This window comes from Mesoplodon bidens, assembly GCF_964165515.1.
Source record: "Mesoplodon bidens genome assembly, chromosome: 2".
In the NCBI taxonomy this organism is placed as follows: domain Eukaryota; kingdom Metazoa; phylum Chordata; class Mammalia; order Artiodactyla; family Ziphiidae; genus Mesoplodon; species Mesoplodon bidens.
In genome coordinates this window covers 88,345,926-88,414,391 of record NC_138177.1, presented here as the reverse complement: position 1 = coordinate 88,414,391, position 68,466 = coordinate 88,345,926, and the positions used below count along the sequence as shown (strand labels likewise).

General features: G+C 35.8%; 1 protein-coding gene across 2 annotated transcripts; it reads right to left on the bottom strand.

The window, feature by feature from the left end:
• Positions 1-30,677: 30,677 nt before the first annotated feature.
• Positions 30,678-48,969, bottom strand: LRIF1 (ligand dependent nuclear receptor interacting factor 1). 2 transcript variants are annotated; one of them, XM_081223649.1, is made up of 4 exons: positions 48,295-48,969; positions 35,791-37,300; positions 34,295-34,567; positions 30,678-33,485 (listed from the first exon to the last, which is right to left on the bottom strand). In XM_081223649.1, exons 1-4 carry the CDS (start codon positions 48,360-48,362, stop codon positions 33,048-33,050), a joined length of 2,289 nt encoding a protein of 762 aa, XP_081079775.1. In that variant the 5' UTR covers positions 48,363-48,969; the 3' UTR covers positions 30,678-33,047. The 2 variants fall into 2 exon arrangements, with proteins under 2 accessions (XP_081079775.1, XP_081079776.1); XM_081223650.1 differs by lacking the exon at positions 35,791-37,300 and having other exon boundaries at positions 48,295-48,960.
• Between the last annotated feature and the right edge of the window lie 19,497 nt (positions 48,970-68,466).

The window sequence follows — 68,466 nt, the reverse complement described above, 5'->3', positions numbered from 1 at the left end:
GGGCCACTCCTCACTGAAGTCACTCAGACATCCTGGCTAATGGAGTTGAAATTTATTTATACCCACAAAAAATCCTGTGCACAGGTTTATAGCAATTTTATTCATAATTGCAAAAACTTGGAAGCAAGCAAGATGTCCTTCAGTAGGTGAATGGATAAACACACTGTGGTACATCCAGGCAATAGAATATTATTCAGTGCTAAAAAGAAATTAGCTATCAAGTCATGAAAAGATATGGAGGAATCTTAAATGCATATTACAGAGTGAAAGAAGTCAATCTGAAAGTTACATATTGTATGATTCCAACTATATGACATTCTGGAGAAGGAAAAATTATGGAGACAGTAAAAAAGATTAGTGATCACCAGGGGTTGGGGGGAAGGAGGATGAATAGGCAGAGCAAAGAGTATTTTTAGGGCAGTGAAACCATTATGTACAATACTATAATGGTTGATACATGTCATTATACATTTGCCAAAACCCATAGAATGTTCACCAAAGTGAACACTATGTAAACTATGGGCTTTGGATGATCATGATTTGTCAATGTAGGTGCATCAAGTTTAACAAATGTACAACTGTGGAGAAGTATGTGGAGAAGGGTGCCAACAGTGGGGAGAGGATGTGCATGTATGGGGACATGAGGTATATGGAAACTCTGTACTTTCTGCTATATTTTTCTGTGAATCTAAAACTGCTCTAAAATAAACTTTGCAATCTAAAAAATGAAAGTGAAATAAAGACAATTTGAGGCAAAAATAATACAGGAATTTATCACCAGAAAAACCTCATTAAAAGAAATTCTAGATTGGGACTCAACAAGATGGTGACATAGGAGGATCCTGAGTTTCCCTCCTCCCATGGATGCAATGAATGTACAGTTACACACATAGAAATTCCCTCTGAAAGAGATCCAGAAACTAGCTGAGTGATTTCTACACAACAGACTAATGAGAAAACACTGACACTGAAATGGGTAGGAAAGACTGAGAAACTCTCTTACACCATAAATCCCACCTTTAGCACAGTGCCATACAGTTGGGAGGGAACACCCAACTCCCAGATTCTTCTCAAAGAGTGAAGAGTTTGGACCCCACAAAAGTTGGGACCCCAACTTTTGAGACTCCCATCAGAGGGACAGGTTCCCAAAGCATCTAGCTCTGAAACCCAGTGGGGCTTGTGTCTAAGAGACCCACAATACAATGGCAAACAAAAAAAAGCAATTCCTAATGGGTGCATGAGAACTCACCATGCCTCTCCCTCCAGGGCTCAGCACAGACGAAGCAGGTAAAATCACGCATCTCCTAGTATTTCCTTGAAAGAAACTTATCGGAATACTTTGAAATCTACTATCTGAGGGCCAGCCTTCCAGTTTTGCAGGTACTAGGGACTGGCTGCAATTCTCCCCAAAGACCAGGGAAAATGGCAGACACCCATTTCACCATCTCCCTTCAGCCCATTCCAAATTATTAGTATCTGACTGGAAGGAGATTGTACACATGTGTGCAACAAAGTTTTTAGAGCTTCCACAAAGGGGAATGTCCCCAGATTGCGTGGCTCTGATAACCAAAGAGACTTCCTTCAAAAGTCCCACAGGACTCATACAGCATATAAAGAAACAATTCTTAACAGGCTATCCTTCAAGGCTTAGTGCAAAGGGAGCAGGCAAAATCATACATCTCTAAAACTTTCCCTGAAAGAGGTTTATTTGCATACTTTAAAAACTATTGTCTGAATGCCAGACTTCTAACTTAGCATTCACTAGGGACTGGCTGCCATCTTCCCCAGAGACCAAGAAAGCTTATGTACACCCTGATCCAATAACAAGATGAAGTTGGCTGTGTCTTCCTGAAAGGAGCTTGTACACACATATAGTGCCCCAGGATTTGCAGGTCCCATATGAGGGATAGGTCACTGGATCACTTGGCTCTATAGCTAGTGCTGCTTGCATTCATGAGTCCCACAGGACTGTAACAAATATAGAAAAACTTTCTTAACAGGTGTAGGAGCATCCCCTTCTCCGTGGCTGTACATCAGGATCAGTACAGAAGGGACAGGCAAAATGGCCATCTCCCAGTTTCTCCCTTGGAGGAGCTTAAATGCATACTTTCCCAGCTGCTACCTGAGGATCCAGGTTCTAATCAACCTGCATCTAGATGCTGATTGAAATCCTCCCTTTTGGGACACTGAGATGTCTTGGCATACCCTAAACTACTGGGAGCCACTGAAAATGAAGACAGAGGCTTGGACAGTCACAGAAGATTGAAAGACAGCTAGGAGCTCAGGCCAAGCCATCAATGAGGTTCAGTCTCCTATAAAAGACCACTCTATCAAGATGGGGAGAGGTGGCTGTTTTATCTAATGCACAGAAACAAACACAGTCAAAGAAGATGAAGAAACAGAGGAGTAAGTACCAAACAAAAAAGCAAGATAAATCTCCAGAAACAGATCTTAATGAATTGGAGATAAGTGACTTACCTGATAGAGAGTTCAAAATCATAGTCATAAAGATGCTCACTGATATCAGAAGAGTAATGCAAGGACAAAGGGAGAATTTTAATGAAGAGATAGAAAATATTAAAAAGTAACAAAAAGAAATCATAGAGATGAAAAATATAACTAAACTGAAAATTTCACTAGAAGGGTTCAATAGCAGACTAGACCAAGTAGAGGAAAGAATTCCAAGGCAGTGGAATTCATCCAATCAGATGAGTAAATTAAAAAGAATGAAAAAAAGTGAATATAGCCTGATGATGATAGAAGACATCATCAAGCCAACCAATATATGCATTATAGAGGTCCCACAAGGAGAAAAGAGAGAGAAAGGGAGCAGAAAGCTTATTTTTAAAAATGGCTGAAACGAAATTGAGCTATTTGTAATGAGGTTGATAGACCTAGAGTCTGTCATACAGAGTGAAGTAAGTCAGAAAGAGAAAGACAAATACCGTATGCTAACACATATATATGGAATTTAAGAAAAAATGTCATGAAGAACCTAGGGGTAAGACAGGAATAAAGACACAGACCTACTTGAGAATGGACTTGAGGATATGGGGAGGGGGAAGTGTAAGCTGTGATAAAGCGAGAGAGAGGCATGGAAATATATACACTACCAAACGTAAAGTAGATAGCTAGTGGGAAGCAGCCGCATAACACAGGGAGATCAGCTCGGTGCTTTGTGACCACCTAGAGGGGTGGGATAGGGAGGGTGGGAGGAGGGAGACAGAAGAGGGAAGAGATATGGGAACATATGTATATGTATAACTGATTCACTTTGTTATAAAGCAGAAACTAACACACAATTGTAAAGCAATTATACTCCAATAAAGATGTAAAAAATTAATAATAATAATGGCTGAAAACTGCCCTAACCTGGAGGAAGATAAAGATATCCAGGTTCAGGAATCCTAGAGAGGGACCCAAATAAATAAACCCAAAGAACCATACCAAGACACATTATAATTAACTTGTCAAAAGTTAAAAACAAGGAGACAATCTTAAACAGCAAGAGAAAAGCAACTTATAATTTACAAGGCAACCCCCATAAACTTTCAGCAGATATTTAAGCAGAAACTTGGCAGGCAGGAAGATGTATTCAAAGTGTTGAACAAAAGTCTGCCAACCAAGAATACACTACCTGGCCAGGTGTGCCTTTAGAACTGAAGGAAAGATAAAGAGTTTTCCAGACAAGCAAAAGCTTATGAAATTAATTACCATTAGACTGACCTAACAAGAAATGTTAAAGAACATCTCCAAGTTGAAACAAAAGGGCTCTAATTAATAACAGAAAAATATATGAAAGTATAAAACAACAGTATTAAAAAAACAGCTATAATTACATCAATTTGTTAATGGATACACATTGTAAAAAGGTATAAATTAGTGATATCAAAACCAAATGTGGAGAGAGGGAGTGTAAAAATGTAGAGCATTTGTATGCATTCAAAGACAAGTGATCAGCTTAAAAGAGACTGTTATAAATATAATATATTTTATATGTCTCAAAATAACCACAAAGTTAAAACTTATAGTAGATACACAGAAGATAAAGAGAAAGGAATCAAACAATACCAATACAAAAAAATGTCAATAGTAAGTCCACATCTATCAATAATTACTTTAAATGTAAATGGACTAAATTTTCCAATCAAAACACACAGAGTGACTACATGGATTCAAAAAACCAAAAAACCAAAAACCAAGACCCAACTATATGTTGTGTACCAGAGATGTACCTCAGCTTTAAGGACACACATAACTGAAAGTGAAGGAATGGAACAAAGATATTCGATGCAAATAGAAATCAAAAGAAATCAGGGGTAGCTATACTTATATCAGACAAAATACGCTTTAAGCTAATGACTGTTACAAGAGACACAGAAGGTTTTTCTCTAATGAGAAAGGGATCAATTCACCAAAGGGTATATAAAAGTAGTAAATATTTCTGAACCAAATATAGAAGCACATAAATATATAAAGAAAATATTAACAGATCTGAAGAGAGAAATTGACAGCCATATAATAATAATAGAGAACTTAAATACCACAATTCAATAATGGATAGATCATCCTGACAGAAAATCCATATAGAAATATTCAATTTTAACTACACATTAGATCAGATGGTCATATCAGACACTTAAAGAAAATTCCATCCAACAGTAGTACAATACACATTTTTCTCAAGCTCGCATGAAACATTCTCCAAGACAGATCATAATTTAGGCCACAAAAGCCTTAACAAATTTAAGAATATTGATATTATATCCAGCATCTGTTCCTACCACAATGGTATGAAATTAGAAATCAAATACAAAAAGAAAACTAGAAAATTCACAAATATGTGGAGAATAAACAACATGCTCCTGAACAACAAAGGGTCAAAGAAGAAATCAAAAAAAAAAACAAAAAAAAACTTGAGACAAATAAAAATGGAAACACAACATACCAAAACTTATGGAATGGAGCAAAACCAGTACTAAGGGGAAAGTTTAGAGTGATAAATGCCTACATTAAGAAAAAAGGATGATCTGACATAAACTAACTGTAAACCTCAAGACACTAGAATAATAAGAAGAAACTAAACCCCAAGTTAGTAGAAGGAAGGAAATAATAAAGATCAGAGTGGAAATAGAGACTAAAAAGAAAATAGAAAAAAAATCAATGAAACCAAGAGCTGTTTTTTTAAAAGAAAAAGAAAATATACAAACCTTTAGTTATATTTACCAAGAAAAAAAGAGAAAGGATTCAAATAAATAAAATTGGAAATGGAAGAGGAGACATTACAACTGATACCACAGAAATACAAAAACTCATAAAAACAAGTATATGCTTGTTTATTGAACAATGTAGAATAAAGTGATAAATTCCTAGAAACATAAAACCTTCCAAGATTGAATCATGAAGAATTTGAGCAGTCCAATTACTAGTAAAGAGCTTGAGTCAGTAATCAAAAACCTCCCAAGAAAGAAAAGTTTATAATCAGAAGCCTTCATTGATAAACTCTACCAAACATTTGAAGAAGTAATATATATCCTTCTCAAACTTTTCCAAAAAATAAAAGAGGGAGGGGCACTTCCAAACTCTTTTTATGAAGTCGTCATTACCCTGATACCTAAGTTAGGCAAGGACACTACAAGAAAAGAGAATTATAGTCCAAAATCCCTGACAAACATCGATGCAAATATCCTCAACAAAATATTAGCAAATCAAATTCAACACTACATTAAAAAGATCATACACCATAACCAAGTGGGATTTATTCCAGGGAAACAAGGATGATTTAACATCTGCAAATAAATCAATGTGATATACCACATTAACAAACTGAAAAAATAAAAATTATATGATCATCTTAACAGATGCAGAAAAAGCATTTGACAAAATTCAACAACATTTCCTGATAAAATTCTTAACGAATTGACTATAGGGGAATGTATCACAAAGTAATAAAGTCCATAAATTACAAGCCCATAGCTAACATCATACTCAACAGTGAAAAGTTGAATTAGTTTCCTCTAAGATCAGGAACAAGACGAGGATGCCCACTCTTGCTACTTTTACTCAACATAGTAGTGAAATTCCTAGCCAGAGCAATCAGGCAAGAAAAAGAAATAAAAAAACATCTGAATAAGAAAGGAACACATAAAATTATTTCTATCTGCAGATGACATATATTATGTATAGAAAACTCTGAAAACCCCACCAGAAACACTGCTAGAACTAATAAACGAGTTCAGTGAAGTTGCGGGATAAAAATTAATATAAAACTGTAAATTGTTTCTATACACCAACATTGAACTATCAGAAAGAGAAACCGAGAACAATCCTATTTACCATAGCATCAGAAAGAATAAAATACTTAGAAATACATTTAACCAAGGAGTTCTAAGTTCTATATACTGAAAACTAAAAGAAACTGAAGAAAATCCAAAGTAATGGAAAGATGTTCTTGTTCATGGATTGGAAGAAAATCGTTAAATGCCCATACTGGGGACTTCCCTGGTGGTGCAGTGGTTAAGAATCCACCTGCCAATGCAGGAGACAGGGGTTCATGCCCCGATCTGGAAGATCTCACATGCTGTGGAACAACTAAGCCCATGCACCACAACTACTGAGCCTGCACTCTAGAGCCTGTGTACCACAACTACTGAGCCCATCTGCCACAACTACTGAAGCCTGCACACCTTAGAGTCTGTGCTAAAAAACAAGAGAACCCACCACAATGAGAAACCCACACACCACAACGAAGAGTAGCCCCCACTCACCGCAACTAGAGAAAGCCTGCACACAGCAACAAAGACCCAACGTAGCCAAAAAAGAAAAAAAGTCCATATTGCCCAAAGCAATCTACAGATTGAACATAGTCCCTATAAATTCCAATGACATTTTTCTCATAAATAAGAAAAAAACCCTAAAATTTATATGGAACCACAAAATACCCCAAATAGCCAAAGCAATTTTGTGAAAGAAGAACAAAGCTGGAGGCATCACATTTCCTGATTTCAAACTATTTTACAGGGACTTCCCTGGTGTTTCAGTGGGTAAGACTCCACACTCCCAATGCAGCAGGCCCAGGTTCAATCCCCGGTTGGGGAACTAGATCCCACATGCAGATAAGAGTTTGCATGCTGCAACTAAGTGGTCCACATGCTGCAACAAATATCCCACACGTTGCAACTAAGACCAAGTGCAGCCAAAATAAAAATAAATATTTTTTAAAAACCTATTTTACAAAGCATGGTCATCAAAACAGAATGATTTTGGCATAAAAAATACATATAGACCAATGGACTAGAATAGAGAGCCCAGAAATAAACCTATGGATATGTGGTCAATTAACTTACAACAATGAAGCCAAAAATATACAAAGGAGAAACAACAGTCTCTTCAATAAATTGTGTTGAGAAAACTGGTCAGCTACATGCAAAAGAGAAGAACTTGACCCCTGGCTTACACCATAGAAAAATTGAACTAAAAATGGATTAAAGAGTTGAACATAAGATCTGAAACTGTAAAACTCTTAGAAGAAAACAGACTGTAAGCTCCTTGACATTGGCTTTGATAATTTTTTTTTTTTGGATTTGACACAAAAAGAACAAACAGAAGCAAAAATAAACAAGTAGTACTACATCAAACTAAAAAGCTTCTCAGCAAGGGAAACCATCAAAAAAGAGAAATGCAACCTATGGAATGGGAGAAAATATTTGTAAATCACATATTAGAAGATAAGCTCATCTCCAAAATATCCAAGGAACTCATACAACTCAGAAAAAAATATTAAAGAGGGAGCAAAGGACCTGAACAGATATTTTTTCCCAAGAAGAAATACAAATACAACAGGTACATGAAAAAAGTGCTTAACATCAGTAATCATCAGGGAAATTCTAATCAAAACCACAATGAGCGAGAGAGACCTTCAAGATGGCAGAGGAATGAGATGTAGAGATAGCCTTCCTCCCCACAATACATCAGAAATACATCTACATGTGGAACAACCTCTACAGAACATCTACTGAACACTGTCAGAAGACCTCAGACTTCCCAAAAGGCAAGAAACTCCCCCATGTACCTGGGTAGGGCAAAAGAAAAAAGGAAAAACAGAGAGAAAAGAATAAGGACAGGACCTGTACCACAGGGAGGGAGCTGTGAAGGAGGAAAAGTTTCCATACGTGAGGAAGCCCCTCCACTGGTGGAGACTGGGGTGGGGTTGAAGGGCGGGGAGGGGTGGTGGTGGTGAGGGGGAAGCTTCAGAGCCACGGAGGAGAGAGCAGCAACAGTGGTTCAGAGGGCAAAGTGGAGAGATTTCTGCACAGAGGATCAGTGCCGACCAGCACTCACTAGCCTGAGAGGCTTGTCTGCTCACACACTGGGGCAGGTGGGGGCTAAGAGCTGAGGCTCAGGCTTCTGAGGTCAGGTCCCAGGGAGAGGATTGGGGTTGGCTGCCTGAACACAGCCTGAAGGGGGCAAGTGTACCACAGCTAGCTGGAAGGGAGTCCAGGAAAAAGTCTGGACCTTCCTACGAGGCAGGAGATCATTGTTTTGGGGTGCGAGAGGAGAGGGGATTCAGAGCACTGCCTAAATGAGCTCGAGAGGGAAGCACGAGCCGTGGCTATCAGTGTGGACACTAGAGATGGGTATGAAACACTAAGGCAGCTGCTGCAGTCACCAAGAAGCCTGTGTGCAAGCACAGGTCACTATCCACACCTACCCTCCCAGCAGCCTGTGCAGCCCGCCACTGACAGGGTCCCATGATGTAGGGTCAACTTCCCCGGGAGAAAACACGGCACCTCAGGCTGTTGCAACATCACACCAGCCTCTGCCTCTGCAGGCTTGCCCCACATTCCGTATCCCTTCCCCTCCCCTGCCTGAGTGAGTCAGAGCCCCCTAGTCAGCTTTCACTTTAATCCTGTCCTGTCTGAGCGAAGAAGAGACACCCTCAGGTGACCAACACGCAGAGGCAGGGCCAAATCCAAAGCTGAACCCCAGGAGCTGTGCAAATAAAGAAGAGAAAGGGAGATCTCTCCCAAGAGCCTCAGGAGCAGCAGATTAAGTCCCACCATCAACTTGATGTACCCTGCATCACTGGAATACCTGAATAAACAATGAATCATCCAAAAATTGAGGCGGTGGACTTTGGGAGCAACAATATATATATATTTTTTCCTTTTTCTCATTTTGTCAGTATGTATGTTTATACTTCTTTGTGTGATTTTGTCTGTATAGCTTTGCTTTTACCATTTGTCCTAGGGTTCTGTCTGTCTGTTGTTTTTTTTTTAATATTGTTTTTAGCTCTTGTTGTCATTGGTGGATTTGTTTTTTGGTTTGGTTGCTCTCTTCTTTCTTTATTTTTTTTTTCTTTTTCTATCATTTTTTAATTTTTTTATTCTTTTTTTTTTTTTTTTTTTTTTTTTTTTTTGCGGTACGCGGGCCTCTCACTGTTGTGGCCTCTCCCGTTGCGGAGCACAGGCTCCGGATGCGCAGGCTCAGCGGCCATGGCTCACGGGCCCAGCCGCTCCGCGGCATATGGGATCCTCCCGGACCGGGGCACGAACCCGTATCCCCTGCATCGGCAGGCGGACTCTCAACCACTGCGCCACCAGGGAGGCCCAATTTTTTTATTCTTAATAATTATTTTTAAATTTTATTTTAATAACTTGATTTTATTTTATTTAGTTCTTGCTTTCTTTTTTTCTCCCTTTTCTTCTGAGCCATGTGGCTGACAGGGACTTGGTACTGCAGCCAGCTGTCAGACCTGTGCCTTTGAGGTTGGAGAGCTGAGTGCAGGACATTGTCCACCAGAGACCTCACGGCTCCATGTAATATCAAACAGCAAAAGCTATCCCAGAGATTTCCATCTCAACACGAAGGCCCAGCTCCACTCAACAACCAGCAAGCTACAGTGCTGGACACCCCATGCCAAACAACTAGCAAGAGAGGAACACAACCCCACTCATTAGCAGAGAGGCTGCCTAAAATCATCATAAGTACACAGACATCCCCAAACACACTACCAGACATGGTCCTGCCCACCAGAAAGACAAGATCCAGCCTCATCCTCCAGAACACAGGCACTAGTCTCCTCCACCAGGAAGCCTACAAAAGCCACTGAACCAACCTTAGCCACTAGGGGCACACACAAAAAACAACAGGAATTACGAACCTGCAGACTGCAAAAAAAAAGACCCTAAACACAGTAAGTGAAGCAAAATGAGAAGACAGAGAAATACATAGAAGATGAAGGAACAAGGTAAAAACCCACCAGATGAAACAAATGAAGAGGCAATAGGCAATCTACCTGAAAAAGAATTCAGAGTAATGATAGTAAAGATAATCCAAAATATTGGAAATAGAATGGAGAAAATACAAGAAACATTTAGCAAGGACTTAGAAGAACTAAAGAGCAAACAAACAATGATGAACAACACAATAAATGAAATTAATTAAAACTTCTCTAGAAGGAATCAATAGCAGAATAACTGAGGCAGAAGAACGGATAAGTGACCTGGAAGATAAAATAGTGGAAATAACTACTTCAGAGCAAATAAAGAAAAAAGAATTAAAAGACTTGAGGACAGTCTCAGAGACTTCTGGGACAAGATTAAATGCACCAAGATTTGAATTATATGGGTCCCAGAAGAAGAAGAGAAAAAGAAAGGGACTGAGAATATATTTGAAGAGATTATAGTTGAAAACTTCCCTAATTTGGGAAAGGAAATAGAAAATCAAGTCCAGGAAGCACAGAGAGTCCCATACAGGATAAATCCAAGGAGAAAACCTGAAGACACATATTAATCAAACTATCAAAAATTAAATACAAAGAAAAAATATTAAAAGTAGCAAGGGAAAAACAACAAATAACATACAAGGGAATTCCCATAAGGCTAACAGCTGATCCTTCAGCAGAAGCTCTGCAAGCCAGGAGAGAGTGGCAGGACATATTTAAAGTGATGGAAGGGAAAATCATACAACCAAGATTACTCTACCCAGCAAGGACCTCATTCAGATTTGATGGAGAAATTAAAATCTTTATAGAGAAGCAAAAGCTAAGAGAATTCAGCATCACCAAATCAGCTTTACAACAAATGCTAAAGGAACTTCTCTGGCAGGAAACACAAAAGAAGGAAAAGACCTACAATAACAAACCCAAAACAATTAAAGAAATGGTAATAGAAACATACATATCAATAACTACCTTAAATGTAAATGGATTAAATGCTCCAACCAAAAGACATAGACTGGCTGAATGGATACAAAAGTAAGACCCATATATATGCTGTCTACAAGAGACCCACTTCAGACCCAGGGAAATATACATAACTGAAAGTGAGCTGATGGAAAAAGATATTCCATGCAAACGGAAATCAAAAGAAAGATGGAGTAACAATTCTCGTATCAGACAAAATAGACTTAAAAAAAGACTATTAAAAGAGACAAAGAAAGATACTACATAATGATCAAGGGATCAATCCAAGAAGAAGGTATAACAATTGTAAATATTTATGCACCCAACATAGGAGCACCTCAATACATAAGGCAAATGCTAACAGCCATAAAAGGGGAAATTGAACGTAACATAATCATATTAGGGGACTTTAACACCCCAATTTCACTCATGGACAGATCATCCAAAATGAAAATAAATAAGGAAACACTAGCTTTAAATGATACATTAAACAAAATGGACTTAATTGATATTTATAGGGCTTTCCATCCCAAAACAAGAGAATACAGTTTCTTCTCAAGTGCTCATGGAACACTCTCCAGAATATATCATATCTTCAGTCACAAATCAGGCCTTGGTAAATTTAAGAAAACTCAAATAGTATCAAGTACCACTTCTCATCATAATACTATGAGACTAGATATCAATTACAGGGAAAAATCTGTAAAAAATACAAATACATGGAGGCTAAACAATACACTACTTAATAACCAAGAGATCACTGAAGAAACCAAAGAGGACATCCTAGAAAAATACCTAGAAACAAATGACAGTGAAAACACGATGACCCAAAACTTATGGGAGGCAGCAAAAGCAGTTCTAAAGGGAAGTTTATAGCAATACAATCCTACCTCAAGAAACAAGAAACATCTCAAATAAACAACCTAACCTTACACTTAAGGAAAATAGAAAAAGAAGAAGAACAACAACAAAGAAACCACAAAGTTAGCAGAAGGAAAGAAATCATAAAGATCAGATCAGAAATAAATGAAAGAGAAATGAAGGAAACAATAGCAAAAATCAATAAAACTAAAAGCTGGTTCTTTTAGAAGATAAACAAAATTGATAAACCATTAACCAGACTCATCAAAAAAGTGGAGAAGACTCAAATCAATAGAATTAGAAATGAAAAGGGAGAAGTAACAACTGAAACTGCAGAAATACAAAGGATCATGAGACATTACTACAAGCAACTATATGCCAATAAAATGGACAACTGGAAGAAGTGGACAAGTTCTTAGTAAAGCACAACCTTCCAAGACTGAACCAGGAAGAAATAGAAAATATAAACAGACCAATCACAAGCACTGAAATTGAAATTGTGATGAAAAATCTTCCAGCAAACAAAAGTCCAGGACCAGATGGCTTCACAGCCAAATTCTCTCAAAAATTTAGAGGAGAGTTAACACCTATTCTTCTCAAGCTCTTCCAAAATATATCAGAGGGAAGAACACTCCCAAACTCATTCTACAAGGCCATCATCACCCTGATACCATAACCAGTCAAAGATGTCACAAAGAAAGAAAACTACAGGCCAATAACACTGATAAACATAGATGCAAAAATCCTCAACAAAATACTAGCAAACAGAATCCAACAGTACATTAAAAGGATCATACTCCATGATCAAGTGCATTTTATCTCAGGAATGCAAGGATTCTTCAATATATGCAAATCAATCAATGTGATACACCATATTAACAAACTGAAGGATAAAAACCATATGATAATCTCAATAGATGCAGAAAAAGCTCTTGACAAAACTTAACACCGATTTATGATGAAAATCCTCCAGAAAGTAGACATAGAGGGAACTTACCTCAACATAATAAAGGCCATATATGGCAAACCCACAGCCAACATCATTCTCAATGGTGAAAAACTGAAACCATTTCCACTAAGATCAGGATGAAGACAAGGTTGTCCACTCTCACCACTATTATTCAACATTGTTTTGGAAGTTTTAGCCACAGAAATCAGAGAAGAAAAAGAAATAAAATGAATCAAAATCAGAAAAGATGAAGTAAAGCTGTCACTATTTAAAGATGACATGATACTATACATAGAGAATTCTAAAGATGCTACCAGAAAACTATTAGAGCTAATCAATGAATTTGGTAAAGTAGCAGAATACAAGATTAATGCACAGAAATCTCTTGCAATCCTATACACTAATGATGAAAAATCTGAAAGAGAAATTAAGGAAACCTTCCCATTTACCATTGCAACAAAAAGAATAAAATACCTAGGAATAAACGTGCCTAAGGAGACAAAAGATCTCTATGCAGAAATCTATAAGACACTGATGAAAGAAATTAAAGATGATACAAAGAGATGGAGATATATACCATGTTACTGGATTGGAAGAATCAACATTTTGAAATTGACTATACTACCCAAAGCAGTCTACAGATTCAGTGCAATCCCTATCAAACGACCAACAGCATTTTTCACAGAAGTAGAACAAAAAAATTCAAAATTTGTATGGAAACACAAAAGACCCTGAACAGCCAAAGGAATCTTGGGAAAGGAAAACGAAGCTGGAGGAATCAGGCTCCCTGACTTCAGACTATACTACAAAGCTACTGTAATCACGACAGTATGGTACTGGCACAAAAACAGAAAGATAGATCAATGGAACAGGATAGAAAGTCCAGAGATAAACCCATGCACATATGCTCACCGTATTTTTGATAAAGGAGACTAGAATATACAATGGAGAAAAGACAGCCTCTTCAATAAGTGGTGCTAGGAAAACTGGGCAGCTACATGAATAAAATAGAACAGTCCCTAACACCATACACAAAAATAAACTCAAAATGGATTAAAGACGTAAATGTAGGGCCAGACACCATAAAAGTCTTAGATGAAAGCATAGGCAGAACACTCTATGACATAAATTACAGCAAGATCCTTTTTGACCCACTTCCTAGAGTAATGGAAATGAAAACAAAAATAAACAAATGGGACCTAATGAAACTTAAAAGCTTTTGCACAGCAAAGGAAACCATGAACAAGATGAAAAGACAATCCTCAAAATGGGAGAAAATATTTGCAAATGAAGCAACTGAGAAAGGATTAATCTCTGAAATTTACAAGCAGCTCATGCAGGTCAATATCAAAAAAACCCAAACAACCCAATCCAAAAATGGGCAGAAAACCTAAACAGACATTTCTCCACAGATGATACATAGATAGCCAATAAACACATGAAAGAATGCTCAACACCACTAATCATTAGAGAAATGCAAATCAAAACTACAATGAGCTATCACCTCAGACCAGTCAGAATGGTCATCATCAAAAAATCTACAATCAATGGTGGAGAGGGTGTGGAGCAAAGGGAACCCTTCTGCACTGTAGGTGGGAATGTAAATTGATACAATCTCTATGGAGAACAGTATGGAGTTTCCTTAAAAACTAAAAATAGAACTACCATAGGACCCAGCAATCCCACTACTCGGTGTGTGCCCTGAGAAAACCTAATTCAAAAAGAGTCATGTACCACAATGTTCATTGCAGCTCTATTTAAAATAGCCAGTACATGGAAGCAACCTAAGTGTCCATAGACAGACGAATGGATAAAGAAGATGTGGCCCATATATACAATGGAATATTATTCAGCCATAAAGAGAAATGAAATTGAGTTATTTGTAGTGAGGTGGATGGACCTAGAGACTGTCATACAGAGTGAAGTAAGTCAGAAAGAGAAAAATAAATATTATATGTTAACACATATATATGGAATAAAAAAATGGTACTGATGAACCTAGTTGCAGGGTAGGAATAAAGATGTAGACATAGAGAATGGGCTTGAGGACATGGGGTGGGAGTTGGGAGCTGGGGCGCAGTGAGAGTAGAATCGACACATATACACTACTCAATGTAAAATAGTTAGCTAGTGGGAAGCAGCAGCATATCACAGGGAGATCAACTTGATGCTTTGCCATGACCTAGAGGGGTGAGACAGGGAGGATGGTATGGAGGCTCAAGAGGGAGCAGATATGGTGACATATGTATGCATATGGCTGATTCACTGGGATGAAGTGAGAGAGTGGCAAGAACATACATACACTAGCAAATGTAAAGTAGATAGCTAGTGGGAGGCAGCCACTTAGCACAGGGAGATCAACTCGGTGCTTTGAGACCACCTAGAGGGGTGGGATATGGAAGATGGTAGGGAGATGCAGAGGGAGGAGATATGGGGATATATGTATATGTAAAGCTGTTTTACTTTGTTATAAAGCAGAAACTAACACAGCATTGTAAAGCAATTATGCTCCAATGAAGCTGTTTAAAAAACAAAACAAAACAAAAAAACTACAAAACAAAACAGAAAAAATCCCACAATGATCTATCACCTCAAGTCTGTTAGGATGTCTATTTTCAAGAGAAAAGAGACAAAAATATTGATGAAGATGTAGAGAAAAGGGAACATTTGTGCTCTGTTGGTGAGAATGTAGACTGGTAGAGCCATGGTGGAAAACAGTATGGAGGTTCTTCAATAAATTAAAAATAGAGTTATCATATGACTCAGCAATATCTCTTCTGAGTCTATGTGCAAACGGAACAAAACCACTCTCTTGGAAAAGTATCTGTACTCTCATGTTCTTTGCAGCATTATTTACAATAGCAAAAGCATATAAATAACCTAGGTCCTAAGTGTTCATTATGAATGAATAGATGAAGAAAATGTGATACACACACCCAGATTGGAATATTACTGAAGTCTCAAAAGAAGGGAATCCTGTCATTTACAACAAGATGGATGAACCTGGAAGGCATTATGGTAAGCGTAATAAGACAGAAAGAAAACGGTAAATACTGTATGATATCACTTATATGTGAAATCCTTTTTTTAATGTCAAACTCATTGAAACACAATATAAAAGTGGTTGCCAGGGGCTGGGAGGCTGGTGAATTAGGGAGAGGTTGGTAAAAGTATACCAACTTTCAGTTATAAGATCAATAAGTTCTGAGGATCTAATGTGTAACATCGTATCTATAGTTGATTACACTGTACTGTATAATTGAAAACTGCTAAGAAAGTAGAACTTAAATGTTCTCACTAGAAGAGGAAAAAGTAAATATGTGAGTTACTGGATGTGATACTTAACTTGATGGGGTAGTTCTTTTTTTTTTTTTTTTTTTTTTTGCGGTACACGGGCCTCTCACTGTTGTGGCCTCTCCTGCTGCGGAGCACAGGCTCCGGACGCGCAGGCTCAGCAGCCATGGCTCACAGGCCCAGCAGCTCCGCGGCATGTGGGATCCTCCCAGACTGGGGCACGAACCCGTGTCCCCTGCATCGGCAGGTGGACTCTCTACCACTGCGCCACCAGGGAAGCCCGATGGGGTAATTCTTTCAGAATGTATATTAATATCATATCATCATTGTACACTTTAAATATCTTACAATTTTGTCATTTATACCTCAATAAAGCTGAAAAAAAAAGAAATTCTCAAGATGTATTTGCTTAAAGCAAGTACAAAATGGTGCTAGACAGAAGATCTGAGATGCACAAATTAATAATGAGAAAAGAAAGTGGACGAATGTAAGTGAACATATATGAAACAATAATATTAGTGTTTATTGGAATTTTAAATTTTTACTTAAAAGATATACTCAAATTGTCAGACAACAATAACATTTAAATTATGAGAGGTATATATATGAAGTTAAAGTGTTCTGAAGTCTGTATAATCTGGGAGATGAGTAAAGATTTCAATTAAATTAAGACTTTGGGGGCCTCCCTGGTGGCGCAGTGGTTGAGAGTCCGCCTGCCAATGCAGGGGATACGGGTTCGTGCCCCGGTCTGGGAGGATCCCATATGCCGCGGAGCGGCTGGGCCCGTGAGCCATGGCCGCTGAGCCTGCGCGTCCGGAGCCTGTGCTCCGCAACGGGAGAGGCCACGGCAGTGAGAGGCCCGCATACCGCAAAAAAAAAAAAAAAAAAAATTAAGACTTTGGTAAGTTAAGTTTGCATGTTGTCATTGGTTGGGTTACCACTGAAAGTACAGAAATAGCACAAATAGCTGCCAAACTAGTAGAGGTAAAAAATAAAATGTTTAGAAAAGAATACTTATTCAATCCAAAAATATCAAGAAAGGACCTTTCTACTAGTGGAACTAACAGAAAGCACCAAATAAAATGGCAAATATAAGCCCAACTATTTCAATATAAAATCTAAATGTAAAATCATTAAAGGTCCAGTTTTTTTAAATCATTAAGTTGGATAAAAACAAAGTTAACCTAACAACAAAAACTGTCTTTACATCAGGCAAAAAGTACTTTAAGGAAAACAGCATTATTACAGGTAAAGAATCACTTCATTTCACCAGAAAAAAAAATTAAATATTTCTATTACCTAATTACATAGTCTCAAAATATATAAAAGTAAAAATTGACAGAACCATAGGGAGAAATAGACAAGTAAATAAGTATAGTGGAAAATTTCTAGAAAACTTCTTACAGTGGTAGATAGAACATTAAAAAAATCAGTAAAGATTTACTAAACATGATAAATAAAATTGACCTAACAGACCCATATAGAATGCTATCCATCCAATCTGAACAATGCAGATTGTTTTCAAACACACATAATATTAGTTTACTATTTCTATTTCACAAATTTAGTGGCTTAAAACAACATAAATTTATTCTCTTACTGTTCTGGATATCTGATGTCTAAAATGGATCTTAAGGGCCTAAAATCAAGATGCCATCAGGTCTGATTCCTTCTGGAGACTCTAGGAGAGAATATGTTCCTCTTTTAACTTCTAGAGCCTATGGCATTCCTTTGCTCCTGGTCACATCGCTCCAAACTCTGCTTCAATTGTCACATTGTCTTAGTCCCTCTACAGTCAAATCTGCCCCTCCCTCCTTCTTGTGATTACATTGGACCTACAGGGATAATCCAGGATAAATTCTCCACCTCAAGATTCTTATCACATCTGCCAAGTCCCTTTTATTGTTAAGGTAACTTATAGGTACTGGGCATTTAGACATAAACATTTAGGGGGGCATTATTTAGTCTACCACATAAATAAACATTTACCAAATTTGACTATATAAACGATCATAAATCAAGTCTCAAAAATATCAAGAGATTAAAATCATACAGGGTATTCTTTTACCATAATGCAATTTTGCTAGAAATCAATAACAAAAGATAACCAGGAAATCTCCATATATTTGGGAATTAAGAATTAGACTCCTAGGGCTTCCCTGGTGGCGCAGTGGTTGAGAGTCCGCCTGCCGATGCAGGGGACACGGGTTTGTGCCCCAGTCCGGGAAGATCCCACATGCCGTGGAGTGGCTGGGCCCGTGAGCCATGGCCGCTGAGCCTGCACGTCTGGAGCCTGTTCTCCACAATGGAAGAGGCCACAGTAGTGAGAGGCCCACGTACCACACACACACACACAAAATTAGACTCCTAAACTGCCATGCATTAGAGAAATAAACAATAACAATTAGAAAACTTTTAAACTGAAAATAAAAAATACATACTCTTAAGGGATAGTGGTTGAGAATTTTTCAAAATAGATGAAATGTACAAGATGGAGCTAAAACAGTGTTACACTGAGATTTAATTTCTAAATTCATATGTTAGAAGATTAAAAAGATTGAACATTTAAGATCTGAGTATTCACCTCGGGAAGTCAAAACAGAATGGAAAAATAACCTGAAAGTAAAGCAAAATAAATAATAAAAAATAAGAAAGAATTAGTTATGCAACAATATGTAGTAGGTAGGATCAATAGTACTAGAAATATTCTTTTAAAAAATCTGGTATAAATCGGGACTTCCCTGGCAGTTCAGCATTTAAGACTCAGTGCTTCCACTGCAGGAGGTATGGGCTCATTCCTGGCCAGGAAACTAAGATCCCGCATGCTTCATGGTGCAGGGCCCCTGCCCCCCAGAAGAAAAACTCTAGTATAAATGAAAAACTTCTGGTAAGATTGTACTGGGAAAAAAAAGAAAAAGGCATAAATGAAAAATATCAAGAATGAGAAGAGCTATCCCTGGAAATTCCAGAGAGATTAAGAGGATGTAAAAGTATTGTGAATAACTTATGATGATATACTAAAAAAAACTAGTTGAACTGGGAAAAGTCTTAGACAGGTTTTTTTTTTTTTTTTTTTTTTTTTTTTTTTGCTGCACCACTCGGCTCATGGGATCTTAGTTACCCCACTAGGGATTGAACCCAGGTCTATGGCAGTGAAAATGCCAAGTCTTAACCACTGGACCACCAGGGAATTCCCTGGGAAAACTCTTAAGAAAATAATTTATCAAAACAATTTCAAGTAGAAAACATGAAGAGTCAATAACTGTTTATAAAATTGAATCAATAGTCAAAAATATTCTCATAAAGAAAATCTAGGCCAAGATGGCTTCACTAGTGAGTTTTACCAAATATTTAAGTAAGAAATTATTTTAATCTTCCAAAAAACAAACAAACAAGAAAATAACCCCGAAAAAACCCAGGGTATAGAAAAAGATGGAATACTCCTCAAGGTAAACTTGATACCAAAACCTAAAAGAACAATATGAGAAAGGAAATTAATAAACATTCTTAGTCATAAATTTACATGCAAAAATATTATACAAAATATTAACAGAATTAATTTTGGAATAAATTTCTGGATAAAACATCATGATCATGTTAGGTTTATCTTAGGAATGATAAAATCAATGTAACTCACCATACTGACCAAGTAAAGGAGAAAAACATTATCCCCTCAATAGATGTAGAAAAAGCATTTCATAAAATTTAAGTATATCACTAAGTATTAAAACAAAAACTAAATACCTTGTAATAAAATAGTATTAGAAAGGAATTTTCGTAACCTATTTTGATGGATGATGTTATGTGGCCTTTGCTAGGTCACAGCACCCAGATATTTGGTAAAACACTATTCTAGATGTTTCTGTGAAGGCATTTTTGCATGAAATTAAGATTTAAATTAGCATATGTTGAGTAAAGCAGAATGCCCTATGTAATGTGAGTGGGCCTCAATCAATTAGTTGAAGGTCTTAAGAAAACTGACCTCCTTCAAAGAAGAGGGAATTCTTCCAGCAGACTGTCTTCAGACTTAAATGGAAAACCTCCCCTAGGTCTCGCACTTGCCAACTTACCCTATGGATTTTCCAGCCTCCTCAGTTGCATGAGCCAATTTCTTAAAAGAAATCTCTTTCTCTCTCCCTCTCTCTGTCCCTCTTCTTCCTCTCTGTATCTCCAGTCCTCCCTTTGTATCTGCAGGGGATTGGTTCCAGGAGCCACTATGTACACAAAAATACCCAGACATTCAAGTCTCATAGTTGGCCCTCAGTATCTGAAGGTTATGCATCTACAGGTTCAAGAACTAGAGATGGAAATTTTAATCTGTGGTTGGTTGAATCTATGGATGTGAGACTGGTAAATATAGAGGGTGAATATATATTTATTGGATAAAATCCACTCATAAGTGGGCCCTCGCAGTTCAAACGCATGTCTTCAAGGGTCAGCTGTATATATAGACATATATGTATATGTACACATATACACACCCTATTGATTTCTCTTAAGACACCTGACTGATATACCTACAAAAGAGTATTTACCAAAAAAACCAAAAAACAAACAAACAAAAACCAACAACAAACATTATTCTGCATGGGGAAATTTTGAATTTCTTCTCTTTTATATTGAGAAAAAATAATTATTTCATATTAAACCAGAGATCCTGGAGCAAGAGAATAAGGCAAAGAAAATAAATGGATGAGAAAGGAAGAAATAAAACCACCATTATTTACATATGATATGTGACTGTGTATGTAGTAAATCTAAAGCATCTACTTATATACTATTAGAACTAATAAGATATACCATCAATATAAAAAATGTATCTTGATATACCAATAGCGTCTAGTAGAAAATTAATTTGTAATCAGATATCATAAAACTTTTTTTAATTAAGTAAATCAAAGGACAAATCTAATAATAGATGTGAAGAATTATATGGAGAAAATCACAAAACTTTATTGAGAGAAATTAAGGTAGGTTTAAATAAATGGATACCCCAACTCATGGATTGAAAAGACTGATAAAAATGTCATTTCCCCAAAAATTGATTTATAATTTAAATATTATCAAATATTATCAAAAATACAATCAAAGGCACAATAATGTATGAGTATGTGTAAGACAAAAGCTGACAATGATTCTAAAATTTAAATGGAAGTTGACAGAACTGGAAATAGTCAAGATACTCTTGAACTATTGATATAAGGTAGGAGACTTGATCTATGAAATATATACATTATTAAGCTGAGGTAATAAAGATAATATTGGCATAGGGATAGATAGTTCAACCAATGGAATAGAAGACAAAATATAGAAACACACTCATGCATATATGAAAACTTGATATATGACAGATGTGGCACTAGAGAGTACTGGAGAAGTGATGGATTTCTTAATATATGGTGCTGTGACATTTGTGTACCAATATGGAAATAAATAATTGTACTCTTACAAAAATCAGTTCCAGAATCAGTGCTGTTTAAATGACCATACTACTCAAGGCAATCTACAGATTCCAAGCAATATCAAATCACCAATGGCATTTTTCACAGAACTATAACAAAAAAATTTAAATTTGTATGAAACCACAGAAGACCCCACATAGCCAAAATAATTTTGAGAAAGAGGAATGGAGGTGGAGGAATTATGCTCCCTGACTTCAGGCTATACTACAAAGCTACAGTAATCAAAACAGTATAGTTCTGGCACAACAACATACACATACATCAATGGAACAGGATAGAAAGCACAGAAATAAACCCACACACTTATGATCAATTAATCTGTGACAAAGGAGGCAAGAATATACAATGGAGAAAATACAGCCTCTTCAATAAGCAGTTCTGGGAAAACTGGACAAGTACATGTAAAAGAATGAAATTAGGGCTTCCCTGGTGGCACAGTGGTTGAGAATCCACCTGCCAATGCAGGGGACATGGGTTCGTGCCCCATTCTGGGATGATGCCACATGCCGTGGAGCGGCTGGGCCTGTGAACCACGGCCACTGGGCCTGAGCGTCCGGAGCCTGTGCTCTGCAATGGGAGAGGTCACAACAGAGGCCCACGTAGTGCAAAAAAAAAAAAAAAAATGAAATTAGAACATTCGCTAATACCATATACATGGAAGCAACCTAAATGTCCATTGACAGATTAATGGATAAAGAATATGTGGTATATATATACAATGGAATATTACTCAGTCATGAAAAAGAATGAAATAATGTCTTTTGCAGCAGCATGCATGGACCTAGAAATTATAATATTAAGTGAAGTAAGTCAGATAAAGATAAACATCATATGATATCACTTATATGTGGGATCTAAAAAATGATACAAATGAACATATTTACAAAAGAGAAATAGACACTTTGACATGGAAAACAAACTTATGGTTACCAAAGAGGATAGTGGGGGGGAGGGATAAATTAGGAATTTGGATTAACATATACACACTACTATATATAAAATAGATAAACAACAAGGACCTACCATAGAGTACAGGGAACTATATTAAATATCTTGTAATAACCTATAAGGGGAAAGAATCTGAAGAAAAATATATATATATAACTGAATCACTTGGCTGTACTCTTTTTTTTTTTTTTTTTTTTTTGCAGTACACGGGCCTCTCACTGTTGTGGCCTCTCCCGTTGCGGAGCACAGGCTCTGGACACACAGGCTCAGCGGGCATGGCTCACGGGCCCAGCTGCTCCACGGCATGTGGGATCCTCCCATACCGGGGCACGAACCCATGTCCCCTGCATTGGCAGGCGGACTCTCAACCACTGCACCACCAGGGAAGCCCCACTTGGCTGTACTCTTGAAACCAATACAACATTGCAAATTACACATCAATAAAAAATGGTTTAAAAATAAAAAGATAAATGAGCACACAGTAATACACAAATAAATATTATACTAACTTTTTAAAATTATTTTTAAAAAATCAATTCCAGGTGAAATAAATACCTAACTATGAAATAAAAAGAAACATAAAGTTTTTAGAAGATAATATAAGAAAATTTCTTCTTGATCTTGGGGTAGATAAGGAATTTTCCAAAACCATGACAATAATCACAGAAAGAAAAGACTGATGAATTTGATTACTTTCCCATATCAAAAACATCCCCAAATAATGAACAGAAAAACCACAGAGGAGGAGAAAATATCTGCATAACAGATAATCAACAAAAATCTTCTATTCAGAATGGATAAAGAATTCCTACAAATGGACAAGAAAAGTACAATATAGAGAAAATGGACAAAAGACTTGAAATAGCACTTCACAAAAGAGGAAATTCAAATGACTGGTAAGCATGATAAATTACTCTGACTCATTAGGAATCAGGGAAATAAGATACCACTGCATACATATCATTTTGGCTAAGTAAATAAATAAATAATAGAGCTGACTAATTCCTGTGTTAGATAGGATATGGAATATTGGGAACTCATACACTGCTGATAAGTACATAAATTAATACAACCACTTGTACAACAGTGTGACACTTTCTGTGATGCAGTAATTCCACTGTTAGATAAGCATCCTACAGAAATGCATAGTTACATGCACAGGAAAACAGTATAAATTTGTTTTATAGAAGCATTGTCTATAACAGTTAAACACTGGGAAAATTCCTAATGTCTATCAACAATAGAATGGATAAATTGTGACTATTCATGCAATGAAATACTACATGACAATGAAAATAAATGAACTAAAGAATGATTCTTTAAAATGTAGTATTGGATGAAAAAATAGCACTCTGATAAATATATACAGTATATTTCTATTAAGCACCTATAGAGTTATATGTTATATTTTACACCGAAATTTTTTAATTACCATTTTTAATATATCAAAAATATAAGTATCTACAAATAAATTTCTAAAAAGTTAGGCAAGAGCTTCTTGGAAAATATATTAAAACTCAATTGAAAGCCATTACAGAAGACTTAAATAAATGGAGAAAGGTACCATGCTAAGAGATTGTATCTATTAACATTGTATACATGTCAATTATCTCCATTTTACTGATTTAATTCAACCTGAATACATGTCCAACAGATTACATTATGGAATTTGACAAGATATTTCTAAAATTTATATAAAAATGCAAAGGATCAAAAATGCCAAGATACTCTCGATGAAGAAGAGTAAGATAGGGTACTTGCCAAGATTTATATTAAAGCTATTATAATTAAGACACAAGTACTCACTAGGACATAGATATCCCCTAACTTAAACTTAGGTACAGCTTATAGATATACTAAGATATATACATAAGTATACTAAGAGAAAGACCAGAAAATAAACCCATACATATATGGACACTTGCTATATGATGAAGTTGGTATTACATGTTAGTCAAGAAAAGACGAACTTTTCAATTAAGAATCTTGAAACAATTGGTTAATCATTTGGAAAGAAATGGAATTGAACTCCTTGTTCACACTATACATACATGAAAATCAATATGAAGTGAATTAAAGACCAGTCTTTGAAAGGAAGAATTCTAAAACTCTTAGCAGAAATTATTAGAGAATTTTAAAAATAAATTCAGGGTAGTGTATAAGTCAGAGTTCAGTCAGAGAAGCAGACCACTAGAATGTGGAATATGTGTGTGTTTGTGTATGTGTAAAAGGATTTGTTCCAGGAATCTGACCTTCTTGCCTCCTTGTGAGGAGCAATTGTCTCCCTATCTGATCCTGAATCTTCAAGTTCACAGGGCAGGAAATCAGGAAGAAAAGATGAACGTGGCATGAGGGAGAGGAAGAGCAAGCTGGAACACCCAGGGACAAGCTGAGGGACACAGGACAGATTGAAACCTCTGTCAGTTCTTGTTGTCTCTGACCTTGATGCTACACACGTCCTCTTTGTCACAGAGCTAAACACAATTACTTGGCCAACAAATAAGAGAAGCTGAAGAGAAATCCAGGGGAAGATCAAGTAGTTCCAGATCGAGCCACACCTCATGTCAATGAGATGCGCCAGTAGATCAGAGACAATGTGTGTGAGCTACAAAGTGGCTGCTGCTTCGCTTTTGCCCTCCAAGTCTCCTACAGGAGTCTGTCTCTCTTGTAGTCTACCCTAACTAGAAATACTATATACAAAAGGGAATTCTGGGAAATGTAGTTTAGCCTAGCCAAGCTGACATAGTACAAAGCCACCAGAGGTGGAAATATTTTTCTTAAGACACAATGAGCAGGGAATTCCCTGGCGATCCAGTGGTTAGGACCCTGTGCTTCCAATTCAGGGGGCCTGGGTTCGACCCCCTGGTCAGGAAACTAAGATCCTGCAAGCTGTGGGGACCAAAAAAAAAGACAAAATAAGCTGTAATAGCACATGTTAAAGTAGTTTTATTCAAGAAGGAAAGATGAGAAGTATATTTTCTGGGCTCCTGAATATTTGAGAATATCTTTTTCTTGATATCATATTTCATTCAGAACTTAGATACGTAGAAAATTCTTCATTTACAATTTTTTCCCTCAGAACTGTAAAATTTGTGCTGTTTTTATTTTTCCCTTAATATTCCTAAAACAAAAGCAGAAATTTATGAAAGTTTTTGGCTGCCTTTTAAGCAATATTAATTTTTTGTCTGAATAGTTTATAGTATTCATTCTTTGTCCTTCTAACCTAAACCTTTTGTCAAAATGTGGTAGATACACAGTAATGTTCCTAGCCAAAAAAAAAAAAAAAAAAAAAAGTCCTAGCCTTCATTGCAGTTAGAGGTGGTCATGTAACGTAGTTTGGCCAGTGATCCAATAATACATGAAGAGAGGTTTTGCTTTCCTAATATATCTCTTCTTTTTTGCCTCTTTTTTCCTGTTCTTGAAACTGGAATAAGACATTAGAGATGAAGCAGCCCCCACATGACTATTCATTCTCTCTTCATGTTCACTGGCAATACATCAGCAATACATCAGACCTCTCCCTAACTTTAACTTAGGTGCAGCTTAAACTCTGCTGTATATCAATGTATAATAATATAATTAAATAAGTAAAATATGCAGAATATTGATGATGATAATAAGGGCTATGGGAAAAATAATATCAGAATATGGAACTCAAGGAGGCTGGTGGGTGCAAAATAAAATAGGGTTGTGAGGAAACTTTCACTGATAAGATGACATTTGAGTAAAAATGAAAAATGTGAAAGAGCAGGCCATGAAGTTAGCTAGAGGAAGAACAACCAGTGGTATCTGGGAATAAACAAATGCAAAGACCTGAGCCAGGAATGTACCTGCTATATCTAAGGAACAACAAAAAGTTAGTTTGGCTAAAGTTCAGTGAGGATGAGGAGACTAGTAGGAGATGAAATTAGAGAGGAAGCAGGGGAACAAGTAGTGTAGGGCTTTCCCACCATTGTGCAGAATTTGGCATCTAATTTGAATGAGATAGAAAGCCACTAGAGGATTTTGAACAGCGGAGGGAATGTTCTGATTTACATTTTTTAAATGTTTTGTCTTGTTTTTAAACTTTTTGTTTTGACCTAATCTTAGACTTACAGAAAACTTGTAAAAATAGTACAAAAAGTTCCCTTATATCCCTTATCCCACTTCCCCTATGTTAACATTTTACATCAAAAATGGGAAATTAATACTAGTGCAATATTATTAACTAAGCTACAGGTCTTATTCAAATTTCATATTTTTTCCTTCACTGTGTCCTTTTTCTGTTCCAGAATCCTGCTCTGGGTCCCATATTACATGCAGTTTTGTTTTGTTTTGTTTTTTCCTCCTTAGTCTCTTCCAGTCAGCAACTGTTTTTCACGCTTTCCCTTGTCTTTCATGACCCTGACACTTTGGAAGAATACTAATCAGTGATTTTGTAGAATGCTCCTCAAATTGGGTTTGTCTCATATTTTCTCATCATTGGAAAGAGTATTAGCTCAGGCTGCTATAACGAAATACCACAGACTGGGTGGTTTCAATAACAGATATCTATTTCTCTCAGCTTTGGAGGTTCAAAGTCCAAGAGCAAGGTTCCAGCCAATTCAGTTTCTAGTGTGAGCTCTCTTCCTGGTTTGCAGATGGCAGCATTCTCACTATGTCCTCATTTGATCTTCAGTGTGAGCATGTTGGCTCAGCACATTTTGCTGGCAGGGGTGGTTGGAGGGGATCATTCTGAAGTCTCATAAGGACACTAATCCTATTGGATCAAAGTCCCATCCTTATGACTTCATTTAACCTTAATTACTTCCTCAGAGGCCCCATCTCCACACTGGGGGTTAGGGCCTCAATGTATGAATTTTAGAAGGGACACAAACATTCAGTCTATAACAGGTTTTGTATTTTTGGAAAGACTACCACCTACAAAAATATCTTTATGCATCATATCAAGGGATTCATGATATTGATATGTCATTACTGGTGATATTTATCTTGATCATTTGGATAGGTTGGTGTCTGCTAGGCTTCTCCCCTATAAAGTTACTTTATTTCCCTTTATAGTTAATAAATATCTTTGGGGAGATGCTTTGAGACAGCAAATCCTGTTTCTCCTCAAACTTTTGCCCCCTAATTTTAGCATCCATTGGTGAATCTTGTCTGCAACAGGTATTACTAGGGCACTTACAATGATTATTCTCTATTTCCCCTTTCCATCTACATTTATTAATTGAAATTCAATTGTGACGAAAAGCTGTCCCTTCTCCTTCATTTATGCATTTGATTTTTATATTTGCATAGGCTCACTGGGTATATATTATTCTAGGGGTTAAACTCAAACACTATTGTTTTTATTCACATTATTCCAGTTTGGGCCATAAGATGCTCCTTCACATTAGCTCCTCTGTTTTTGATAAGCCTCCATCTTTTGGGGGAGAATTTCCTTACCTTCTGACATCACAAAATGTTTTAGGTTCACCTTGTATTTTCTTTGCTCCAGGCTGCCCTGAAATCAAATTATCTAAGGAGCCCTGGTTCCTTATGTTAGAGAATCGTGTTTAGAAACCAAGATCTGGTGCTAAGTGTGCTCATTGTTCTGGAGTGTCACTGCCTCTAGGCCTTCTCATTGAATGAGTTAGTTAGGAAATATATGAATGTATACTAACCGCCCCCCATATATATATATATATTTTTTTTTTCTTTGTCTGTATATCAAAAACCATGAATTTATACTGATGCCTCTTATTGTAATCCAATACCACAGGGTTTATTTTAGCCTTCTTCCTTTCCTTATGTCTTTCTCCAACTGTAAGAAGCCTGGCTCACACTATCTACAATATATGTACTTACTTTTCAATTCCAGTATACACACAAATGTAGTTTCAGGATTGCTAACTCATATCCCTGTGAGAAAAACATTTACTAACAAGATTACAGTGCTTAAGTCTTTAGCTTTGTGCTCACTGAAGATACAGCTTCTAAGTTACTTAGGTTAGTTGTTTCTTTTCCATCCCCTTAAGTATGGTCATGTTATTCTTTCACAATACATTTACTTTCATTTGTTAGTGTTTGCATTCCAGTTTGTGTTGTCATAATTTCCTGCTTGGTTTTAATCATTTGCTTATTTAGGGGTATGTGAAGAGTATGCAAGACATTACTATGATTCTAAGAGCTCTACAAAAAGATATAATCAGAGAAATGTTACCCTACTTCATCCTTGCTAACCTATTGCCATTCCCCTCTTCTTTCTATCCCTTTCCTTTAGGTATCAGTCTTGTTAGCGTTTGGTTTATCCTTCCTGTATTTTTTTTTGTACAAATGAACAGTTGTTTGTGTATTTTCTTATAGCTCTTCTTTCTTATATGAAGGGTAGCATGCTATAAATACTTTTTTGTGCTTTGCTATTTCTCATTTTATAGTATGTCTTAGAAATCACTTCATATCAGTTCATAAAGCTCTTCCTCATTCCACTGTGTAGACATATCATGGTTTTTTTCAACCACTTTCCTATGAATGGGTATTTAGGTTGTTTCCAATACTTTGCAATTAAAAACAATATTGTAATTAATATATTTCTGTATATATATTTTAATATTGTTGGAGGTATATCTTCAGGATAGATTCTTAGAAACAGAATTGCTGGCCCCACTGGTTGAAAGGTAAATACATACGTAATTTTGTTAGACACCACCAAATTTCCCTCCAGAAAAATCGTACCAATTTGTATTCCCATCAGCAATGTATAAACAAGTCTATTTCTTCACAGCCTTGCCAAAATAATGTTTCCACATTCATAAATATTTTCCATTCTGACCAATGAAAAATGCTGTGGTGTTAATTTGCATTTACCTAATTTCCAGTGAATCTGAATATTTTTCATGTTTGAAGGTCATTATTATATCTTTTATCATAAATTGTTCATATAGTTTTCCCATTTTTCTATTCTGTTTTTTGTCCTTTCCCCCTCATTACTTATACTTTTAACAAAATTACTTGGCTATCGTGATAAATAAAGGTTGTAGGAGGACACTGATGGAAGCAGGGAGACAGTTGGTGGTTTCAATAATCCAAATGAGAGATAATGCAAGGTTGTCACAGTAGAGGTGGTAAATAATGATCAGATTCCAGATAAATGGAGAAAATTTCCTAACAGACTAGGGTATGAGAAAAAGAAAAATCAAGGTTTACTCCAAGTGTGTACACTTGAACAAGTGGAAGCCTGGATTTGTCATTAACTGATATAGAGAAGATCTTGGTTGAGGCAAATTGTGGGTGTGGATAATTAGAACCTAGGTTTGGCCTGTGTTAATTTTGAGATGCCCATTGGACTTCTAAATAGAAATGTCAAGAAGGTGGTTGGATACACAATGTTGAAGTTCAGAGGAGAGTTCCTGAATATAGATGGTAATTTGATCCATGAGAACTAGATGAGACTATCATGACTGAATATAGGTATAAAATAAAAGACATACAAGGAGTGAGCTGTATGTAACTCCAATATTATGGATCATGGAGAAGGGAAGGAATCAACCGGAGAGACTAAGGAACAACCAATAAGGTAGTAGGAAATCAAGAATATGGTGTCTTGGTAGCAGAGTGAAGAACAAATTTCAATGACAGACTTATAAAACGTGTCAAATGGTACTGACAGGTCAAATAAGATAAAGACTAAGAACTGACCATTAGATTTAGCAATATGTTGATTGTTGAAGACCTTGAGAAAAACAGGTTTAGTGGAGTGGTAAAGACAAAACCCTAATTTGAGAGATTTTCAGAACGAGAAGTAGGAGTTTGAGACCATCAGTATAAACAAATGTTGAGAATTTTGCTATAAAGAATTCAAGCCACATTTCCATACCATGGAATTTATTATCAGAAGAAATGTGGTGCTTGATGATTCCATGAGCAGCAAAGCCTTAATAGTAAAAGAAGCAGAAAACATCAAAAGGAGAAGGTAAGAAAATGAAATGAAATGAAAATGGATGCAACATGTCTATTAGGATGCTTTTAGTTGAATTTTATTTAACAAACATTGATACAAACATTGATACATTGCTATGTGTCAAGCACTATTCAAGGATTTATAAATACAATTCATTCAATAATCTTCCAATCCTCAAAATTCATTTGAGATTGCCCTTTTTCCAACCTTTAAATGTACTCTGACATGAGCTCACAATTTTATCTTCTCTGTTTATACTGTTTCCCTAAGTGAAGTTTTCCAGACCTATGACTTCAAATAATATCTATTTACTGATAGCCTTTAACTATGCATCTCCTAGCCCCCAAATTTAATGTTTTAGCTTGACGGGAAAGTGAATTTTTAATATTTTAGCTTGTATTTTCAATTCTCCCACAATGGACATGTACTGCTTCTTTTATAAAATGTTTAAAATTTTTTCAAAGGAGGTAATAATTCATGAAATTATATTCCCACTGATAGATAAATTAAGACTGACAACTGACCACTGCATCTAGCAACATGGAAGTCACTGGTGTCCTTAACAAGATCCATTTTGGTGGAGTAGGGGGAGAAAAATCTGCCTGGAATAGTTTGGCAGTTCCTCAATGAGTTAGGGTATGACCAGCAATTACACTACTAGGTATATACCCAAGAGACTTGAAAACATTATGTCCACACCAAAACATGTACCCAAACATTCAGAGCAACACAGCAACATAACATCCTAGTAGCCAAATGTGTACACAACCCAAATGTCCATAGACAAATGAATGATAACGTGTGCTATATCCATACAGTGGAATGTTACTCAGCAATTAAAAAAAGAATTAAGTACTAATACATGCCACAACACAGATGAAACTTGAAAACATTAAGCTAAGTGAAAAACCAGTCACAAAGGGACATATATGGAGTGATTCATTCCATGCATATGAATATCCCAAACAGGCAAATTTATAGAGACAGAAAGTGTTGCTGGTTGCCAAGGGCTGGGGAAAGGAGAGTCGGGGAGTGACTGCTAATAGGTATGAGGTTTTTGGGGGGTAATGAAAATGTTCTAAAATTAGATCATGTTGATGGTTGCACAACTCTGTGAATATAACCACCACTGAGTTGTACACTTCAAAAGAGTGAACTTTATGATATACAAATTATCTTAATAAAGCTGTTACAAAAACCCAAAAAGGCAAGAGAATCTAGCTGATGTTCAGTTTGCATTTGTTCTACGCCCTCTCAGTATTTTCTGTTTCCTAATTTGTTGCCAATGTCCAGGTTTTATTTGACCCTACTTCCAGGAATTTGTTAATCATTTTAAAAAAATAACCTTTTCCTCCCCCTTAATCCCCATCTCTACACCATTCTCCAACTTGCCAAATCAAAGATAACCAGATAGGAAAATGTCTGCCTCTATTATGAAAAACTACACAGTACCATTTTAAAAAGTATTAAATGTGGCCATGTTCATATTTATTTTTCACACAATCCAAGTCACATATGTACATATTCCCCCCCACCAAAAAAGGAAGCATTTGCCTAGGAATAATAACATATCACTTTAAGCAAACAATACACTATATAGCCTGAATTCTAAAACCCATTTTGTATTATATGAAACTACTTTGTAAAGGTTACAAAACAAACGTCCCTCACTCTTGAGAAATGTTTGAATTTTTAAATAATGCTGCTATAATACATTTTCTTTCATGAAAATTTTTAAAAACTTACAACAATGGTGAGTAGAATGTATCATTTTATCGCAAAGGTTTTTGTGGGCTTTTTTTTTTTTTCGGTACGCGGGCCTCTCCTGTTGCAGCGCACAGACTCCAGATGCGCAGGCTCAGCGGCCATGGCTCATGGGCCCAGCTGCTCCGCGGCATGTGGGATCTTCCCGGACCGGGGCACAAACCGGTGTCCCCTGCATCGGCAGGCGGACTCTCAACCACTGCACCACCAGGGAAGCCCAGAATGTATCATTTTATGGGTAAAGAGACATATAGATATACAAGCCCATTGGAAAAGCTAAGTTTAGAGCTGATTTCCTCTGTTGGATTGTATAATTTAAAAAGTACACAATAATTACCTATTGTTGGAATAACATCTCAGCAATTTAGCTAAATGTACAAACAATAACAAATATTCAAACTGGGGGAATTCAAGTTAAAGTAATAGAAAAATAGAAAACTTCCTTCCAAAATAAGGTATCTAGACAAAGATTCAGATACCCCATGAGATTATTCACAAAAGTCACATAATCAACCTTTTCTGTATTTCTTAAATAAAATTTTATAACTGATGAAAAGAGAAGTTTCATATGCAAAGACACTTTCAGAATGCATCTATAATTAACTTAATGCAAAAGTATATGAAAAAACAGTTATTTCACTGGTCTTTACGTATAGCAACATTTTATTATTTTTGGTTCATCTTCTTACGCATTTCTTCAAGAGCTGCTTCTTTTTCTCTCAGCACCTGCTTAAGTCTTCTTATTTTTTCATCTCTAATGGTTTCTTCTAACTCTGGTGGTGTCATGGAGAAAATATCTTCAGTATAATTTTTATTGAAGGAATGGCTTGGCTCAAAAGCTGTATTTGAACTCAGTGTGTCTTTTTCTTGGTTCCCATGGATACAGTGTTTTACCTCAGATCTCTTTTCTTCCCTGGTTTTGTTGCGGCCTCTGAGAATGTTATGGTGTGATACATTTGAAGTCGGTAAAACACTGTTAACGACTTGGGAACTGGTGACATTAGTTCCTCCATTTACAGTTGTGTTATAAACACTCTCAGTTCTTCTCTTCTTTGTGTGATCCATCTTCTTATTGGTTTTTGCTTTTCTTTTCTTATCAAAACCCTGTTGCAATGTTGAGTAAGATTCCAAAAGAAAAACAAAATATTATTGCTGAATAGTGTGCTCTTGAATTTAACAAAGTTTGCAGATACAAATATTTAGCCATTAAATTCAACTCAACAAAATATAATTCACATATTCCTGCTTAAGTCAAATATTAGAAGTTATAGTGACCTACTATGAAAACCTAACAACCATCTGTGGAGAGCATAAGAAATAGAATTTATTTAATTTTTTTTTCCTCTGCAGAGTAGGCACATAGGGAAGCTTATCACTGGGAAAGGTTGACTGGTTTTAGATCTGAAGTTCAGGATATTATACAGTAATGAAGTATTTATAAGTAGAATGACAGTAAGCAAAGTTATAGGGACTTTATTTTCATCATTATTGTGTAGATTTCTTAAGATGTTTAAATTAAAGTAATACTGCCATATCTGCACGCTTATATTTTCCCTGCATTTCTGTCATTTCTTTTCTTTTTCTTTTTAAATTTTTTTTGGCTGTGCCATGTGGCTTGCGGGATCTTAGTTCCCTGACCAGGAATTGAACTGAGACCCCCAGCAGTGAGAGCTCAGAGTCCTAACCACTGGACTGGTAAGGAATTCCCTAAAGCAACATTTTAAATTAACTGGGGATGCATTTTTACCTGTGCATATACGGTTCTTAACATTGTTTTAGTATAATACATATACATGCAAATTTGGTAACAACTATCATTCATATTAATGCACAAGACTAAAAAAAAAAACAAGAAAATTAATACATTCATATATCTTTGGAGTACCTACAAAGGACACTTTAAAATCTATTACCTGTTTTCTCCCTTCCTCCTTCACTATAAACTCTGTCTCTTTGTAAGTATCACTTTTCACCAAACAGCTAAAGGAATCAAAACCTCCTCCAGAGCCCAAATGGTGAGGAATCCGAGTAAGGCACACGCTCAAATCTTTAGTGAGACCAAATATCTTTCTAAGTTCAGCATCATTGTTCAGATATGATGCCTTATTGCTTCTTCCTTGGGAATTGTTCTTGTCATTTCTTTCTTGAGTAACTTTTTCTAATGTTGATGCCATCTCATTCTGGATCTGGAAATAGGAAAAAAAAACACACAAACAATACTGCCAATTACTTAAGCTATTTTATCAGACTAGCAACTAAGTGATTACCTCATCTTACTTAAAATGCTATGCTTTAAAGTCCTAAATGACTGGATTGTATTACTCTTGCCTTACCACCCACACTTGAAAAGCTGAACTTAACTGAGCAAAACCAAAATGGTCTCCTACAATTTTACTTTCTTGTACTAGGAAAGTAACAGGTAGTTAATTTTTAAACAAATGAAATGAGAATACAGACTAATGACAAGTTAAAAATAATCAATATAACATTATGTTGGAAATTGTCATCTTTTGGAAAACTCTTATAGCTTTAATCAATCTTGTACTTAATCAGAATTTACCTCCTTACATCTCTGGAGTTCACTGAATTCTGTACTGAAGGGGAGAAATACTGAACATTATTAAGTAGACCTCTAAGAAGGAAAATGTGGGTACAAATATTTAGTGATTACACATACACATATCTTAAGTAGAACAGAAGGATAACTATGTGGATTTGTTGAGTAATTGAATGAGTCAGAAAGAAGGGCTAAAAAAAGGAACAGGAGACTTGTATACTAAAAAAACAAAAAACAACCAAACAACCCAATCAAGATGTTGATAAATTCTTTTTCCACAAATGACTGAAAGGTATTAATTAGCCATATCCTGCCCCTTCTACCGTCTACCTAAAAAAGTTGCCAGGTATCTCCCTACCACCACAAAACAAACAAACAAATCCCAGCACTGCTCTGTGCATAATATTAATCTCTTCATATACTAAAAGTAAGCTCTTAAGTATATATGTATGCATGTATATGTATTTATGTGTACAAAGATATATACATATATATATATATATACACACACACACACAATTTTACTAAGCTTTGAATTCACATTATCCTTCTCCAACCCTTCTAAATCTTGTTGCTCTGTGATTTGTTTGTTTAATTTTGCTTTGAAGACTTGGCATGCCAAATGGTTCTAGAGAAAAATACTGCTTCAGCTCTATTACACTCCTCAAACATTTCCTTCAGATGAAAGCTTTGACTTAATTAAGGATTCACGTGCGCATGGTATGCGTGTGATGAAGAGGAGGATGGGAGAGGAGGGAAAGAGAGGTATCATAGGTAACTAACTTTGAGAATTAAGAAAGAAAAATTTTCTATATACATAGATAAAAAAACACCCTAACATGGGAAATTTACCTTTGGTTCTTGGTCTCTGAAAACACACTGTTGTGAAGTAACAGTTGTTGCATCAACAGAGGAACTTATTTTCTCTATGCTGTGGATGATATTTCCTTTTCTGGGGGAATTTTGTCCTGTACTAAATCCATCTGGAAAGTCTGGCTTTGAGAATAAAGTCTTACTCTGCTTTAAGTAGTTAATGGATTGGTTCATACTATGTGGGTTTGGGGTAGAAAGAGATGGTTTCTCCACTTTCTTATTCTTCTCTGCCCTTAGATTGGCCATGGAAGCAAGCTGGGTATTTGAAAGTGATTTTGTCTCCATCTGGGAAGATTTACTTTTAGCCAAAACAATATTTACAACCTCTCTGGATATTTCTGTGACTGGACTTGAACTTACTATCTGTGATGTATCTTTTCTTGGTGGAATATCAGGAGAAACAGAATTCTCTTGGTCAATTTGTGATGGCAAAACATCTGTCCCCCTTTTAGCCAACAGATAGACTTTCCCATTAAACATAACCAAAGCATTATCTTTAATAGGCATACTTTTGGATTGTGTCCCACTAGGACTGATGGTACTCAATGGTGGCATATTTACAGTATCATCTCCCAAACTTTTCCTATCTACAAAAGTTTTTAAAATCTTTGAAGCCACATTATTTGAAGATTTAACAGGAACAAGAGATGGAGTGCAAGGCTGTAGATTTTCTTGAAAAATCCATTTCACTGGAGCAGCTTGAGAATGCTGACCACCTTTTAATTGTGTCTCTTTAGCAACATTCATTGGAATCTGTGTGGTATTTAGTATCATTGGCTTTGCTATTTCTGTAACAGGTTTTGGGTAAATGTTTTGAAAGTTCTTGGTAACTACATTTTTCACTGTATTTACAGGAGATACATAAATAACAGTTGGTATTTGGGAGGCCTCAACTGTTCCTGAGGTACTTGTGGTTGCAGTTGCAAGTATCTTTTGCTGAACTGAAGGAGGCAATGAAGACGCTGGTACAGATTTCACTTCAGCATGGGCTGGAATCTGTAAATGATGCCCAGAAGGCAAAACCGGAGACTTCACAGTCATTGGAAGACTCTGGGTATTTACTAAAATATAAGATGAATCATTTTGTGTTGAGGAGGGAGAAACAGCAAACGTTTGCATGGTGAGTCCATCAATTTTCACACCATGACTCTGAACTTTAGAAACTGATGAGGTAAAATTTTCAGTTCCCACAGAAGTAACTCTAACTTTTTCTGCTGTGTCTACTGTTCTTGTAAGAAAATAGTTTGAAGAACTGGCTGGCTGAAAAATGGGCATTTGAACTGATGCACTTGTGGAGGAGCTGGAAATCTGAGTCTGAAAAGTAACTTGAACTGGATTTCCTGTATTCCCTTTCAAAGCATCAGACATGACTGTAGATTGAACTAGTGGTATAAGATTTCCAGAGGAATTAGGAATTGGAAGTAATTGCAGAAGATTTTTTCCATCCGAGCCAATCGTCTGAACTACTTGGTACATGCAGCCTGAAACACTTAAAAGAACATCGTGTAAATAAATACAACATACTACATGGTATATACATTTTATTTAAAAACAAGTATTTGCAAACACTATGTTTTAAAAATAAAAAATTATAAAATATAATAATGTAAGTATGTAATTTGTCACTTTGAGTTTTCAAAGTGAAATACTGCAAAAGAAAGATTTTGAAGAAGTAGAAGAGATAATCAAAGATACGGTCAGCTTTGATATAGATCTCCTCACATGATTAGGCAATGGGTATAAGATATTAGCATTTATTCCTAAAAGTAGACTTTTCTAAGTTTTACCTTGTATAAAATTTCAGCTACTAGAATATGCTCCTCTTAAACTATTAGCATCCTTCCTTCTTTTCCTTCAATTCTTTCCTCTAGTCCTTCTCCTTTACTATTATTGACCAGGATTCTTATTTTACCTCCATTTATGCTTATTCTATTTCCCTCACTCTTTTCTCCCCCTACCCAATCTGTTCTGTATTCTTCCCACTGATAATGACAAGTTCTACTGTCAGCCATTCTTTTGCTTAAGGCATCTCTTAAGATGATACCTTAGTTTGCCACATTTCTGGAGACTAAACTGAGTTACTCATGTAGGAACCAGTTTTTTCTTTGATTTATTGTTCCAGCATGTTTGATATTTGGTGTTAAATAGCTCTTGGTATGGCAATTACTCATATTAGTTCCAATTGCCGGTCAACCCATATTTATAATAGCAACATCATTTCAACTGAACGGTTTTCAGTGACTGTGGAATACACTGGAAGTCAATAATTTTTTAACTTAGCCTATTTTGATTCTATTAACAGTTATCAGCTATTACTTAGCACAGATCGTCTGATTTTTTTAAAAAAATCCAATACTAATCTGTATCTGTTTGTATAATCAATTATTTGTAGATTACTTAAATGCAGACACCTCAAGTTATACATACCTGAAACCATCCTTCAGTTCTTGGACAATACTAAACCCTCATGGGACTCAGGGTAGTCACACATGCTACTTAGTTATTCTTCACCCACCCATATACTCAACTCTCAACATAAATGATACTTCCCAGAAGATACATTCTCTGGCCACCTTAACTACCCTTGCTCTTCCTTCACAGGTAATAATATTACATCTGTTAGTTTCCTTCATGGTACATATCACAAGTTGTCATCATATATTAATGTTTTTTTTCCACTGGTCTACATATTGTCTCTCATACTAAATTCCAGCAATATGGGTACAGAGTCCATGTCCTATAGACCCAATATGGCCTTACATGACTAAGATTAAATGAAAAAAATTTAAGAATGAAAAATAATAATTAGAATCCTCAGTAGTGTAGAGGTGTGTTTTTCTGCCTATAGGTGTTTTTAAAGCTTCAGGTATTAATACAAATGAAAGCCAAGATTCTAGGAAGCACTGGATTCAGTTTTACCTTTCTGCAACCCCAAATAACATAATTATATCCTTATAAATATTTAAAAGTTTTCTGGCCCTTTGATAGCACTTCAAAATGTTATATTTACTTTCAATAAATTAAAAGTTAATCTCTAAAGAAGTATGAACAAAAAGAAACGTATGAATTCTTGCTTTGACAGCTTGAAGAAGAAAACCCACCTTCACCTCCTCCCTATCCCCCAAAAAGCAAATATAAACTGGATCAGAACTTAATTTATTAAACCAAAATTTACTGAGTGTCTGTTATGGTTTAGGCACCAGACTCAGTTATGTAGCTCAGTAAGCTACAGCCTGGGGCCAAGTCTGGCACCCTCCCTGTTTTTGTAGAGTACACAAGCTAAGAATGGTCTTTTTATTTTAATTTTTAAAAATCACAAAAATAACATTTTGTGATATATGAAAATTATGAGTTTCAAAACTCTGTATCCATAAATAAAGTTTTATTAGTAAACAGTCACACCCATTTTTTATGTATTGTACATGGCTGCTTTCTGCTGCAACAACAGAGTTAAGTAGTTGCAGCAAAGATCACATGGCCTATAAAGCCTAAACATTTACTATCTGGTCCTTTACAGAAAATGTTTGCTAGCCTCTAAGCTAGTTCAACCTACAATCCCTAAAAGAACTTAAAATGCTGGGTACATGGACATGTAAATAGGCAATTTTTATTGAGATAAATGATGTACTTGGAAGAGTACAAAAATGCTCACTCCTTTTCTTTAAACATTTTCTTCCCAAGGTTTCCTAGATATGACATACTTCTATCCCTGTAGTGACTCCTCAGTCTTCTTTGCCAACTCATCCTGCTTGAATCAACCTTAAAATGTTGGAATTCACCAAAGCTTAGAGTAAATTCTTCTCTTCTTACTCTGTAAGCTTTCCCCCAGATGATTTATTTTATATGCATGACTTCAATTAAACTACCATTTCTGTATCAACAATTCAAATAGTTATATCTTAGCTCTTTTGAGATTCAGGATTATATGTCCAACTTCCCTCTTGACATTTCCATTCAGAATCTCAAATGCACCTAAAACTCAACATGGTCTTTTCCAGTGTTTTTCCTTCAGTAAATGGCATCCAAACTATCTTAGATGCCTAAATCTGAACAAGTAATTCCAGCTTTCTTACCATCTGTATTCAACCTATCACAAAATCCTGTTGATATTAACTCCTAAATTTACCTTGATCTATTCAATCGTTTACAAATCAATTGTTCCCACTCTAGTCCATCTCTGGCTTGGTCTATTATGGTAGCTTCATAACTGGTCTTTTCTTCAGTCTGCCATCTCCTCTTCAAATTACTCAGCACTCTAACACTAGCCCTTCCCTGCTTAAAACATTTCATCAGCTTCCCACTTTCTTTGAGTGGTAGAAAGAAAACCAAGAGATTCTGATGCAATGGAAGCCAAAGGAAGAGAGAGTTTCAAAAAAATTGGGCAATTCTATTGAAAGTTTCTGAGAGGCCAAGTAGGATGCAGGTTAAAAATGTATACTGGAATTAAGGGCATGAGGATCACTGATGGCTTTAAAAGAGCAGTTTGGTGGGGAAAGAAGTTGGTAGGAGTGAATATGAAGAAAGAATATGAAGACAGCAAGGACTGACAACTCTTTTATGAGCTTTGACTGTAAGAGGAAGAGAAAAACTGGAAAGCACCTGGAAATTAAATGGGGTCAAAGAAAAGATCTTTTTTTTTCTTTTTTTTTAATGTTAGGTGAACTAGAGCATAAATGCTCATGTGAGTCAACAAAAGGAAGAGACTGGTAATAAAGGAGAAAGAGGGGTAATTAATAATGTAAAGTTTGAAAAGGAGGTAGGAAATTGAGACCGTAAGACAGTTGAAGGGACTGAACCTTAAAGAGAGCTGGAGATGTATGTCTTTTCATAGGAACTGGAAGAGAGGTTAGGTGCATTTGCAGGTAAGTTAAAGCTTTGGCATTAGAAGGTTGAGGTAATTATGATCTAGTGGCTTTTCCTTGTACTATGAAATAAGGACATGACATCATTTGCTAAGAAGAGCAAAAACAAGGAGAGATTTGAGGATAATCAAAAAGATTCGAGGGCTTCCCTGGTGGCGCAGTGGTTGAGAGTCCGCCTGCCGATGCAGGGGACACGGGTTCGTGCCCCGGTCTGGGAAGATCCCACATGCCGCAGAGCGGCTGGGCCCGTGAGCCATGGCTGCTGAGCCTGCGCGTCCGGAGCCTGTGCTCTGCAAGGGGAGAGGCCACAACAGTGAGAGGCCCGCCTACCGCAAAAAAAAAAAAAAAAAAAAGATTCGAAACAGTCTTTGTGAAAAGTAAGCTGACCTCAGAAAATATCAGTCATAAGGCAGTGTTGATGGCCCAGGGAGATAGGTAATGATCATGAATTCATAGTAATACCAACCTGTGCTCATGAGAGTCTCCCTGTTTCACCAGGTATAGGCAGAGAAAGTAAATCACTGAGTTCATCCAAGATTGGGGTGGCTTCAGAAGGGTATAACAAAAATCAAAGAGGAACAAAAGATTTTAGGGTACTGAAAAAAATTACCAAATGATGAAATGCAGAATCTATACTAGATGGGAAGGAAATGAGAACATAAAAGGCTAATGTATAGGGAGAAAATAAAGGGAATGGACTGAGGGCCAGATAAAGAACAGTCAGAGTGGGAATACTTAAACAACTAAGCTAAAATATAGGAACTGGTGTTTGGAAAGCAGGATGCCTAAATCAAGAATTTTGTAGATGCAGCAACTTCATCTGATAACAAGAACTACAGAAGTGGATAGCTGGTGATAGAATGGAGAAAACACTGAGGAAAAAGATCTTTGTACTGAAAGACCAGGTGACAAAGAGGTTATTGACACAGATGCTAAAGTTATGTAGGATTAGAGAGAAGATTGGGATGTGGGTGCCAAGTTCAGTGACACAAAGTTGGTAGATGGTGTTAATGAACCATAATTAGGACCATCTACCAACTTTCTGTCACTGGTATGCCAAAAAGTTGTCTTGAAGCCCACTGTCTTCTACTGTCTTCTGCAATCTATTTTCTTTCCCATTATTCTACGACACCTTATTCTCAAAGATTACGAAATATGTCTGCACAGCTAAATCTGGCTTTACTCTATACTCATTCCCTAGGTGCTCTCTGCTGAAATTAACACTGGTAGCTAATTATCCCTCCATCTTGAACCTCTTCCTACTACGATTTCCATTGTGTACAATATTTGTCTTTCTTAATGTTCCCTTTCTTATTCATTTTCTGCATTTTAAGTATCCAACTATGACTTCTCCCAAAAGTACAGTTCTTGACCCTGTTTTTTCTTTAACACATTCTTCCTTTGTAAATCAACCATACCTCAATAAAAAAATAAAATTTTAAAAAGGCATTCTTCCTTAAAGACTGCACCAAGGTAAGAGTTCAAAGCTTCAACTATTACCTTCAACTATCTCTTCTGCAATAATGACTCTCATGTTATATCCTTTTATTCTATCCCCCAATATTGACCTCAATTCCATATTTGTGATGTCTGACCAAACACTTTCACTTTTAATACCACTACTTTAAAGTTAAAATTACTCTGTACTGAAAACTACTACTCTATCTTACCATCCAGTCATGTGTCAGCACTACTGTTTTCCATGTCACTTAGGTCTTAAATCACCTAGTAATCTCTATCTTTACCACCCTCTTTATTCACCTTTAATTCATCCATAGTACTTTGTATAGATACTTACAAAGGATAAACATTCAATAAATGTATACTGAATGAATCACCAAGTCTATAAAGTTTTTTTTTTTTTTTTACAGCTCTTACTCATATTCTCTTTCTTCACCTTTGCCACTTCTACTTGCTAGATCAGACCTGCATCACCTTGTATCTAGTCCTCATTATCTCATTCCTATGTTTGGCTCTGACTTTTAAACTAGTTTTTCTGACTGTGGCCATTATCATTATGTATCTCTGGCAGACTACATCATTGTTTTCATCCTGTTACCTCCTTGCTTAAAGTTTCAGTAATTCATCAGTGCCAATTCAGCCTGACATGAAAATCATCTACAATCTAGCCCAACCAATCTCTACAACAGTACCACCTAAAACGTCTCAGCATAAAATCTCTGGTCCTACCAGAAAGGTCTCTACTATTCTGGATTGTCTCATGTACATTATTTACTCTAAGAATTCTTTAAGTTTTTTTTCCTTCTCTAACAATTTAAAACATAGTTATAAACTGAGGATCAATCCATCTTCTCCATGAAATATCTGCTAGTCACTCAAACTCATATTAATTTCTTCCAAGCTGGAATCCCTAAAGCACTCTCATTGGTGCCACTAATGCTAGGAGTTACATAATGCCTTCCATATGGCCTTTGATCTATTAGTTAATTTTAAAAAATGAGTAAAGTATTTTTTTCCTCAGTGAGCTTGAAACCCCTTATGGTCAGAGACTACATCATTTATTTTATAACTGTTCTTCCAATACCAAGCACAGTAGGCCCTCAAAAAATTATTTTAAAAATAAGGCAGCTCTTTCAAATATTTTAAACATATTGAAATGTCTCAATACCTTTATTGTTTAGTCTTATTTAGTTTATGCACTTCATTTGTCAGTAACATGTGGCTAACAGATTAGAAGCTTCAACAGAGCAGAACACACGCTTTTATAATTAATTATTTGTATGGGGCAAACATTTTAATTGGCATATTAGTTAAACAAATCACACAGGCTTCTGATACTTCATTCATATACTTTATTATATGGCCCCTATATTTCCGCTTTATAAAAAACATTTATATTGCACAAACTCTTTTCAAATCTAATCACGGATTTTTCCTCTCTTCTCCATTTCCCCTCCAAAAAAGGGAAGGAAAATACAGTTTCTTCTATGTCAGTATATCAGTAGAAATTCATACAATCTACCAGAGACCATAAATTCATTAAGGGTAGGTTATCCTATTCATATCTATATTCTCTACACCTAATAGAGCAACTGGCACACTGTAGACAATATTAGCTGAATTGAATCCTACAAGCTCTAATTTTTAAAAAAATCTGTGATTTCCTAGTAACAAATGGAATGAGTTCTAAAAATTAAACTGAAATGCAGAATGCTAAGGAAAGAAGTGATAAATCAGGGTGAAATTCATACTTCTTCAATCAATATATATATTTTTCAGCTATAGAAGAGAACTTCCACTTAACATACTAAAACCCTATAAAGATTCTGTTTTCTTAAAGATCATATTCTGTTAGCTAAGGTTAGAACAAAAACTAGAACCGGACTTTGCATCCTATGCTCTCATTAGGTAATCAACATGGTAATTACTTTAAACCAACTAGGATTTGAACTGAGAAACTACATTGGAAAACTAATACAGTTTAAGGCTTTAAAAGAGAACACAGGAATACATTCGAAAGATTATGGGCTTCTAATCCTGGCTCTTCCAATTATTAGTTGATTGACTTTGGTAAATTTACTTAACCTCTTTGAATCTTTCTTCATTTGTAAAGGTTTGCTATAACTGGTTGGGATTCTAATAAGCTCCCAATATATGCTAGATATCATCTTCCACTAAAATATATAATTCGTGTCCAAGAACAAGTAAATGAATCAGGTAATCTTTTGAAAATGTGAGAAATTTAATAAAAGATATAGTAAACATACTTATAATATTATATAACTTCTGTCATTTTTGACTATTCTAATTTTGAGTGAAGCATTTACAGATTAGATATGGAATGATAAAAATTTTGCAGGTTACTGAACATTTCATAGATAATTTTGCAAAATTTTCAACTGCTAAGACTTTTTTCCATCTTACTCTCTCTGATTCAACATTATGTACATACATAACATACACAAGTACATAATGTAATAATATATGATAATATTTACCATATAATATTATATACATAATAGATATGTTATTGTAAACAGTTGTCATTAACTCTAACCCTAATAAACAGTCCAACAAGGTAGATATTGCCATTCCTATTTTATAGTTGAGAAAACAAAGATTTAGTAATATTAAATAACTTATTCAGAGACATGCTTTCTTGGGCAATCCCATGCATTTTCTTGTATTTACTTTAGCATAACCCTAATATAACAGGGTCTCAAAAATTCATGCATAAACTGAGAGATTAATGAGAAATAGATTTCAGTTAGCCTTATGGTATGTGTGTCTCTCTCTCTCTGCCTCTCGTACACACACACACACACACACACACACACAAATCACAACGGCTAAGATAATAACACTTACACTGTACAAAACTAAATGCACACTGAACTGACAATGAAACATTATCTGTCTAACCAAACCAAGCCCCCTGCTGAGGACACCCATTTTAGCTCCCTATTTAAGAACAAAGGGTCAAAGGCAGATAGAAGCCAACTGCTTATCACTCTCTATTTTCAGCTCTGACCCTGCCTGAGTTTCAGATTCAAATATCTCGCTGATTGCCTTCTTGGTGTGTTCCTCACCTCAATTAATTTACCAATATCTACCCAGAAAATTGGCATCATAATTGATCCACTGTTCTTCATGCCAATTCACTGACAAGGTCTGCCTATTTTCCTTTCTATATTTCTTTGAATCCAACCCTTGCTCTCCATTAGCTAGTGCAGGCTCTCAGAATATCTGAAAGGACAACTGAAATAGAATCCTTATATGCCTGACCCCTCACCCCCAAATCTACACTGCCATCAGTTACCTAAAATGACACCTGACCATGACAGTTCTTAAAATCCTCTGAAGGCTCTCCAACAGATGAAGTCTAATCTTTCAGCAAACCCTTAAGAGCTCTCTATTTATCCTACTTATTACTAGTAATAAGTCATACTGCTGATTTTTTTTAATCAATTCCCTCTTCCTGGGCATAGCCTGCATTCATCTTTAATTGGATAGCTGATACTTACATTCCCCAACTCAGCCACTCCAGAAACCTTTCCTACAATTCCCTTTCTGTATGCCCTCACAGCATCATCCTGTGCATAACACTATTAAAAAGTGTATTACATCATATCCACCTCTAGACTTGAGGTTTTTCATGGGCATGGCCCATATCCTACTCTTTAGTCAGTCTCTCCATTTAGCACTGTCTGTCACATAGCAGGCACTCAGTGAACGTTTTTTAACCAAATGTTTGAACGATACAGATAATAAGTGGTGACCTAGAATATGAACCTAGGTCTCTGTAACTCTACCTTGTTTCTGTACCTCTACCAAGGTCTTTGTAACTCTACTGTACCATTCTGACTCCTGCTTTGCTCTTTGCATATGAAGTCCAAATCTAAATAAACTTAATGTTTACTGTCACAAATATCTTCCAGATTTTTCCTTTGTACTATAAGATTAAATTTGGGTTTTACATTTTATGCACTGATGAAGAGATACTTTTTAAACAATAAACATTCTGTATCACATTACTGAAAAACTTTACAGCAGGAAAGAAGTAACTCAAGAAAAACTCAAGTATCTACAGAAAATAATAAAATCATATAGTCATTTTAAACTTATGAAGAAAATGATTTTGTACCATCAAAATATAAGAAAATATAAGAAATATAAGAAAATGAAGCTTCCAATAAACTAAAGAGATGACATTAATCCAACTATTTGCAAAAGTATATTTGGACATCATGCAGATTGTTACTTATAAAAAAGAATAGAATCAAATATGCAATCAATAACCAAAGTAAATGTCAAATAGTTTCAGAAAGGCATCTTGTAAATGTCCGAAGTATGTGATTTAAAATCTAGAGGATTTGAAGAAATAAATGCATTCAAAGATGATAAAAATAATGCATAAACCAGTGAGTTAATGAATTCCAGATAACTGATGAATGTAACTAAAACAGAATTCAACTTGTAATGTTTTAAAAATATAGATAGCCAAAAGAAGTAGAAACTGGATAACAGAGTTAAATAACACAATATACAAAAAGTAAGATTCTTACTCTATCTTATTTCTGATATTGAAAAAGAATGCAATCCTGAAACAAATTGTGTTAAATTGGGGTAAATCAGATGTTATCAAATATCCAGGTACTAAAACAAGATAGAAGAAATGAACAATCATTAAAGATTAATTCTATTTTTGCATATCTATACAGGGCACTATCTCTGCCTTCCCCCTCAACTTCTACCAAAAATAAGCCAACAAAAAACATACATGCACAAAAGCTGGCTCTTGTTAAGACCTGAAATACAATGGTTCTTTCTTGGCAGTTCTTCCATATGGTTTTAGCTCAACACTTTTGGTGACGATTTCTCTTTAGAATATTATGCATACTTTTTAGAAGTGTTTATTACAATTAGGTTTTATATCTACTTGTAACTACCTACTTCCTGGGCTAAAATTTGTATAGAAGTAAAGTTGTATCCTTACGATAATAATAATAGCTAACATTTAAATAATGCTTTTCTATTTTTCCTACACTAAGTATTTTAGTATATTCATTATTTTAATCCTTAAAATACCTCTAGGTGCTCTTATTTACAGACTGGAAACCAGGTCACTTGGCTTCACAAATAGTAACTAGCAAAGATAGCATTAAACCTAGTGAGCCCTTTTTTCTTCAATCATAAATGCTCTTCCATGATTTTTACATCTCCATTTCCATGCTTTCTTCTTCACATTTTCCTTCTGCAGGGACTCGTTAACTTTCTTCTCGCCACTTATTATATACCCACAAACCATGGAGAGTACAACTTAAAATATTCTACCTTAGCAAACAATTTTGTTCCGGTTTTATTTCTTCTTGATTAATATGAGCTTAAAAAAAACACTGAGTTAGTGATAAACTATTGTCTAAATTTACAAATAAGTGTCTAAGAAATACTAGAATCTCCCCCTGACAAATGTAATTCCTCTACATAAACATCCAATTCGAGACGACATTCTCATTACACCTGCTTCAAATATGCTGTTCGAAGGGATTAACTTTACATGATAATTTCTCTATTTTCACTTTTCTTTATCTTCAAATAAAGCCATTATTCGAAATTTTAAAAAAATCGATTCTCTTATTCCAGAACAATTCTTCGGTTTCTATATTCATATACTCTTATCAATTACACAAAAATATGTCCTTTCCTTCTCACTAACTCTCTTAAATTACAGTTATTTTCCCTGAAGGTCCAGCGCCACCTGAGCTGCACTTGCTAATCCGCGCGGATTGCTGCGTGTTTTTCTGCGAGTGCGCGAGAATCTTCCAGAAGATTTTGCTCACACAGGCGCGCCGGCCATGTTGATTCTCCTCTCCCGTGGAGATCTACTCTGTCAGCCTATGAAACTTCAGACGCTGGAGTCCTGCGGAGCCAGGGCAGAGGCTGACTGCGTCAGGCTCTGAAGAGGTTTTACGTTTCCGACAGGGACGTGCTCTAAGGGCTCTAAGTGCCAAACTGCCGCGCACTTCCCCTGGAGTGCTCACCCAGCGGGATCAAAGGCATCTGAATTGCAGAACGTCAGGAAACGACGGCCGACTCGACATCCTGCTAAGAGACGGGCGAGATGCGGCCATGTCGAGGGAGATTCGAAACCGGTACTTACCAGTGCGAGGCGTTGCCTGACTTTTCCTCTGTAGGTTTCAGGAAGACCCTCTGTAGGTTATTGGACATTTTAGAGGAGTGGGAGGGACCAGTACATCCAGGAAAAGGGGCAGTGTCGGGGCCGAGGTCCTCCAAGTGGCGAGAACCAGAGCGAGAGGATGTAGGGATGGATGCCCCGTAGCAGCTCAGAGTGGTTAGAAGCTGAAAGGAGAGCGACGGCGGGCTCTCGAGAAGGCGTATCCTCAGGCTTCGGAGGGAGACGGCGCAGCCACCAGAAACCGGAAGAATCGAAGAGGCTGACGGGGCGGGTCCGTCCTTAACCTCTGAGAAAACAACCCTGAGTCTCCGCCTCCTCAGCGCCTAGCCTAGGACATCGCTCCAGAGTCACCGGGAATCAGCGCGGGAGGCGTGGCCTTAATGGCGCCGCCCCTATCAGTGCCGGGTCTGTGGTGAAGACCAAGCCAGACGGGCTCGGCCGACCCCGCCCACCAAGGCCGCCAGCGAGAGCAAAGCTCAGCCTAGCAGCTTCCGGCATCGACACATCCGGTCGCCAAGGTGAATGGCTCGCTAACGCCCCGCCCTTATGCTGCGATCCAATCGCAGGTGACGTTTGCTGTCTCTTCTTCCGGATCAAGTAACGAATCGCAAAAGAAAATTCTCCAGATACCTACGCAAAATAAAATGTTTCCGGGGTCAGTCGCAAAGTTTCTGCCTTTGTATTCGCCGCTAGTGTAAGTTTCCTCTCCCGCCAGTGCTTTAAAAGACATCGGAGGGCTCTTTTGAAGCCATATGCACTCCTGGCGCGAGAAAATTTTACATGCCTGCCTGTGGCAAGCGCCTATATTATTGCTACTTCCTGAGGGTTTCTTGTTTTTTTTCCTTGCTTGAAGCTTTGCCTCGAGATTTAACCTAATCTCTCTCTCCACCCCACCCTTAATCCTCGCTCGAAATTACTTATTGTCATATAGTTAACTACTTGATTCTCTAAAAGTTTAATTCCCCATATAGACTTACCTTTTGGCATCTTTATTTGGATCTCCAGAGAAAAACTTTGCAGAAGTCTCTTGATTCCCGCTGTTAAAATCTCTTATTTGAGGAACAGGTTAAGTCTCTGGCTTCAGCTGGGACTAGAAGGAAGCTGTGAGAGGAGTGGTTTAGGAGATCCAGTTTTATCAGCTAGAGGCAGTAAAACTGTAAACTGGCTCAAATTTAGGAGATTGATGTATGGTAGCCAAGTTAAAAGGTTTATTTTGTTTTTTTATAAATGCTGGGTACTCATTCTCCTAACTCCTTAATCAGCTAGTACTGATGAAAGATCTTGATGTTCTGATACAGAAAGTAATACTTTTTAACTACTGTTCACTCTTTGTTAAAGGTTAATTTTAGTGATGTCGAATCCTGTGTGTGTAACTGGCATTATATTTCAGTCAAATATTTCCCATACTAAAGAGAGGGCAGAGTGGTGAGCCCTTAATACTGTCTTGGTTCTGATCATCATCCTATCTCTGAAGGCAAAACTACTTGAACGAGTTGCCTATTCTTGGCTTGTTACATTTTCTCACCATTCATTTCTTAACTTTGCAGTTTGGCTTCTCCTCATATCCATCAGCACTTCTAATAAATGAAGCTCATTGTCACAGATTGGGTTCCCTGGGAAGCATACTCTTGAGATGGACTTTGGTGTGCCTGAAGTTTATTAGGGATCAGTATCTGTAGAAGGGAAGAAAAGGGAGCAAAACTGGGCAGAGGGAGACGTTGGGTTGTGATGCCCAGTCTCAACAAAGGCCTTAGACTATCCCACATAGAGCTCTAAGCTCATGACCTTTTTTTTTTTTTTTTTTTTTTTTTTTAAGATGAACTTCTGAAGTTTTCCCCAGTGGGATGCAGGCTTTGCCAAGGAAGGGTGCATGACCTTAGGCAAGGATGATCTCCTTAGCCAAAGTAATTCCTCAAGGAGGCTGATAGCTGAGGCATGTCTGCTGGCAGCACTCCCAGTAACTGGCAGAATAAGACCTTCATTTCTCAACGGAGGTCTGGGAGATGCATCAGAGTGTCCACTGTACTCATTAAACCACTCATTTAGCTGTTTCAATTGATACTATTTATCACAAATAGTATAAAGATTTGTTCAAATCTTTATTCAGCAGCTCTGTTAATTAATTCTTCACTCTTGATGCCACTGGTAATATACTTTCTTGGATTTCCTCCTACATTTTTATGTACTCTTTTTCAGTTTCTTTTGAAGGTTTATCCCTCACTTGGCCATTAAACAGAAGAGTTCCTTAAATCTTGATGATTGATCCTCTTATTTTCTCAAACTATCCTGTCTCCTCAAGTGACTTCAACCATGCCTGTGGTTTCAATGACCACCTCTAGCCATTTGTATACTAACCAAACACGTAATGTTACATGCCAAGTACTATTCTAAGTGCTTTAAAAATATTAACTTGTTTACTCTTAACAACTAGTAAAAAATATTACATTCATATGAAGAAACAGATGCACAGAGAATAGCATAACAGCACAGATAAAGGGACGAGAGACCAAAAAGAAATTAGAGCATATTGTAGTTCTTGTTAGCTAAAAGAGTGACAAATTTAAGCAACAACTGACAGAAATGAATAGATTAATAAGTCAACAAATGTAGAGGATTATTTTACACACATACATCTCTGAGAAATTAATAGTTGAAGCAGAGAAAAGATAGGCATAGATATCAAAATTTTAAACAATACAGTAAACCAGGTTGAGACATCAGATGTATAAATAATCCACTCATCGGATAGTGCACATTATTTTTGAGCACATATAGAATATGTATAAAAATAATGTGATAGGCTACAAAGGAAGCTCTACTAGTGCTGAAGGATTAGTTCTATACATACTATGTTTTCCAACCACAAATTGATTAAAATTAGCTATCCAGATAATTAAGAATAGCTTTAAGACATACTTAGAAACTGAATAACCTATTACTAAATTACCCTTGGGTTAAAGATGAAATCATAATGGAAATTAGGTGATTTAAACACATATGTCATAAAATAAGAATGTTTAAACACATGAGTTAAGCATCCAATTTAGAAGTATTTTAAAAAGCAAGAGAGAATACCAAAGGAAACATGAATAAGTAAGTGAAGTATATAACAACAAAAATAATGCAGTAAATTAACAAAGACATAAGCTGATTCTTTGATAAAATCAATAATAGAGATAGACCTCTAGCGAGATTAATCAAGCAAAAAAAGAGGAAAGATGCAAGTAAGCAAAATACAGAATGAAAAGGATAAATAACTATAAATACAGCAGAGATTTTTCTTTGCAAGTATTATACATAACAATTATAATACAACATTTGCTGAATCCTGCTACGATGATGAATTACTATGAACTGCTGATTCCTTTCTCTAAATTATAAAAGGGAAACATATATTCTAAGAACTAAGAGAAATTTTGAAAACTCCTGAGGGAGCTGAAGGCTGTCTTCAAATGAATGTGTAGGGAAGAAAGTAGCTGCAGTCCAAGCACAGAAAACAGGGAAAGAATAGGTCGGAAAAAGACAGATTTAAGTTATTTCTGTTGTTTCTCTCCCACATTACCCTGGGATTATCAATGTCTGTCCACTCAGAATAAAGTTAAGGAATAGTCCAGATTTGTTATTTTTCTTTTTAATCTCCAATTTCTTTCACTTTTTAAAAATATCTTTTGTTCTCTTCCTCACACGTACAGCATGCTGGGAGTGGGAGGTGGGCAGGCTGGCAGGAAGGGCATGCCCTTCCACAAGTAAATTTCAAGTTTTTCACAAGGTAAAGTGCCATGTTTACTATAGTGTTTATGTATTTATTAGTCACTTAACATGTTAAAAACTGTACTTACATTTTTATTTAGTCCTTGCCTTTTGTTTAATATGTCAGAGTTTTTTGGTGTTGTGCTCATAACCTCATTTTCCCTTGAGTAAAATGGGCTTTTATTGCCTAATTTTGCATAGTGTGGTGATTTTTAGGAATGCATATGTCATGTTATATCAGAACTGACTGCAAAAATAGTCAAAAACTTTTTAAAGTCACTTCTGGACAAGACAGAGTAACAGGGACTGGATTTACCCTCCTACCTGAAGCAATGACAATAACAACAGCCAGATAAGAATGCATGAAACAACACTTTTCAAGACAATCAAATAATGAACAATGTATTAGTCAGCTTGGGCTGCCATAACAAAGTACCATAAAATAGGTGGCTTATAAACAACAGAAATTTATTTCTTACAGTTCTGGAGGCTGGAAGTGTAAGATCAGGGTGCCAGTGTGGTCAGATTCTGCTGAGGGCCCTCTTCTGGGTTGCAGACTATCAACTTCTCATTGTATCCTCACATGAAAGAGAACAGAGAAAGGAAACAAGCTCTCTCTTGACTCTTATAAGGGCACTAATCATTCATGAGGACTCCACTCTCACGCCTTCTCCTAATTACTTCCCCAAAGCCCATCTCCAAATATCATCACATGGGGGGTGGGTAGGAGTTCAACATACAAATTTAGGGGGATGCAAAAATTCCCATCAGACAGTGATCCCTGAAAGATGGGAAAAAATGAGGTAAATCTTACAAATGCCTCAGATTACTGCTTTGAGAGAGTTTCCATACTACAGCTCAGGGTGAGGAAACTGAGGAAGAACATGTCAGCCTAGCTGAGTTGTGAAGATGGAGCTGATGGTCCAGGATACAAGGCAGCTGGAGTTGATAAGACAGACTATTAGAGGAAATAATTGCATAGAAGGAGAATCCCAGAGATCTGGACAGTCCCTCTTGAGTATTCAGCAGAGTACTAATAAGCACATAACTGAAAGGAAACAATCCAAAACTGGGGAAAGAACCATCCAAAATGAATAGAGGGAAACAGTATCTAACACACACACAGGGCTGGAATCAGTACACGTTCTCACATCTGGACTGGAAAAATTCATACTTCATGGGTGCTGTATATAGTATCTCTACACTCCAGATCCACCTAATGCACCATACAAACAAGACCTGAGAGTATCAAACTGTTTCCAAATAAAATAACTGTATCCCAGAGCAAAACTCAAGAAAATGTTTAGCAATACAAAAATATCCAACAATAAGGTAATAGTGACAATGTTAGAATCCAATTCAAGATTATCAGGCATACAAAGAGGTAATAAAATATGATCCATAATGAAAATAATCAATCAAGCAAAACTAGATGTAAGATGTTAGTTCCTAGGTATGGTTTTCTTTGTATTTATCTTATTTAGGATTTATATGCCTTCTTTAATCTGTATTTTGATAATTTAATTTTCAAAAATTGCTCACCAGTATTTCTTCAAATATTGCTTCTCAATCCCCCTTCCCCTCTCTCTCCCACACACCTTACTGTATCCAATTACACGTTAGACCATTTATCAATATCTCATATGTCTCTTATGCTCTATTCAATATTTCCTATCTTTTTTTTCTGTGTGCCTGATTCTGCATATTACCCTGAACTCTTTCTCAGGTATATTGCCTACCTCAACTTCATTTAGTTCTTTTTTTGGGTTTTATCTTGTTCCTTCATTTTGAACATGTTCCTTTGTAGCCTCATTTTGCCTAACTTGCTGTTTTTATTTCTATTTATCTGGAAGGTTGGTTAAGTTTCCCAACTTTAGAGAAGTGGCCTTTTGTAGGAGAGTCCTATGTGTCCCAGCAGCACACTCCCCTCTTGTCACCAGTGCTCTATACTCTAGGGATACCCCTCATGTGGGTTGCATGTTTCCTTCTGTTGTTGCAGGATGATTTATTTGAGTGGTCTGGTTGGCTTGGTTGGTTGTCTTGTGGAGAGGCTGCTAGCCACTGGTTGGTGGGGCCAGGTCAACAGGTGGCTGGCTGTGGAATCCCAGTGGGCCCCTGGGCTAGTCCTCACTCAATGGTGAGTTGAGTCAGGGTCCAGGAGACTCTGGGGCTGCTGCCCAACAACTGGTGGGTGAAGCCAGTTCCTGAGGCTAGTGCTGGCTAGGAATAAACCTACCTAAGGCAGTAGAAGACCTGTACTCAGAAAACTATAGGACACTGATAAAAGAAACTAAAGATGACACAAACAGATGGAAAGATATGCCACATTCCTGATTTAGAAGAATACATAATGTTAAAATGACCATACTACCCAAGGCAATATATAAATTTAATTAAAATTAAAATGCCAATGGCGTTTTTTACAGATCTAGACCCAAAATTCTAAAATTTGTATGGAAACACAAAATACCCCGAATAGCTAAAACAATATTGAGAAAGAAGAACAGAGCTGGAGGTATCACACTTCCTGACTTCAGACTGTACTACAAAGCAACAGGAATCAAAAGAGTATGTATTGGCATAAAAACAAACACATATATCAATGGAACAGAATACAGAGCCAGAAATAACACACACATGGTCAATTAATAGAAAAAGGAAGCAAGAATATACAGTGGGGAAAAGGCAATCTTTTCAATAAATGGTGCCAGGAAAACTGGACTGCTACATGTAAAAAAAAAAAAGAAATTAGAAATAAAACTTTTCTGGGACTTGCCTGGTCATCCAGTGGTTAAGACTCCACACTCCCAATGCAGGGGGCCTAGGTTTGATCCATGGTTGGGGAACTATATCCCACATGCCACAACTAAAATGATCTCACATGCTGCAACTAAGACCTGGTGTAGCCAGATAAATACATACATACATACATACATACATACATACATACATACATAATTTTTTAAAAGAAGAAATTTTCTCACAGAATATACAAAGATAAGCTCAAAATGGATTAAAGACCTAAATGTAAGACTGGAAACCATTAAACTAATAGAAGAAAACATAAGTAGTAATCTCTTTGACATCAGTCTTAGTAACTTTTTTTGATATGTCTCCTCAGGGAAACAGGGAAAACAAAAGCAAAAGTCAACAAATGGGACTACATCAAACTAAAAAGCTTATGCACAGTGAAGGAAACAGTCAACAAAATGAAAAGGCTACCTACTGAACAAGAGAAGATATTTGCAAACCATATATCTGATAAGGGCTTAATATTAAAATATATAGGAAGAACTCATGCAGCTTAATATCAAAAAACAAACAAACCAGTTATAAAATGGGCAGAGGACCTGAATAGGCATTTTTCCAAAGACATACAGATGGCCCACAGGCACCTGAAAATATGCTAAACATCATTAATCATCAGGGGAACACAAATCAAAACCACAATGAGATTTCACCTCACAGTCATTAGAATGGCTATTATCAAAAAAACTACAAAAAACAAGGGGTGGAGAGGTTGTGGAGAAAAATTAACCCTCATATACTGTTGTATGGAATATAAAATGGTACAGCCACTTTGAAAAACTGTATGGAGATTCCTCAGAAAACTAAAAATAGAAGTACCATATGACACAGCAATTCCACTCCTGGGTATTTGTCCAAAGAATGTGAAAACACTAACTTGGGTAATTCCCTGATGTTCCAGTGGTTAAGACTTGGCACTTTCACTCCCATGGCCTAGGTTCAGTCCCTGGTTGGGGAACTAAGATCCTGCAAGCTGAGTGGTGCAGTAAAAAAAAAAACAAACAAGAAAAAAGCCCACTAATTTGAAAAGATACATGCACCCATATGTTCATTGCAGTATTATTTACAACAGCCAAGATATGGAAGCAACCTAAGTGTCCATCAACATATGAATGGATAAAAATGTGATACACACACACACAAATGGAATATTACTCAACCATAAAAAACAATGAAATCTTGCCATTTGCAATAACATCAATGACCCTACATGGTATTATGCTATGTGAAATAAGTCAAACAAAGAAATACAAATGCTTTATGATTTCACTTATATGTGGAATCTAAAAAACAAAGCAAATGAACAAACATAACAGAAACAGAGATATAGATACAGAGAACAAACAAGTGGTTTCCAGAGGGAGGAGAGTGGGGGCAGAAAGAAATAGGTGAAAGAGATTAAGAGGTACAAACTTTCTTTACAAAATAAGTCACAGAATGTGAAATGAACAGTATGGGGAATATAGTCAATAACTGTAGTATCTTTGTATGGTGACATATTGTTACCAGGTTTATTGTGGTGATAAATTTGAAATGCATAGAAATAGCAAATCACTATGTTGTATAGCAGGATCTAACATAGTGTTGTAGGTCAATTATACCTCAAAAGTAAACAAACTCATAGATAAAGAGATCAGAATTGTGGTTACCAGAGGTGGGGGTTCAGGGGAGGGGGAATTGGATGAAGGTATTCAAAACGTACAAACTTTCAGTTACAAGATAAATAAGTATTAGGGATGTAAGTTACACATGATAAATATAATGAATACTGCTGTATGTTACATACAAAAGTTGTTAAGAGAGTAAATCCTAAGAGTTCTCACACAAGGAAAAATTTTTTTCTATTTCTTTAATTTTGTATCTGTATGAGATGATGGATGTTCACTAAATGAATTGTGATAATCGTTTCATGATGTATGCAAGTCAAATCATTATGCTGTACACCTTGAATTTATCCAGTGTTGTTATATCTCGATAAAACTGGAAGATGAAAAATTGGTGAACTTTGAATAAAACAGATTGTCCTTCACAATGTGGCTGGGCCTCATCCAATCAACTGAAGACTCCTCACAGCAAGAAGGAATGCTCCAGCCTGATGGCCTTTGGACTTGAATTACAACATTGGCTCTCTCCTGGATCTCTTGTTTGTTGGTCCGCCCTGCAGATTTTGGACTTGCCCGTCTCCATATCGTGTGAGTCAATTACTTAAAATAATTCACTTTTGTGTGTACATATATATATATACAAGTTCTCTTAGTTCTCTGGAGAACCCTGACCAATACAAGGAGCAAACTGAAGTCATTGATTTCAGACTATTTTTTTTCTAATATGGACATTTACTGTTATAAATTTCCTTTTAAGTAAAACATTAAATTGTTTTAAATTAATATACTTTATTTTTTGAACAATTTTAGGCTTATAGGAAAAACTGATTGAAAAGAACAGAGGGTTGCCATATAACCCTTTACTCTCCCCACAATTTCCCCTTTCAGTAACATCTTAGATCACTGTGGTACGTTTGTTATAATATATGTACCAATGATGCATTATTATTAACTAAAGTCCATAGTTTAGGTTACACAAGATTTTGTTTTATTTTATATTTTTTTGGCAGTGCCACATGGCTTGCAGGATCTAAATTCCCCTACCAGGAATCGAACCTGTGCTCCCTGCAGTGGGAGTGCATATTCCTAACTGCTGGACCACCAGGGAATTCCATAGTTTACATTAGGCTTTACTCTTTGTGTTGTATATTCCATGGATTCTGACAAATGTATATTGACATGTATCCATCATCACAGAATCACACAAAATAATTATTTTACTATGCTCAAAATCTCCTGTGTTCTACTCATTCATTCCTCCTTCTTTACCTACCCGCCTTCCTCCACTGAAACCCCTGGCGACCACTGAACTTTTTACTATCTCCATAGTTTTGCCTTCCCCAGAATATCATATAGTTGGAATCATACAATATGTAACCCTTTCAGATTGGCTTCTTTTACTTGGTAATATGTACTTAAGTTTCCTCCATGTCTTTTCATGGCTTAATATCTCATTTCTTTTTTATCAATGAACATTATTCCATTATACAGATATACCACAATTTTTTTCCATTCACCTATCGAAGGGCATGCTGCTTGCTTACAAGTTTTAGCAATTATGAATAAACTTGCTATAAACATTTATGTGCAGGGTTTTTTTGTTGACATAAAATTTCAACTCATTTGGTAAAACACCCAGAAGCGTGATTGCTGAAACATGTGGTAAGAGCATGTTTAACTTTGTAAGAAACCTCCAAACTGTCTTTCAAAGTGGCTGTACCATTTTGCATTCCAACAAGCAATGAATGAGAGCTCCCACTGCTCCAAATCCTCACCAGCATTTGGTATTTTCAGTTGTTTAGATTTTAGGCATTGTAACAGGTGTGTAATGCTATCTCACTGTTGTTTTAATTTGCAACTCCCTAATGACATATGATCCTGAGCATTTTTCATATGCTTATTTGCCATCTGTATATCTTCTTAGGGGAGATGTCTTTTTAGATCTTTTTCCTATTTTTAAATTGGGTTGTTCATTTTTTTGTTGTTGAATTTTAAGAGTTCTTTGTATACTTCGGATCCTTGTCCTTCATCTGATGTGTGTTTTGCAAAGATTATCTCCCAGTCTGTGGCTTGTCTTTTCATTTTTTTACAATGTCTTTTGTAGAGTAGATGTTTTTAATTTTAATGAAGCCCAACATATCTTTTTTTTTCTTTTCTGAATCATGCTTTTAGTGTTGTATCTAAGAAGTCATCAACAAAGCCAAAGTCACTTAGATTTTTCTCCTACAATACATTCTAAGAGTATCATATTAATTTTGACATGCTGTGCTTTTTTACCCACTTGGTTAAAAATACTTTCTAAAAGAAAGCTGCAGTAGCAATACTTATATCAGGTAAAAATAGAGTTTAAAATAAAGACTATTATAAGACACAAAGAAGGACACTACATGATGATCAAGGCATCAATCAAAGAAGAAGATATAACAATTGTAAATACATACGCACCCAACATAGGAGCACCTCAATGCGTAAGGCAAATGCTAACAGGCACAAAAGGAGAAATTGACATTAACACAATAATAGTGGGGGACTTTAACACCCCAGTTACATCAATGGACAGATGATCCAGATAGAAAATCAGTAAGGAAAAACAAGCCTTAAATGACACATTAGACCAGATGGACTTAATTGATATTTATGGAGAATTCTGTCCAAAAGCAGAAGAATAAACATTATTTTCAAGTGCAAAGGGACATTCTCCAGGATAGATCACATGTGGGGCCACAAAGCAAGGCTTGGTAAACTTAAGACAACTGAACTCATATCAAGCATCTTTTCCAACTACAAGGCTATGAGATTAGAATTCAAATATAAGAAAAAAACTGAAAACACGTGGAGGCTAAACAATATGCTATTAAACAACCAATGGGTCACTGAACAAGTTAAAGAAGAAGTAAAAAAAATACCTAGAGACAAATGAAAATGAAAATGCATAATTCACAACCTATGGGACACAGCAAAAGCAGTTCTAAGAGGAATGTTTATAGTGATACAAACTTACATCAGGAAATAAGAAAAATCTCAAATAAACACCTAAAACAACTAGAGAGAGAAGAATAAACAAAACCCAAACTTAGTAGAAGGAAAGAAATAAATATCAGAGAAAAAAGAAATGAAATAGAGACTAAAATACATATTTTTTAATTTAAAAGATCAATGAAACTCATAGCTGGTTTTTGAAAAGTTTTTTTTTAATTGGTAACATTTAGTCAGACACATCAAGAAAAAAAGGGAGAGGTCACAAATCAATAATATTAGATATGAAAAAGGAGAAGTTACAACTTACACCACAGAAATACAAAGGATCATAAGAGACGACTATGAACAACAATATGCCAATAAAATGGACAACCTAGAAAATATGGACACATTCTTAGAAAGGTACAGTCTCCCAAGACTGAACCAGGAAGAAATAGAGAATATGAACAAATCAATTACAAATACTGAAATTGAATCAGTAATTTAAAAACTCCCAACAAACAAAAGTCCAGGACAAGATGGCTTCACAGGTGAGTTCTACCAAACATTTAGAGAAGAGTTATCCTTCTGAAACTATTCCAAAAAATTGCAGAGGAAGGAACACTTCTGAAATCATTCTATGAGACCACCATCACCCTGATACCAACACCAGACAAAGATACCACAAAACAAGAATAACTGGCCAATATCACTGATGAACATAAATATAAAAATCCTCAACAAAATAACTAGCAAACCAACTTCAAAAATACAGTAAAAGGATGATACACTATGATCAAGTGGGATTTATCCCTAGGATGCAAGGATTTTTCAATAGTCACAAATCAAACAATATGATACACCACATTAACAAACTGAAGAATAAAAACCATATGATCACCTCAACAGATGCCGGAAAAGCTTTTGATAAAATTCCGTATCATTGTATGGCAAAAACTTTCCAGAAAGAGGGCATAGAGCGGACATACTTCAATATAATAAAGGCCATATATGACAAACCCACAGCTAACATCATACTTAACAGTGAAAAGCTGAACGCATTCCCTCTAAGATAAGGAACAAGACAAGGATGCCCACTCCCACCACTTTTATTCAACATAGTCTTGGAAGTCCTAGCCACAGCAAACAGAGAAGAAAAATAAATAAAAGGAATCCAAATTGGAAAAGAAGTAAAACTGTCACCATTTGCAGATGACATGATGTTATACATAGAAAATCCTAAAGATGCTACCAGAAAACTACTAGAGCTCATCAATGAATTCAGTAAATTTGTTGGATACAAAATTAGTATACAGAAATCTGTTGCATTTCTATACACTAACAATGAACTATCAGAAAGAGAAATTAAAGAAACAATTCAATTTACCATTGCATCAAAAAGAATAAAATGCCTAGGAATAAACCTGCCTAAGGAGGCAAAAGAACTGTACTCAGAAAACTGTAAGACGCTGAAGAAAGAAATTGAAGATGATGCAAACAGAGAGATATACCGTGTTCTTGGATTAGAAGAATCAATATTCTTAAAATTACCATTTACCACTACCCAAACAATCTACAGTTTCAGTGCAATCCCTATCAAATTTCTAATGGCATATTGCACAGAACTAGAACAAAACATTTTAAAATTTGTATGGAAACACAAAAGACGCTGAATATCCAAAAGAATCTTGAGAAAGAAGAACAGAGCTAGAGGAATCAGGATCCCTGACTTCAGAATATACTTCAAACCTACAGTAAAAAAAAAAAAAAACAGTGTTGAGTGGATATATGTATATGTACAACTGTTTCACTTTGTTGTACAGCAGAAACTAACACAACATTGTAAATCAACTATACTCCAATAAAAATTAGTTTTAAAAAATTAAAAAATCTACACAGTAAGGTACTGGCACAAAACAGACATGTAGATCAAGGCAACAGGATAGAAAGCCCAGAAATAAACCCACACACTTACGATTAATTAATCTATGACAAAGGAGGCAAGAATATGCAATGAAGAAAATACAGTCTCTCCAATAAGTGGCGCTGGGAAAACTGGACAGCTACATGTAAAAGAATGAAATGAGAATATTCTCTAACACCACATACAAAAATGAACTCAAAATAGATTAAAGAACTAAATGTAAGACTGGATACTCTTAAAACTCCTAGAGGAAAATATAGGCAGAACACTCTTTGACATAAATCACAGCAATATTATTTTTGGATCTATCTCCTTGAGTAATAGAAATAAAGACAAAAATAAACAAATGGGACCTAATTAAACTTAAAAGCTTTGCACAGAAAAAAAACCATAAACAAAACAAAATCTATGAACTGGTAGAAGATATTTGCAAATGATGCTACCAACAAGGGATTAATTTCCAAAGGGTACAAACAGCTTATACAACTTAATATCCAAAAAAACAAACAATCCAATCACAAAATGGGCAGAAGACCTAAATAGACATTTCTCCTAAAAGATAGACTGATGGCCAACAAGCATGTGAAAAGATGCTCAATATCATTAATTATTAGAGAAACGCTAATCAGAATTACAATGACATATTACCTCACACCAGTCAGAATGGCCATCATAAAAATGTCTACAAACAATAAATGCCAGAGAGGGTGTGGAGAAAAGGGAACACTCTTGTATTTTTGGTGGGAATGTGAATTGATACAACCACTATGTAACCCAGTATGGAAGCTCCTTAAAAAACTAAAAATAGATTTGCCATATGATCCAGCAATCCCACTCCTGGGCACATAAACAGAGAAAACTCTAATTTGAAAAGATACAGGCACCCCAATGTTCATTGCAACGTTATTTACAATAGCCAAGACATGAAAACTACCTAAATGTCCATCAACAGATGAATGGATAAAGAAGATGTGGTATGTATACAATGGAATACTACTCTGCCATAAAAAATATGAAATAATGCCATTTGCAGTAACATGGATGGACCTAGAGATTATCATAGTAAATGAATTAAGAAAGAGAAAGAAAAAAATCATATGATGTCACTTATATGTGGAATCTAAAATATGATACAAATGTACTTGTTTACAAAACAGAGACAGACTCACAGACACAGAAAACACACCTATGATTACCAAAGGGGAAGGAGGGGGAGGGATAAATTAAAAGTTTGGGATTAGCAGATACAAACTACTAGATATAAAATAGATAAACAAGGTCCTACTGTATAGTACAATGAACTATATTCAATACCCTGTAATAAACCATAATGGAAAAGAGTATGAAAAAGAATACATATATCTATATCTATATCTATCTATCTATCTATCTATCCATCGAGAGAGAGAACATTACTCAGCCATAAAAAATAATGAAATAATGCCATTTACAGCAACATGGATGGGCCTAGAGATGATCATACTAAATGAAGTCAGTCAGAAAGAGAAACGAATACCATAGGATATTACTCATATGTGGAATTGAAAAAAATGATACAGGGCTTTCCTGGTGGCACAGTGGTTGAGAGTTCACCTGCCGATGTGGGGGGTGTGGGTTCGTGCCCCGGTCCGGGAGGGTCCCACATGCCATGGAGCGGCTGGGCCCGTGAGCCATGGCCGCTGAGCCTGCGCGTCTTGAGCCTATGCTCCACAACGGGAGAGACCACAGCAGTAAGAGGCCCACGTATCGCAAAAAAAAAAAAAAAGAACAAAACAAAGAACAAAGAAAAAATGATACACATGAACTTATTTACAGAACAGAAATAGATTCACAGACACAGAAAACAAACTTATGGTTACCAAGGAGGAAAGGGGGGTGAGGGATAAATTAGGAGATTGGGATCAACAGATACACACTTCTATATATAAAATAGATAGACTCCAAGGACCTACTGTATAGCACAGGAAACTATATTCAATATCTTGTATTAACCTATAATGGAAAAAAAAATTGGAAAAGAATATATGTAACACAGAACCGAGTCACTTTACTGTACACCTGAAACTAATGCAACATTGTAAATCAACTATACTTCAATTAAAATTTTTTTTGAATACCTTCCAATTTCCCTTTTGATTTCTTCTTTCACCAATGGGTACTTTAGAATTGTACTATTTAGTTTTCAATTATTTGGAGATTTTTCCAGGTATCTTTCTATTATTGGTTTCTTAATTCTATTTTAGTCACAGGATATGCCTTTTGTGAATTGAATTTTAGATTTGTTTTACAAATTTCATTTTAAAACTTTGGTTTTAAATCAGAATTTCACTGAATCTATAGTTTGTGGAGTATTTGCATCATTATGGTGTTATGTATTTCTACTCATGAAAAATGTTATATATCTTTATTTACTCATATTTTCTTTGATATGTTGTTATAAAATTTTACAATTCTCTTCTTAAAGATCTTGCACATCTTTGTTAGGTTATTTCTAGGAATGTTACTTTTTTGGCTATTTTTTAATTGAGGTGAAATTTATGTAACATAAATTAACCATTTGAAGTGTACAATTCAGTGTCATTTAGTACATTCACAATGTTGTGTCACATTACCTCTATCTAGTTCCAAACATTTGTATGATCCCAAAAGAAACCCATGCTCATTAGCAGTCACCTTTCATTCCCCCTCACTTGAGCTCCTGACAATCACTAATCTGTGCCTCTATGGATTTACCTATTTTGGATATTTCATATGAATGCAATCATAATATATTACCTTTTGTGTCTGGCTTCTTTTACATAGCATAATGTTTTCTAAGTTCATATCCATTGTAGCATGTATCAGTACTTCATTTCTTTTTATGGCTGAATAATGTTCTGTTGAATGGATATACCACATTTTGTTTATGCACTCTTCTGTTGATGGACACCTGGGTTGTTTTCACTTTTTGGCTATTGTGAATAATGCTGCTATGAACATTTATGTACAACCTTTTGTTTGAACACCTGTTTTCAATTCTCTGGTAATTTTAAATTTAACTTTTTGAGGAATATCTAACTTGTTTTTAACAGCAGATACACCATCACCAGAAATGTATGTGGGTTACAATTACTGCACATCCTGGCCAACACTTGTTACATTCCAATTTTTTAAAATTATAGTCACCTTCATGTGTGTTAAATGGTATCTCATTGTGGTTATTATTTTTATTTCCCTAATGATTAATGATGCTGAACATCTTTTCATGTGTTTATCAATAATTTGTATAATTTCTTTGGACAAATGTATATTCAAGTCCTTTGCTCATTTTTGAACTGAGTTTTAAAAAATTGAGTTCTAGGAGTTTTTTATATATTCTGGATATCAGTCCCTTAATAGATAGATGACTTACCAATATTTTCTTCCATTGAGTAAGTTGCCTTTTTATTTTTTGTTCTGTATCATTTTATTTTTATTTTTAAGTGTTATTATTGTGGCTATATACACATGTCATAAAACTTACCATTTTGACCATGTTTTATTATACAACTTTCAGGTGTATAGCATGATAGTTTAACATCTGTGTACATAATAGTGATCATCACCACAAGTATAGTTACCATCCATCACCATACTCTTGACTCCCTTCACTCATTTTGCCCAAATGCTCTTCCTCTCTGATAAACACTAATTTGTTCTCTGTATCTGTGAATTTTAGTTTATTATTTTAGTTTATTTTGTTTTTATGTTTTGTTTTACAGATTCCAAGTGTTAGTGATCATATGGTATCTGCCTTTCTCCCTCTGACTTATTTTACTTAGCATAACACCCTTAAGGTCCATTCATGTTGTCACAAATGGTGGGATTTCACTCTTTTGATCGCTGAGTAGTATTCCATTGTATATATACACCTCATCTTCTTTATCCATTCATTCATTGATGAACACTTAGGTGGTTTCCATGTCTTGGCTATTGTAAATAATACTGTGATAAACATTAGGGTGCATATATCTTTTTAAATTAGTGTTTTCATATTCTTTGGATAAACACCCAGAAATGGAACTGCTGGATCATATGGTAGTCCTATTTTTCATTTTTTTGAGGAATCACCACATCGTTTTCCAAAGTGGCTGTACCATTTTATATTCTCACCAACAGCATATGAGAGTTACCTTTTCTCCACAGCCTCTCCAACACTTGTTATTTGTAGTCTTTTTGATAATAGCCATTCTAATGAGTGTGAGGTGAAATCTCACTGTGGTTTTGATTTATGTTTCCCTGATGATTAGTGATGTTGAGCGTCTTTTCATGTGCCTGGTGGCCATCTGTATGTCTACTTTGGAAAAATGCCTATTCAGGTCCTCTGGATTGTTTGTTTGTTTTGATGTTGAGCTGTATGAGTTCTTTTTATATTTTGAATATTAACCTCTTATCAGATATATTGCTTGCAAATATCTTCTCCCATTCAGTAGGTGACCTTTTTGTATTGTTGATGGTTTCCTTCACTGTGTAAAAGTTTTTAAATTTGATGTAATCCCATTTGTTTATTTCTGTTTTTGTTTCCCTTGCCTTTGGGGTCAGATCCACAAAAACATTGCTAAGACTGATGCCAGTGAGATTACCACCTATATTTTCTTCTCGGAATTGTATGGTTTCTGGTCTTACATTCAAGTCATTAATCCACTTCAAGTTAATTGTTGTGTATGTTGTAAGCTACTGGTCTTGTTCCATTCACTTGTATGCAGCTGTGGAGTTTTCCCAACACCATTTATTGAAGAAATTGTCCTTTCCCTATTGTATGTTCTTTGCATCTTTTTCATAGATTAACTGTCTATATATGTGTGGGTTTATTTCTGTTCTGTTGATCTATGTGTCTGTTTTTGTGCCAGTACCATACTCTTTTGATTACTATAGATTTGTATTATACTTTGAAGTCAGGCAGTGTGGTACCATCAGCTGTGGGGTTTTTGGGGGGTTTTTTGCCTCAAGATTGTTTTGGCTATTCAAGGTCTTTTGTGTTTTCATATGAATTTTAGAATAATTTGTTCTAGCTCTATGAAATATGCCATTGGAATTTAGATAGGGATTTCATTGTATCTGTAGATTTCTTTGGGTAGTATGGATATTTTCACAGTATTAATTCTTCCTATCCATAGGCACAGAATATCTTTCCATTTTTCATGTCTTCTTCAGTTTCTTTCATCAGTATCTTATAGTTTTCAGTCTATGGGTCTTCACTTCCTTGGTTAAATTTATTTCTAGGTATTTCATTCTTTTTTGGTGCAATTGTAAATGGGATTGTTTTATTAATTTCTTTTTGATAGTTTGTTGATAATGTATAGAAACATCACAGATTTATGTATATTGATTTTGTAACCTACAAATTTACTGAATTTATTAGTTTTAACTGTGTTTTGTGGAATCTTTAGGGTTTTCTATATATAGTATCATGTCTACAAATAGAGACAGTTTTACTTGTTTCTTTCTGATTTAGGTGTCTTTTATTTCTTTTCCTTGACTAATTGCTGTGATTAGGACTTCTAATACTATGTTGAATAAAAGTGGCCAGTGTGAGCATCCTTGTTTTGTTCCTGATCTTAGAGGAAATGCTTTCAGCTTTTTACCACTGAGTATGATGTTAGCTGTGGGTTTGTCATATATAGCTTTATTATGTTGAGGTATATGCACTTAGTTGAGACTTTTTATCATAAATGGTGTTAATTTTATAGAATGATTTTCTGCATCTATTGAGATGATCATTTGATTTTTATTCTCCATTTTGTTAATATGGTGTATCATGTTGATTTATTTGTGGATGTTAAAGCATCTTTGTGTCCTTGGAATAAATCCCACTTGATCATGACTTATGGTCCTTTTAATGTATTGTTTAATTCAGTTTCCTAATATTTTGTGGAGGGTTTCTGTATGTATGTTCATCAAGGATATTGGCCTGTAAGTTTCTTTTTTTATAGCATCCTTGTTTGGTTTTGGTATCAGGTTAATACTGGCCTCATAATATATGTTTGGAATTTATCCCTTCTCATCAATTTTTTGGAAGAGTTTGAGAAGGATGTTTTGAATATTTGGAAGAATTCACCAGTGAAGCCATCTGGTCCTGGACTTTTGTTTGGGGGGATATTTTTAATTACTGATTTGATCTCCTTACTAGTAATCAGTCTATCAGGTTCTCTATTTCTTTATGATTCAGTCTTGGAAGATTTTGTTTCTAGGAACTTGTCAATTTATTCAGGTTGTCCAATTTCTTGGTGTATAATAGTTTTTGTAATCTCTTATGATACTTTTTATTCCTGTGTTATCAGTTGTAATTTCTCCTTTCATTTCTGATTTAATTTATTTGAGCCTTCTCTTTTTTTCTTGCTTTGTCTAGACAAAGGTATGTTATTTTGTTTATCTTTTCAAAGAACCAGCTCTTAGTTTCTTTAATGTTTTCCATTGTCTCTTTAGTCTCTATTTCATCTATTTCTGCTCTCATCTTTATTATTTCCTTTCTTCTACAACCTCTTTCATTGTGGTATGTAGTATTTCTGTTTTCATTTGTCTTAAGGTATTTTTAATTTTCTTCTTTGATTTTTTTATATTGGTTGCTCAGTAGTATGTCATTTAATCTCCATATTTTTTGTGGTTTTTCAATATTTCTCATTGTAACTGACTTCTATTTTTATACCATTGTGGTCAGAGAAGATACTTAGTATGATTTCAGTTTTCTTGAATTTATGGAGACTTGTTTTGTGTCCCAACATACGATCTATTCTGAAGAATGTTCTGTGTGTTCTTGAAAAGAATATGTATTCTGATGGTTTTGGATGGACTTATGTATATGTCTGTTAACTTCATTTGGTCTAATGTGTCACTTAAGGCTGATATTTCCTTATGGATTTCTTTGTCTGGATGATCTATCCATTACTGTTAGTGGGGTGTTTAAAGTCCCCTACTACTATTTTATTGCTTTTTGGTCCATTAATATTTACTTTATATCTTTTAGTGATCCTATATCGGGTACATATATATTTATAAATATTATATTTGTTTGCTTTATTGGCCTCTTTACCATTAATTAGTGACCTTTTTGTCTTTTATTATGATCTTTGTTTT

Excerpts from the sequence above, each read along its gene's own strand:
- LRIF1 (XM_081223649.1), bottom strand. The coding sequence starts at position 48,362 with ATGTCCAATAACCTACAGAGGGTCTTCCTGAAACCTACAGAGGAAAAG. Across the intron at positions 37,301-48,294 it reads TCAGGCAACGCCTCGCACTG|TGTTTCAGGCTGCATGTACC; the intron begins GTAAGTACCGGT and ends TGTTCTTTTAAG. Across the intron at positions 33,486-34,294 it reads AGGAGGAAGGGAGAAAACAG|GGTTTTGATAAGAAAAGAAA; the intron begins GTAATAGATTTT and ends ACATTGCAACAG.